This window comes from Rhineura floridana, chromosome 7 (genome assembly GCF_030035675.1).
Source record: "Rhineura floridana isolate rRhiFlo1 chromosome 7, rRhiFlo1.hap2, whole genome shotgun sequence".
Taxonomy (NCBI): domain Eukaryota; kingdom Metazoa; phylum Chordata; class Lepidosauria; order Squamata; family Rhineuridae; genus Rhineura; species Rhineura floridana.
The window spans coordinates 146,704,195-146,776,283 of record NC_084486.1 but is presented as its reverse complement, the minus strand read 5'-3'; the positions used below and the strand labels follow the sequence as shown (position 1 = coordinate 146,776,283).

The following is a 72,089-nucleotide window of genomic DNA, read 5'->3' as shown; positions in this document are numbered from 1 at the left end:
GGCCCAAGCAAAAACACCTGCTTATCAGTGGAGATTGGTACATCAAGGCCACAGGCCTGGGAAAGTTTGGGGAGTACATGACCATTAGGCACAAAACCTCCAGAAGCATTACATCATCTGAAAGCCCCCTGATTGGCTAATTAATTCCTGGCTGTTGCTGGGGATTTCCCCATAAAAATAGGATTCAGACTATATAGAAACTATATTTCTGCAGCATATGTATATTAACACATACATATGTTTATACAGTTCTGAATTGTATGTATGTATCTGTTGTGCTGGATACTTCAGGAGATCTGGAGTGCATACGCATCTAATATGCATATAACGTGATGCATATAGCAGAATTGTCGGGAAAGTTCACTTCTTGTTGAGATTAAAATGCAAGACAGATGTTAGGAAAAAAATCTGTATGGATAAGCTCAACATCAAGAGTTCCAGAAAATTCTATTCTTAGGGCTTGTTTACATGGGACCCAAGATCCACATTAAACATGATGCTTTTTCCATCGCGATTGATTTTGACAGTTCACATACTTCTGCCCTTGCTATGAATAAATTGGCTGTTTTTCTTTGTAGCATTCACACGTGTGTGCGTTTATTGCTATCAGTCTTTCCTTGTTGCTGTGCCCACACATTAGCATGTTAACTGCGGAGGCGGGGAAGGGGCGGTGTTTCCCTAAATGAAGGAATAGGTGCTTGGAAGAAAGGGAATCGCTCCCACCCGTGGGTGTTAGGCTGTCCCTGAGCGAGATTGGTGTGCCTTTGGCACCCCGGGACAAGCCTCAGCATGCGTTCTTGGAAACATTAAAAAACCCCAAACAATTATCTTTAGAGAGACACTAAAAGCAGCTACTAAAGGAAGCATTCACCGTTTAATATTATTGCTCTCCGTGAGTGGAGCAGATGCTGGGATGAAACACCAAGGTAGCTCCCCTTTCCCTGGCGCTTTCGGGTGCTTATAAATTACCCCAGCGGCGCCTTCGCCAGCCTCCTCTCGCCGTGGCTGCAAAAAGGGCACATGCATCAGCCCAAAGGGGGGAGAGATCCATCTTTGGGGGGGAGCAGAGGGATGCTATGAGGCAGAAGAGGTCCTCCAGACACACGCTTTCTCACTCTCTCTCTCTTGCACACACACACGCTAGACTTAAACAACAGCGCCAAAATCACAGCTCCGAGGAAGGAATTTTACAGGCTCCAGCCCTGCTACCCTTGGGGAGTTGTTGGTGGCGCTGCAGAAGAGAGAGAATGAAGGGGTGGGGAATGTGATTTTGTTTAAAGGAGCGGGGGAGGAAATGTATTGGGGGGAGTGGGAGAAAAGAAGGCAAGAGCGACCGGAAATTGCTTTGTCAAGGGCAGGAAAAAAATGACGCCCAGAGACACTTCAAGGGGCAGAGAAAAGGGAGGATCTAATGGCAAAGAAACTGCACAGCCAAAAAAGGCACTTAAAAGGTAACACACGGTAGAAGCAGGTGCGGATTTTAAAAGCAAATTCGAGTTTTTGTCGCATCCATTTAATCTGGAGTTAAAGGCAAAAGCAGTAGAATGCACGCGCGTTGGCTAAAACATCAAGTAAACGGTCCAAATTAAAAAGATCTGCAAAAAGCACTAGATACAGATTTTCCTGGCATGTAAACAGGCCCTTAGCATGGAGCATCATTCCTGCAAAAGATCCTGGTTTGTATTTGGTTTTGGTCCTTTTCTAACTATGTACTTCATGGTCCCATGCAGGAAATGATGACCTTTACATTATTTGCAACTAAGGAGTGACCTTGTGGCTCTCCTGTGTTATAATGAGCCTTCCCATCATGGGTTAACCCCCTCCCCAAATCTTCCCAAAGGGGAGACTTTTATTGCTTGATAGAGAGGTTGGCAGAGAGAGCAACTGACCAATGGTGTAAGCAAGTCCAAGCCCTGTCTCAAGTCAGATCCAGCTTGAAGGGGGCTGGACTTGATTCAAAGTGGGGCCACGAATTTGGAGTAAAGGTGGGGAGATACACATTTCAAAATCCACCATTCTAAGCCCTACATTTCTTTTTTTGTTCTTCGGGGCAAGTTTTGGGAATGTCTGCAGAGCTCTGTCATGTCAAGAGCACACATACAGGTATGTGACCAGGTCAGCCTACATAAATATAGGGAATGATAGTATTGCTAAGACAGAGTTCCCCAACCTTCCCATCATTGTTGGTCTCCAACTCCCATCATCCCTAACCATTGGCCATGCTGACTGGAGCCGGTGGGAGCTGCAACAACATCTAAAGAGCACCAGATTAGGAATGAGAAGGCTGAGCATAGGAAATACTAGACCTTGCTAAATCATTCAATGAGAAATCAATAAGGGTGTGCTAATTACACTGCGTAGGTTTCAGTACCTGGGAAAGTGTTTAAACCCTTTACATGTGTGTAGATTTTACTGATAATCACCCAGAAATATGTTGCTGGAATATGCAACAAGCTTTAATTTACATCCACAGTATGGAAAGGGAAACAGTGCTCTGAAGAAAAGCCACTAACATTGTCTAGAACGCCTGATTTCTAAAATGGCTCAGAGGCAAAGAACTGTGGGGAAAGACATCTTGTCTGAGATGGGGCCTCTGAGAGGCATGCCTTTGCAGTTTCCACAGCTGAAGCGAGTTAATTAGGCCCAAGCAAAAACACCTGCTTATCAGTGGAGATTGGTACATCAAGGCCACAGGCCTGGGAAAGTTTGGGGAGTACATGACCATTAGGCACAAAACCTCCAGAAGCATTTCATCATCTGAAAGCCCCCTGATTGGCTAATTAATTCCTGGCTGTTGCTGGGGATTTCCCCATAAAAATAGGATTCAGACTATATAGAAACTATATTTCTGCAGCATATGTATATTAACACATACATATGTTTATACAGTTCTGAATTGTATGAATGTATCTGTTGTGCTGGATACTTCAGGAGATCTGGAGTGCATATGCATCTAATATGCATATAACGTGATGCATATAGCAGAATTGTCGGGAAAGTTCACTTCTCGTTGAGATTAAAATGCAAGACAGATGTTAGGAAAAAAATCTGTATGGATAAGCTCAACATCAAGAGTTCCAGAAAATTCTATTCTTAGGGCTTGTTTACATGGGACCCAAGATCCACATTAAACATGATGCTTTTTCCATCGCGATTGATTTTGACAGTTCACATACTTCTGCCCTTGCTATGAATAAATTGGCTGTTTTTCTTTGTAGCATTCACACGTGTGTGCGTTTATTGCTATCAGTCTTTCCTTGTTGCTGTGCCCACACATTAGCATGTTAACTGCGGAGGCGGGGAAGGGGCGGTGTTTCCCTAAATGAAGGAATAGGTGCTTGGAAGAAAGGGAATCGCTCCCACCCGTGGGTGTTAGGCTGTCCCTGAGCGAGATTGGTGTGCCTTTGGCACCCCGGGACAAGCCTCAGCATGCGTTCTTGGAAACATTACAAAACCCCAAACAATTATCTTTAGAGAGACACTAAAAGCAGCTACTAAAGGAAGCATTCACCGTTTAATATTATTGCTCTCCGTGAGTGGAGCAGATGCTGGGATGAAACACCAAGGTAGCTCCCCTTTCCCTGGCGCTTTCGGGTGCTTATAAATTACCCCAGCGGCGCCTTCGCCAGCCTCCTCTCGCCGTGGCTGCAAAAAGGGCACATGCATCAGCCCAAAGGGGGGAGAGATCCATCTTTGGGGGGGAGCAGAGGGATGCTATGAGGCAGAAGAGGTCCTCCAGACACACGCTTTCTCACTCTCTCTCTCTTGCACACACACACGCTAGACTTAAACAACAGCGCCAAAATCACAGCTCCGAGGAAGGAATTTTACAGGCTCCAGCCCTGCTACCCTTGGGGAGTTGTTGGTGGCGCTGCAGAAGAGAGAGAATGAAGGGGTGGGGAATGTGATTTTGTTTAAAGGAGCGGGGGAGGAAATGTATTGGGGGGAGTGGGAGAAAAGAAGGCAAGAGCGACCGGAAATTGCTTTGTCAAGGGCAGGAAAAAAATGACGCCCAGAGACACTTCAAGGGGCAGAGAAAAGGGAGGATCTAATGGCAAAGAAACTGCACAGCCAAAAAAGGCACTTAAAAGGTAACACACGGTAGAAGCAGGTGCGGATTTTAAAAGCAAATTCGAGTTTTTGTCGCATCCATTTAATCTGGAGTTAAAGGCAAAAGCAGTAGAATGCACGCGCGTTGGCTAAAACATCAAGTAAACGGTCCAAATTAAAAAGATCTGCAAAAAGCACTAGATACAGATTTTCCTGGCATGTAAACAGGCCCTTAGCATGGAGCATCATTCCTGCAAAAGATCCTGGTTTGTATTTGGTTTTGGTCCTTTTCTAACTATGTACTTCATGGTCCCATGCAGGAAATGATGACCTTTACATTATTTGCAACTAAGGAGTGACCTTGTGGCTCTCCTGTGTTATAATGAGCCTTCCCATCATGGGTTAACCCCCTCCCCAAATCTTCCCAAAGGGGAGACTTTTATTGCTTGATAGAGAGGTTGGCAGAGAGAGCAACTGACCAATGGTGTAAGCAAGTCCAAGCCCTGTCTCAAGTCAGATCCAGCTTGAAGGGGGCTGGACTTGATTCAAAGTGGGGCCACGAATTTGGAGTAAAGGTGGGGAGATACACATTTCAAAATCCACCATTCTAAGCCCTACATTTCTTTTTTTGTTCTTCGGGGCAAGTTTTGGGAATGTCTGCAGAGCTCTGTCATGTCAAGAGCACACATACAGGTATGTGACCAGGTCAGCCTACATAAATATAGGGAATGATAGTATTGCTAAGACAGAGTTCCCCAACCTTCCCATCATTGTTGGTCTCCAACTCCCATCATCCCTAACCATTGGCCATGCTGACTGGAGCCGGTGGGAGCTGCAACAACATCTAAAGTGCACCAGATTAGGAATGAGAAGGCTGAGCATAGGAAATACTAGACCTTGCTAAACCATTCAATGAGAAATCAATAAGGGTGTGCTAATTACACTGTGTAGGTTTCAGTACCTGGGAAAGTGTTTAAACCCTTTACATGTCTGTAGATTTTACTGATAATCACCCAGAAATATGTTGCTGGAATATGCAACAAGCTTTAATTTACATCCACAGTATGGAAAGGGAAACAGTGCTCTGAAGAAAAGCCACTAACATTGTCTAGAACGCCTGATTTCTAAAATGGCTCAGACGCAAAGAACTGTGGGGAAAGACATCTTGTCTGAGATGGGGCCTCTGAGAGGCATGCCTTTGCAGTTTCCACAGCTGAAGCGAGTTAATTAGGCCCAAGCAAAAACACCTGCTTATCAGTGGAGATTGGTACATCAAGGCCACAGGCCTGGGAAAGTTTGGAGAGTACATGACCATTAGGCACAAAACCTCCAGAAGCATTTCATCATCTGAAAGCCCCCTGATTGGCTAATTAATTCCTGGCTGTTGCTGGGGATTTCCCCATAAAAATAGGATTCAGACTATATAGAAACTATATTTCTGCAGCATATGTATATTAACACATACATATGTTTATACAGTTCTGAATTGTATGTATGTATCTGTTGTGCTGGATACTTCAGGAGATCTGGAGTGCATATGCATCTAATATGCATATAACGTGATGCATATAGCAGAATTGTCGGGAAAGTTCACTTCTCGTTGAGATTAAAATGCAAGACAGATGTTAGGAAAAAAATCTGTATGGATAAGCTCAACATCAAGAGTTCCAGAAAATTCTATTCTTAGGGCTTGTTTACATGGGACCCAAGATCCACATTAAACATGATGCTTTTTCCATCGCGATTGATTTTGACAGTTCACATACTTCTGCCCTTGCTATGAATAAATTGGCTGTTTTTCTTTGTAGCATTCACACGTGTGTGCGTTTATTGCTATCAGTCTTTCCTTGTTGCTGTGCCCACACATTAGCATGTTAACTGCGGAGGCGGGGAAGGGGCGGTGTTTCCCTAAATGAAGGAATAGGTGCTTGGAAGAAAGGGAATCGCTCCCACCCGTGGGTGTTAGGCTGTCCCTGAGCGAGATTGGTGTGCCTTTGGCACCCCGGGACAAGCCTCAGCATGCGTTCTTGGAAACATTAAAAAACCCCAAACAATTATCTTTAGAGAGACACTAAAAGCAGCTACTAAAGGAAGCATTCACCGTTTAATATTATTGCTCTCCGTGAGTGGAGCAGATGCTGGGATGAAACACCAAGGTAGCTCCCCTTTCCCTGGCGCTTTTGGGTGCTTATAAATTACCCCAGCGGCGCCTTCGCCAGCCTCCTCTCGCCGTGGCTGCAAAAAGGGCACATGCATCAGCCCAAAGGGGGGAGAGATCCATCTTTGGGGGGGAGCAGAGGGATGCTATGAGGCAGAAGAGGTCCTCCAGACACACGCTTTCTCACTCTCTCTCTCTCGCACACACACACGCTAGACTTAAACAACAGCGCCAAAATCACAGCTCCGAGGAAGGAATTTTACAGGCTCCAGCCCTGCTACCCTTGGGGAGTTGTTGGTGGCGCTGCAGAAGAGAGAGAATGAAGGGGTGGGGAATGTGATTTTGTTTAAAGGAGCGGGGGAGGAAATGTATTGGGGGGAGTGGGAGAAAAGAAGGCAAGAGCGACCGGAAATTGCTTTGTCAAGGGCAGGAAAAAAATGACGCCCAGAGACACTTCAAGGGGCAGAGAAAAGGAAGGATCTAATGGCAAAGAAACTGCACAGCCAAAAAAGGCACTTAAAAGGTAACACACGGTAGAAGCAGGTGCGGATTTTAAAAGCAAATTCGAGTTTTTGTCGCATCCATTTAATCTGGAGTTAAAGGCAAAAGCAGTAGAATGCACGCGCGTTGGCTAAAACATCAAGTAAACGGTCCAAATTAAAAAGATCTGCAAAAAGCACTAGATACAGATTTTCCTGGCATGTAAACAGGCCCTTAGCATGGAGCATCATTCCTGCAAAAGATCCTGGTTTGTATTTGGTTTTGGTCCTTTTCTAACTATGTACTTCATGGTCCCATGCAGGAAATGATGACCTTTACATTATTTGCAACTAAGGAGTGACCTTGTGGCTCTCCTATGTTATAGTGAGCCTTCCCATCATGGGTTAACCCCCTCCCCAAATCTTCCCAAAGGGGAGACTTTTATTGCTTGATAGAGAGGTTGGCAGAGAGAGCAACTGACCAATGGTGTAAGCAAGTCCAAGCCCTGTCTCAAGTCAGATCCAGCTTGAAGGGGGCTGGACTTGATTCAAAGTGGGGCCACGAATTTGGAGTAAAGGTGGGGAGATACACATTTCAAAATCCACCATTCTAAGCCCTACATTTCTTTTTTTGTTCTTCGGGGCAAGTTTTGGGAATGTCTGCAGAGTTCTGTCATGTCAAGAGCACACATACAGGTATGTGACCAGGTCAGCCTACAAAAATATAGGGAATGATAGTATTGCTAAGACAGAGTTCCCCAACCTTCCCATCATTGTTGGTCTCCAACTCCCATCATCCCTAACCATTGGCCATGCTGACTGGAGCCGGTGGGAGCTGCAACAACATCTAAAGAGCACCAGATTAGGAATGAGAAGACTGAGGATAGGAAATACTAGACCTTGCTAAATCATTCAATGAGAAATCAATAAGGGTGTGCTAATTACACTGTGTAGGTTTCAGTACCTGGGAAAGTGTTTAAACCCTTTACATGTGTGTAGATTTTACTGATAATCACCCAGAAATATGTTGCTGGAATATGCAACAAGCTTTAATTTACATCCACAGTATGGAAAGGGAAACAGTGCTCTGAAGAAAAGCCACTAACATTGTCTAGAACGCCTGATTTCTAAAATGGCTCAGACGCAAAGAACTGTGGGGAAAGACATCTTGTCTGAGATGGGGCCTCTGAGAGGCATGCCTTTGCAGTTTCCACAGCTGAAGCGAGTTAATTAGGCCCAAGCAAAAACACCTGCTTATCAGTGGAGATTGGTACATCAAGGCCACAGGCCTGGGAAAGTTTGGGGAGTACATGACCATTAGGCACAAAACCTCCAGAAGCATTTCATCATCTGAAAGCCCCCTGATTGGCTAATTAATTCCTGGCTGTTGCTGGGGATTTCCCCATAAAAATAGGATTCAGACTATATAGAAACTATATTTCTGCAGCATATGTATATTAACACATACATATGTTTATACAGTTCTGAATTGTATGTATGTATCTGTTGTGCTGGATACTTCAGGAGATCTGGAGTGCATATGCATCTAATATGCATATAACGTGATGCATATAGCAGAATTGTCGGGAAAGTTCACTTCTTGTTGAGATTAAAATGCAAGACAGATGTTAGGAAAAAAATCTGTATGGATAAGCTCAACATCAAGAGTTCCAGAAAATTCTATTCTTAGGGCTTGTTTACATGGGACCCAAGATCCACATTAAACATGATGCTTTTTCCATCGCGATTGATTTTGACAGTTCACATACTTCTGCCCTTGCTATGAATAAATTGGCTGTTTTTCTTTGTAGCATTCACACGTGTGTGCGTTTATTGCTATCAGTCTTTCCTTGTTGCTGTGCCCACACATTAGCATGTTAACTGCGGAGGCGGGGAAGGGGCGGTGTTTCCCTAAATGAAGGAATAGGTGCTTGGAAGAAAGGGAATCGCTCCCACCCGTGGGTGTTAGGCTGTCCCTGAGCGAGATTGGTGTGCCTTTGGCACCCCGGGACAAGCCTCAGCATGCGTTCTTGGAAACATTAAAAAACCCCAAACAATTATCTTTAGAGAGACACTAAAAGCAGCTACTAAAGGAAGCATTCACCGTTTAATATTATTGCTCTCCGTGAGTGGAGCAGATGCTGGGATGAAACACCAAGGTAGCTCCCCTTTCCCTGGCGCTTTTGGGTGCTTATAAATTACCCCAGCGGCGCCTTCGCCAGCCTCCTCTCGCCGTGGCTGCAAAAAGGGCACATGCATCAGCCCAAAGGGGGGAGAGATCCATCTTTGGGGGGGAGCAGAGGGATGCTATGAGGCAGAAGAGGTCCTCCAGACACACGCTTTCTCACTCTCTCTCTCTCGCACACACACACGCTAGACTTAAACAACAGCGCCAAAATCACAGCTCCGAGGAAGGAATTTTACAGGCTCCAGCCCTGCTACCCTTGGGGAGTTGTTGGTGGCGCTGCAGAAGAGAGAGAATGAAGGGGTGGGGAATGTGATTTTGTTTAAAGGAGCGGGGGAGGAAATGTATTGGGGGGAGTGGGAGAAAAGAAGGCAAGAGCGACCGGAAATTGCTTTGTCAAGGGCAGGAAAAAAATGACGCCCAGAGACACTTCAAGGGGCAGAGAAAAGGAAGGATCTAATGGCAAAGAAACTGCACAGCCAAAAAAGGCACTTAAAAGGTAACACACGGTAGAAGCAGGTGCGGATTTTAAAAGCAAATTCGAGTTTTTGTCGCATCCATTTAATCTGGAGTTAAAGGCAAAAGCAGTAGAATGCACGCGCGTTGGCTAAAACATCAAGTAAACGGTCCAAATTAAAAAGATCTGCAAAAAGCACTAGATACAGATTTTCCTGGCATGTAAACAGGCCCTTAGCATGGAGCATCATTCCTGCAAAAGATCCTGGTTTGTATTTGGTTTTGGTCCTTTTCTAACTATGTACTTCATGGTCCCATGCAGGAAATGATGACCTTTACATTATTTGCAACTAAGGAGTGACCTTGTGGCTCTCCTATGTTATAGTGAGCCTTCCCATCATGGGTTAACCCCCTCCCCAAATCTTCCCAAAGGGGAGACTTTTATTGCTTGATAGAGAGGTTGGCAGAGAGAGCAACTGACCAATGGTGTAAGCAAGTCCAAGCCCTGTCTCAAGTCAGATCCAGCTTGAAGGGGGCTGGACTTGATTCAAAGTGGGGCCACGAATTTGGAGTAAAGGTGGGGAGATACACATTTCAAAATCCACCATTCTAAGCCCTACATTTCTTTTTTTGTTCTTCGGGGCAAGTTTTGGGAATGTCTGCAGAGTTCTGTCATGTCAAGAGCACACATACAGGTATGTGACCAGGTCAGCCTACAAAAATATAGGGAATGATAGTATTGCTAAGACAGAGTTCCCCAACCTTCCCATCATTGTTGGTCTCCAACTCCCATCATCCCTAACCATTGGCCATGCTGACTGGAGCCGGTGGGAGCTGCAACAACATCTAAAGAGCACCAGATTAGGAATGAGAAGACTGAGGATAGGAAATACTAGACCTTGCTAAATCATTCAATGAGAAATCAATAAGGGTGTGCTAATTACACTGTGTAGGTTTCAGTACCTGGGAAAGTGTTTAAACCCTTTACATGTGTGTAGATTTTACTGATAATCACCCAGAAATATGTTGCTGGAATATGCAACAAGCTTTAATTTACATCCACAGTATGGAAAGGGAAACAGTGCTCTGAAGAAAAGCCACTAACATTGTCTAGAACGCCTGATTTCTAAAATGGCTCAGACGCAAAGAACTGTGGGGAAAGACATCTTGTCTGAGATGGGGCCTCTGAGAGGCATGCCTTTGCAGTTTCCACAGCTGAAGCGAGTTAATTAGGCCCAAGCAAAAACACCTGCTTATCAGTGGAGATTGGTACATCAAGGCCACAGGCCTGGGAAAGTTTGGGGAGTACATGACCATTAGGCACAAAACCTCCAGAAGCATTTCATCATCTGAAAGCCCCCTGATTGGCTAATTAATTCCTGGCTGTTGCTGGGGATTTCCCCATAAAAATAGGATTCAGACTATATAGAAACTATATTTCTGCAGCATATGTATATTAACACATACATATGTTTATACAGTTCTGAATTGTATGTATGTATCTGTTGTGCTGGATACTTCAGGAGATCTGGAGTGCATATGCATCTAATATGCATATAACGTGATGCATATAGCAGAATTGTCGGGAAAGTTCACTTCTCGTTGAGATTAAAATGCAAGACAGATGTTAGGAAAAAAATCTGTATGGATAAGCTCAACATCAAGAGTTCCAGAAAATTCTATTCTTAGGGCTTGTTTACATGGGACCCAAGATCCACATTAAACATGATGCTTTTTCCATCGCGATTGATTTTGACAGTTCACATACTTCTGCCCTTGCTATGAATAAATTGGCTGTTTTTCTTTGTAGCATTCACACGTGTGTGCGTTTATTGCTATCAGTCTTTCCTTGTTGCTGTGCCCACACATTAGCATGTTAACTGCGGAGGCGGGGAAGGGGCGGTGTTTCCCTAAATGAAGGAATAGGTGCTTGGAAGAAAGGGAATCGCTCCCACCCGTGGGTGTTAGGCTGTCCCTGAGCGAGATTGGTGTGCCTTTGGCACCCCGGGACAAGCCTCAGCATGCGTTCTTGGAAACATTAAAAAACCCCAAACAATTATCTTTAGAGAGACACTAAAAGCAGCTACTAAAGGAAGCATTCACCGTTTAATATTATTGCTCTCCGTGAGTGGAGCAGATGCTGGGATGAAACACCAAGGTAGCTCCCCTTTTCCTGGCGCTTTTGGGTGCTTATAAATTACCCCAGCGGCGCCTTCGCCAGCCTCCTCTCGCCGTGGCTGCAAAAAGGGCACATGCATCAGCCCAAAGGGGGGAGAGATCCATCTTTGGGGGGGAGCAGAGGGATGCTATGAGGCAGAAGAGGTCCTCCAGACACACGCTTTCTCACTCTCTCTCTCTCGCACACACACACGCTAGACTTAAACAACAGCGCCAAAATCACAGCTCCGAGGAAGGAATTTTACAGGCTCCAGCCCTGCTACCCTTGGGGAGTTGTTGGTGGCGCTGCAGAAGAGAGAGAATGAAGGGGTGGGGAATGTGATTTTGTTTAAAGGAGCGGGGGAGGAAATGTATTGGGGGGAGTGGGAGAAAAGAAGGCAAGAGCGACCGGAAATTGCTTTGTCAAGGGCAGGAAAAAAATGACGCCCAGAGACACTTCAAGGGGCAGAGAAAAGGAAGGATCTAATGGCAAAGAAACTGCACAGCCAAAAAAGGCACTTAAAAGGTAACACACGGTAGAAGCAGGTGCGGATTTTAAAAGCAAATTCGAGTTTTTGTCGCATCCATTTAATCTGGAGTTAAAGGCAAAAGCAGTAGAATGCACGCGCGTTGGCTAAAACATCAAGTAAACGGTCCAAATTAAAAAGATCTGCAAAAAGCACTAGATACAGATTTTCCTGGCATGTAAACAGGCCCTTAGCATGGAGCATCATTCCTGCAAAAGATCCTGGTTTGTATTTGGTTTTGGTCCTTTTCTAACTATGTACTTCATGGTCCCATGCAGGAAATGATGACCTTTACATTATTTGCAACTAAGGAGTGACCTTGTGGCTCTCCTGTGTTATAGTGAGCCTTCCCATCATGGGTTAACCCCCTCCCCAAATCTTCCCAAAGGGGAGACTTTTATTGCTTGATAGAGAGGTTGGCAGAGAGAGCAACTGACCAATGGTGTAAGCAAGTCCAAGCCCTGTCTCAAGTCAGATCCAGCTTGAAGGGGGCTGGACTTGATTCAAAGTGGGGCCACGAATTTGGAGTAAAGGTGGGGAGATACACATTTCAAAATCCACCATTCTAAGCCCTACATTTCTTTTTTTGTTCTTCGGGGCAAGTTTTGGGAATGTCTGCAGAGTTCTGTCATGTCAAGAGCACACATACAGGTATGTGACCAGGTCAGCCTACAAAAATATAGGGAATGATAGTATTGCTAAGACAGAGTTCCCCAACCTTCCCATCATTGTTGGTCTCCAACTCCCATCATCCCTAACCATTGGCCATGCTGACTGGAGCCGGTGGGAGCTGCAACAACATCTAAAGAGCACCAGATTAGGAATGAGAAGGCTGAGGATAGGAAATACTAGACCTTGCTAAATCATTCAATGAGAAATCAATAAGGGTGTGCTAATTACACTGTGTAGGTTTCAGTACCTGGGAAAGTGTTTAAACCCTTTACATGTGTGTAGATTTTACTGATAATCACCCAGAAATATGTTGCTGGAATATGCAACAAGCTTTAATTTACATCCACAGTATGGAAAGGGAAACAGTGCTCTGAAGAAAAGCTACTAACATTGTCTAGAACGCCTGATTTCTAAAATGGCTCAGAGGCAAAGAACTGTGGGGAAAGACATCTTGTCTGAGATGGGGCCTCTGAGAGGCATGCCTTTGCAGTTTCCACAGCTGAAGCGAGTTAATTAGGCCCAAGCAAAAACACCTGCTTATCAGTGGAGATTGGTACATCAAGGCCACAGGCCTGGGAAAGTTTGGGGAGTACATGACCATTAGGCACAAAACCTCCAGAAGCATTTCATCATCTGAAAGCCCCCTGATTGGCTAATTAATTCCTGGCTGTTGCTGGGGATTTCCCCATAAAAATAGGATTCAGACTATATAGAAACTATATTTCTGCAGCATATGTATATTAACACATACATATGTTTGTACAGTTCTGAATTGTATGAATGTATCTGTTGTGCTGGATACTTCAGGAAATCTGGAGTGCATATGCATCTAATATGCATATAACGTGATGCATATAGCAGAATTGTCGGGAAAGTTCACTTCTCGTTGAGATTAAAATGCAAGACAGATGTTAGGAAAAAAATCTGTATGGATAAGCTCAACATCAAGAGTTCCAGAAAATTCTATTCTTAGGGCTTGTTTACATGGGACCCAAGATCCACATTAAACATGATGCTTTTTCCATCGCGATTGATTTTGACAGTTCACATACTTCTGCCCTTGCTATGAATAAATTGGCTGTTTTTCTTTGTAGCATTCACACGTGTGTGCGTTTATTGCTATCAGTCTTTCCTTGTTGCTGTGCCCACACATTAGCATGTTAACTGCGGAGGCGGGGAAGGGGCGGTGTTTCCCTAAATGAAGGAATAGGTGCTTGGAAGAAAGGGAATCGCTCCCACCCGTGGGTGTTAGGCTGTCCCTGAGCGAGATTGGTGTGCCTTTGGCACCCCGGGACAAGCCTCAGCATGCGTTCTTGGAAACATTAAAAAACCCCAAACAATTATCTTTAGAGAGACACTAAAAGCAGCTACTAAAGGAAGCATTCACCGTTTAATATTATTGCTCTCCGTGAGTGGAGCAGATGCTGGGATGAAACACCAAGGTAGCTCCCCTTTTCCTGGCGCTTTTGGGTGCTTATAAATTACCCCAGCGGCGCCTTCGCCAGCCTCCTCTCGCCGTGGCTGCAAAAAGGGCACATGCATCAGCCCAAAGGGGGGAGAGATCCATCTTTGGGGGGGAGCAGAGGGATGCTATGAGGCAGAAGAGGTCCTCCAGACACACGCTTTCTCACTCTCTCTCTCTCGCACACACACACGCTAGACTTAAACAACAGCGCCAAAATCACAGCTCCGAGGAAGGAATTTTACAGGCTCCAGCCCTGCTACCCTTGGGGAGTTGTTGGTGGCGCTGCAGAAGCGAGAGAATGAAGGGGTGGGGAATGTGATTTTGTTTAAAGGAGCGGGGGAGGAAATGTATTGGGGGGAGTGGGAGAAAAGAAGGCAAGAGCGACCGGAAATTGCTTTGTCAAGGGCAGGAAACAAAATGACGCCCAGAGACACTTCAAGGGGCAGAGAAAAGGGAGGATCTAATGGCAAAGAAACTGCACAGCCAAAAAAGGCACTTAAAAGGTAACACACGGTAGAAGCAGGTGCGGATTTTAAAAGCAAATTCGAGTTTTTGTCGCATCCATTTAATCTGGAGTTAAAGGCAAAAGCAGTAGAATGCACGCGCGTTGGCTAAAACATCAAGTAAACGGTCCAAATTAAAAAGATCTGCAAAAAGCACTAGATACAGATTTTCCTGGCATGTAAACAGGCCCTTAGCATGGAGCATCATTCCTGCAAAAGATCCTGGTTTGTATTTGGTTTTGGTCCTTTTCTAACTATGTACTTCATGGTCCCATGCAGGAAATGATGACCTTTACATTATTTGCAACTAAGGAGTGACCTTGTGGCTCTCCTGTGTTATAGTGAGCCTTCCCATCATGGGTTAACCCCCTCCCCAAATCTTCCCAAAGGGGAGACTTTTATTGCTTGATAGAGAGGTTGGCAGAGAGAGCAACTGACCAATGGTGTAAGCAAGTCCAAGCCCTGTCTCAAGTCAGATCCAGCTTGAAGGGGGCTGGACTTGATTCAAAGTGGGGCCACGAATTTGGAGTAAAGGTGGGGAGATACACATTTCAAAATCCACCATTCTAAGCCCTACATTTCTTTTTTTGTTCTTCGGGGCAAGTTTTGGGAATGTCTGCAGAGTTCTGTCATGTCAAGAGCACACATACAGGTATGTGACCAGGTCAGCCTACAAAAATATAGGGAATGATAGTATTGCTAAGACAGAGTTCCCCAACCTTCCCATCATTGTTGGTCTCCAACTCCCATCATCCCTAACCATTGGCCATGCTGACTGGAGCCGGTGGGAGCTGCAACAACATCTAAAGAGCACCAGATTAGGAATGAGAAGACTGAGGATAGGAAATACTAGACCTTGCTAAATCATTCAATGAGAAATCAATAAGGGTGTGCTAATTACACTGTGTAGGTTTCAGTACCTGGGAAAGTGTTTAAACCCTTTACATGTGTGTAGATTTTACTGATAATCACCCAGAAATATGTTGCTGGAATATGCAACAAGCTTTAATTTACATCCACAGTATGGAAAGGGAAACAGTGCTCTGAAGAAAAGCTACTAACATTGTCTAGAACGCCTGATTTCTAAAATGGCTCAGATGCAAAGAACTGTGGGGAAAGACATCTTGTCTGAGATGGGGCCTCTGAGAGGCATGCCTTTGCAGTTTCCACAGCTGAAGCGAGTTAATTAGGCCCAAGCAAAAACACCTGCTTATCAGTGGAGATTGGTACATCAAGGCCACAGGCCTGGGAAAGTTTGGGGAGTACATGACCATTAGGCACAAAACCTCCAGAAGCATTTCATCATCTGAAAGCCCCCTGATTGGCTAATTAATTCCTGGCTGTTGCTGGGGATTTCCCCATAAAAATAGGATTCAGACTATATAGAAACTATATTTCTGCAGCATATGTATATTAACACATACATATGTTTGTACAGTTCTGAATTGTATGAATGTATCTGTTGTGCTGGATACTTCAGGAGATCTGGAGTGCATATGCATCTAATATGCATATAACGTGATGCATATAGCAGAATTGTCGGGAAAGTTCACTTCTCGTTGAGATTAAAATGCAAGACAGATGTTAGGAAAAAAATCTGTATGGATAAGCTCAACATCAAGAGTTCCAGAAAATTCTATTCTTAGGGCTTGTTTACATGGGACCCAAGATCCACATTAAACATGATGCTTTTTCCATCGCGATTCATTTTGACAGTTCACATACTTCTGCCCTTGCTATGAATAAATTGGCTGTTTTTCTTTGTAGCATTCACACGTGTGTGCGTTTATTGCTATCAGTCTTTCCTTGTTGCTGTGCCCACACATTAGCATGTTAACTGCGGAGGCGGGGAAGGGGCGGTGTTTCCCTAAATGAAGGAATAGGTGCTTGGAAGAAAGGGAATCGCTCCCACCCGTGGGTGTTAGGCTGTCCCTGAGCGAGATTGGTGTGCCTTTGGCACCCCGGGAAAAGCCTCAGCATGCGTTCTTGGAAACATTAAAAAACCCCAAACAATTATCTTTAGAGAGACACTAAAAGCAGCTACTAAAGGAAGCATTCACCGTTTAATATTATTGCTCTCCGTGAGTGGACCAGATGCTGGGATGAAACACCAAGGTAGCTCCCCTTTCCCTGGCGCTTTTGGGTGCTTATAAATTACCCCAGCGGCGCCTTCGCCAGCCTCCTCTCGCCGTGGCTGCAAAAAGGGCACATGCATCAGCCCAAAGGGGGGAGAGATCCATCTTTGGGAGGGAGCAGAGGGATGCTATGAGGCAGAAGAGGTCCTCCGGACACACGCTTTCTCACTCTCTCTCTCTCGCACACACACACGCTAGACTTAAACAACAGCGCCAAAATCACAGCTCCGAGGAAGGAATTTTACAGACTCCAGCCCTGCTACCCTTGGGGAGTTGTTGGTGGCGCTGCAGAAGAGAGAGAATGAAGGGGTGGGGAATGTGATTTTGTTTAAAGGAGCGGGGGAGGAAATGTATTGGGGGGAGTGGGAGAAAAGAAGGCAAGAGCGACCGGAAATTGCTTTGTCAAGGGCAGGAAAAAAATGACGCCCAGAGACACTTCAAGGGGCAGAGAAAAGGGAGGATCTAATGGCAAAGAAACTGCACAGCCAAAAAAGGCACTTAAAAGGTAACACACGGTAGAAGCAGGTGCGGATTTTAAAAGCAAATTCGAGTTTTTGTCGCATCCATTTAATCTGGAGTTAAAGGCAAAAGCAGTAGAATGCACGCGCGTTGGCTAAAACATCAAGTAAACGGTCCAAATTAAAAAGATCTGCAAAAAGCACTAGATACAGATTTTCCTGGCATGTAAACAGGCCCTTAGCATGGAGCATCATTCCTGCAAAAGATCCTGGTTTGTATTTGGTTTTGGTCCTTTTCTAACTATGTACTTCATGGTCCCATGCAGGAAATGATGACCTTTACATTATTTGCAACTAAGGAGTGACCTTGTGGCTCTCCTGTGTTATAGTGAGCCTTCCCATCATGGGTTAACCCCCTCCCCAAATCTTCCCAAAGGGGAGACTTTTATTGCTTGATAGAGAGGTTGGCAGAGAGAGCAACTGACCAATGGTGTAAGCAAGTCCAAGCCCTGTCTCAAGTCAGATCCAGCTTGAAGGGGGCTGGACTTGATTCAAAGTGGGGCCACGAATTTGGAGTAAAGGTGGGGAGATACACATTTCAAAATCCACCATTCTAAGCCCTACATTTCTTTTTTTGTTCTTCGGGGCAAGTTTTGGGAATGTCTGCAGAGTTCTGTCATGTCAAGAGCACACATACAGGTATGTGACCAGGTCAGCCTACAAAAATATAGGGAATGATAGTATTGCTAAGACAGAGTTCCCCAACCTTCCCATCATTGTTGGTCTCCAACTCCCATCATCCCTAACCATTGGCCATGCTGACTGGAGCCGGTGGGAGCTGCAACAACATCTAAAGAGCACCAGATTAGGAATGAGAAGGCTGAGGATAGGAAATACTAGACCTTGCTAAACCATTCAATGAGAAATCAATAAGGGTGTGCTAATTACACTGTGTAGGTTTCAGTACCTGGGAAAGTGTTTAAACCCTTTACATGTGTGTAGATTTTACTGATAATCACCCAGAAATATGTTGCTGGAATATGCAACAAGCTTTAATTTACATCCACAGTATGGAAAGGGAAACAGTGCTCTGAAGAAAAGCCACTAACATTGTCTAGAACGCCTGATTTCTAAAATGGCTCAGACGCAAAGAACTGTGGGGAAAGACATCTTGTCTGAGATGGGGCCTCTGAGAGGCATGCCTTTGCAGTTTCCACAGCTGAAGCGAGTTAATTAGGCCCAAGCAAAAACACCTGCTTATCAGTGGAGATTGGTACATCAAGGCCACAGGCCTGGGAAAGTTTGGGGAGTACATGACCATTAGGCACAAAACCTCCAGAAGCATTTCATCATCTGAAAGCCCCCTGATTGGCTAATTAATTCCTGGCTGTTGCTGGGGATTTCCCCATAAAAATAGGATTCAGACTATATAGAAACTATATTTCTGCAGCATATGTATATTAACACATACATATGTTTATACAGTTCTGAATTGTATGTATGTATCTGTTGTGCTGGATACTTCAGGAGATCTGGAGTGCATATGCATCTAATATGCATATAACGTGATGCATATAGCAGAATTGTCGGGAAAGTTCACTTCTCGTTGAGATTAAAATGCAAGACAGATGTTAGGAAAAAAATCTGTATGGATAAGCTCAACATCAAGAGTTCCAGAAAATTCTATTCTTAGGGCTTGTTTACATGGGACCCAAGATCCACATTAAACATGATGCTTTTTCCATCGCGATTGATTTTGACAGTTCACATACTTCTGCCCTTGCTATGAATAAATTGGCTGTTTTTCTTTGTAGCATTCACACGTGTGTGCGTTTATTGCTATCAGTCTTTCCTTGTTGCTGTGCCCACACATTAGCATGTTAACTGCGGAGGCGGGGAAGGGGCGGTGTTTCCCTAAATGAAGGAATAGGTGCTTGGAAGAAAGGGAATCGCTCCCACCCGTGGGTGTTAGGCTGTCCCTGAGCGAGATTGGTGTGCCTTTGGCACCCCGGGACAAGCCTCAGCATGCATTCTTGGAAACATTAAAAAACCCCAAACAATTATCTTTAGAGAGACACCAAAAGCAGCTACTAAAGGAAGCATTCACCGTTTAATATTATTGCTCTCCGTGAGTGGAGCAGATGCTGGGATGAAACACCAAGGTAGCTCCCCTTTCCCTGGCGCTTTTGGGTGCTTATAAATTACCCCAGCGGCGCCTTCGCCAGCCTCCTCTCGCCGTGGCTGCAGAAAGGGCACATGCATCAGCCCAAAGGGGGGAGAGATCCATCTTTGGGGGGGAGCAGAGGGATGCTATGAGGCAGAAGAGGTCCTCCAGACACACGCTTTCTCACTCTCTCTCTCTCGCACACACACACGCTAGACTTAAACAACAGCGCCAAAATCACAGCTCCGAGGAAGGAATTTTACAGGCTCCAGCCCTGCTACCCTTGGGGAGTTGTTGGTGGCGCTGCAGAAGAGAGAGAATGAAGGGGTGGGGAATGTGATTTTGTTTAAAGGAGCGGGGGAGGAAATGTATTGGGGGGAGTGGGAGAAAAGAAGGCAAGAGCGACCGGAAATTGCTTTGTCAAGGGCAGGAAAAAAATGACGCCCAGAGACACTTCAAGGGGCAGAGAAAAGGGAGGATCTAATGGCAAAGAACCTGCACAGCCAAAAAAGGCACTTAAAAGGTAACACACGGTAGAAGCAGGTGCGGATTTTAAAAGCAAATTCGAGTTTTTGTCGCATCCATTTAATCTGGAGTTAAAGGCAAAAGCAGTAGAATGCACGCGCGTTGGCTAAAACATCAAGTAAACGGTCCAAATTAAAAAGATCTGCAAAAAGCACTAGATACAGATTTTCCTGGCATGTAAACAGGCCCTTAGCATGGAGCATCATTCCTGCAAAAGATCCTGGTTTGTATTTGGTTTTGGTCCTTTTCTAACTATGTACTTCATGGTCCCATGCAGGAAATGATGACCTTTACATTATTTGCAACTGAGGAGTGACCTTGTGGTTCTCCTGTGTTATAGTGAGCCTTCCCATCATGGGTTAACCCCCTCCCCAAATCTTCCCAAAGGGGAGACTTTTATTGCTTGATAGAGAGGTTGGCAGAGAGAGCAACTGACCAATGGTGTAAGCAAGTCCAAGCCCTGTCTCAAGTCAGATCCAGCTTGAAGGGGGCTGGACTTGATTCAAAGTGGGGCCACGAATTTGGAGTAAAGGTGGGGAGATACACATTTCAAAATCCACCATTCTAAGCCCTACATTTCTTTTTTTGTTCTTCGGGGCAAGTTTTGGGAATGTCTGCAGAGTTCTGTCATGTCAAGAGCACACATACAGGTATGTGACCAGGTCAGCCTACAAAAATATAGGGAATGATAGTATTGCTAAGACAGAGTTCCCCAACCTTCCCATCATTGTTGGTCTCCAACTCCCATCATCCCTAACCATTGGCCATGCTGACTGGAGCCGGTGGGAGCTGCAACAACATCTAAAGAGCACCAGATTAGGAATGAGAAGGCTGAGGATAGGAAATACTAGACCTTGCTAAACCATTCAATGAGAAATCAATAAGGGTGTGCTAATTACACTGTGTAGGTTTCAGTACCTGGGAAAGTGTTTAAACCCTTTACATGTGTGTAGATTTTACTGATAATCACCCAGAAATATGTTGCTGGAATATGCAACAAGCTTTAATTTACATCCACAGTATGGAAAGGGAAACAGTGCTCTGAAGAAAAGCTACTAACATTGTCTAGAACGCCTGATTTCTAAAATGGCTCAGACGCAAAGAACTGTGGGGAAAGACATCTTGTCTGAGATGGGGCCTCTGAGAGGCATGCCTTTGCAGTTTCCACAGCAGAAGCGAGTTAATTAGGCCCAAGCAAAAACACCTGCTTATCAGTGGAGATTGGTACATCAAGGCCACAGGCCTGGGAAAGTTTGGGGAGTACATGACCATTAGGCACAAAACCTCCAGAAGCATTTCATCATCTGAAAGCCCCCTGATTGGCTAATTAATTCCTGGCTGTTGCTGGGGATTTCCCCATAAAAATAGGATTCAGACTATATAGAAACTATATTTCTGCAGCATATGTATATTAACACATACATATGTTTATACAGTTCTGAATTGTATGTATGTATCTGTTGTGCTGGATACTTCAGGAGATCTGGAGTGCATACGCATCTAATATGCATATAACGTGATGCATATAGCAGAATTGTCGGGAAAGTTCACTTCTCGTTGAGATTAAAATGCAAGACAGATGTTAGGAAAAAAATCTGTATGGATAAGCTCAACATCAAGAGTTCCAGAAAATTCTATTCTTAGGGCTTGTTTACATGGGACCCAAGATCCACATTAAACATGATGCTTTTTCCATCGCGATTGATTTTGACAGTTCACATACTTCTGCCCTTGCTATGAATAAATTGGCTGTTTTTCTTTGTAGCATTCACACGTGTGTGCGTTTATTGCTATCAGTCTTTCCTTGTTGCTGTGCCCACACATTAGCATGTTAACTGCGGAGGCGGGGAAGGGGCGGTGTTTCCCTAAATGAAGGAATAGGTGCTTGGAAGAAAGGGAATCGCTCCCACCCGTGGGTGTTAGGCTGTCCCTGAGCGAGATTGGTGTGCCTTTGGCACCCCGGGACAAGCCTCAGCATGCGTTCTTGGAAACATTAAAAAACCCCAAACAATTATCTTTAGAGAGACACTAAAAGCAGCTACTAAAGGAAGCATTCACCGTTTAATATTATTGCTCTCCGTGAGTGGAGCAGATGCTGGGATGAAACACCAAGGTAGCTCCCCTTTCCCTGGCGCTTTTGGGTGCTTATAAATTACCCCAGCGGCGCCTTCGCCAGCCTCCTCTCGCCGTGGCTGCAAAAAGGGCACATGCATCAGCCCAAAGGGGGGAGAGATCCATCTTTGGGGGGGAGCAGAGGGATGCTATGAGGCAGAAGAGGTCCTCCAGACACACGCTTTCTCACTCTCTCTCTCTCGCACACACACACGCTAGACTTAAACAACAGCGCCAAAATCACAGCTCCGAGGAAGGAATTTTACAGGCTCCAGCCCTGCTACCCTTGGGGAGTTGTTGGTGGCGCTGCAGAAGAGAGAGAATGAAGGGGTGGGGAATGTGATTTTGTTTAAAGGAGCGGGGGAGGAAATGTATTGGGGGGAGTGGGAGAAAAGAAGGCAAGAGCGACCGGAAATTGCTTTGTCAAGGGCAGGAAACAAAATGACGCCCAGAGACACTTCAAGGGGCAGAGAAAAGGGAGGATCTAATGGCAAAGAAACTGCACAGCCAAAAAAGGCACTTAAAAGGTAACACACGGTAGAAGCAGGTGCGGATTTTAAAAGCAAATTCGAGTTTTTGTCGCATCCATTTAATCTGGAGTTAAAGGCAAAAGCAGTAGAATGCACGCGCGTTGGCTAAAACATCAAGTAAACGGTCCAAATTAAAAAGATCTGCAAAAAGCACTAGATACAGATTTTCCTGGCATGTAAACAGGCCCTTAGCATGGAGCATCATTCCTGCAAAAGATCCTGGTTTGTATTTGGTTTTGGTCCTTTTCTAACTATGTACTTCATGGTCCCATGCAGGAAATGATGACCTTTACATTATTTGCAACTAAGGAGTGACCTTGTGGCTCTCCTGTGTTATAGTGAGCCTTCCCATCATGGGTTAACCCCCTCCCCAAATCTTCCCAAAGGGGAGACTTTTATTGCTTGATAGAGAGGTTGGCAGAGAGAGCAACTGACCAATGGTGTAAGCAAGTCCAAGCCCTGTCTCAAGTCAGATCCAGCTTGAAGGGGGCTGGACTTGATTCAAAGTGGGGCCACGAATTTGGAGTAAAGGTGGGGAGATACACATTTCAAAATCCACCATTCTAAGCCCTACATTTCTTTTTTTGTTCTTCGGGGCAAGCTTTGGGAATGTCTGCAGAGTTCTGTCATGTCAAGAGCACACATACAGGTATGTGACCAGGTCAGCCTACAAAAATATAGGGAATGATAATATTGCTAAGACAGAGTTCCCCAACCTTCCCATCATTGTTGGTCTCCAACTCCCATCATCCCTAACCATTGGCCATGCTGACTGGAGCCGGTGGGAGCTGCAACAACATCTAAAGAGCACCAGATTAGGAATGAGAAGGCTGAGGATAGGAAATACTAGACCTTGCTAAATCATTCAATGAGAAATCAATAAGGGTGTGCTAATTACACTGTGTAGGTTTCAGTACCTGGGAAAGTGTTTAAACCCTTTACATGTGTGTAGATTTTACTGATAATCACCCAGAAATATGTTGCTGGAATATGCAACAAGCTTTAATTTACATCCACAGTATGGAAAGGGAAACAGTGCTCTGAAGAAAAGCTACTAACATTGTCTAGAACGCCTGATTTCTAAAATGGCTCAGACGCAAAGAACTGTGGGGAAAGACATCTTGTCTGAGATGGGGCCTCTGAGAGGCATGCCTTTGCAGTTTCCACAGCTGAAGCGAGTTAATTAGGCCCAAGCAAAAACACCTGCTTATCAGTGGAGATTGGTACATCAAGGCCACAGGCCTGGGAAAGTTTGGGGAGTACATGACCATTAGGCACAAAACCTCCAGAAGCATTACATCATCTGAAAGCCCCCTGATTGGCTAATTAATTCCTGGCTGTTGCTGGGGATTTCCCCATAAAAATAGGATTCAGACTATATAGAAACTATATTTCTGCAGCATATGTATATTAACACATACATATGTTTATACAGTTCTGAATTGTATGTATGTATCTGTTGTGCTGGATACTTCAGGAGATCTGGAGTGCATACGCATCTAATATGCATATAACGTGATGCATATAGCAGAATTGTCGGGAAAGTTCACTTCTTGTTGAGATTAAAATGCAAGACAGATGTTAGGAAAAAAATCTGTATGGATAAGCTCAACATCAAGAGTTCCAGAAAATTCTATTCTTAGGGCTTGTTTACATGGGACCCAAGATCCACATTAAACATGATGCTTTTTCCATCGCGATTGATTTTGACAGTTCACATACTTCTGCCCTTGCTATGAATAAATTGGCTGTTTTTCTTTGTAGCATTCACACGTGTGTGCGTTTATTGCTATCAGTCTTTCCTTGTTGCTGTGCCCACACATTAGCATGTTAACTGCGGAGGCGGGGAAGGGGCGGTGTTTCCCTAAATGAAGGAATAGGTGCTTGGAAGAAAGGGAATCGCTCCCACCCGTGGGTGTTAGGCTGTCCCTGAGCGAGATTGGTGTGCCTTTGGCACCCCGGGACAAGCCTCAGCATGCGTTCTTGGAAACATTAAAAAACCCCAAACAATTATCTTTAGAGAGACACTAAAAGCAGCTACTAAAGGAAGCATTCACCGTTTAATATTATTGCTCTCCGTGAGTGGAGCAGATGCTGGGATGAAACACCAAGGTAGCTCCCCTTTCCCTGGCGCTTTTGGGTGCTTATAAATTACCCCAGCGGCGCCTTCGCCAGCCTCCTCTCGCCGTGGCTGCAAAAAGGGCACATGCATCAGCCCAAAGGGGGGAGAGATCCATCTTTGGGGGGGAGCAGAGGGATGCTATGAGGCAGAAGAGGTCCTCCAGACACACGCTTTCTCACTCTCTCTCTCTCGCACACACACACGCTAGACTTAAACAACAGCGCCAAAATCACAGCTCCGAGGAAGGAATTTTACAGGCTCCAGCCCTGCTACCCTTGGGGAGTTGTTGGTGGCGCTGCAGAAGAGAGAGAATGAAGGGGTGGGGAATGTGATTTTGTTTAAAGGAGCGGGGGAGGAAATGTATTGGGGGGAGTGGGAGAAAAGAAGGCAAGAGCGACCGGAAATTGCTTTGTCAAGGGCAGGAAACAAAATGACGCCCAGAGACACTTCAAGGGGCAGAGAAAAGGGAGGATCTAATGGCAAAGAAACTGCACAGCCAAAAAAGGCACTTAAAAGGTAACACACGGTAGAAGCAGGTGCGGATTTTAAAAGCAAATTCGAGTTTTTGTCGCATCCATTTAATCTGGAGTTAAAGGCAAAAGCAGTAGAATGCACGCGCGTTGGCTAAAACATCAAGTAAACGGTCCAAATTAAAAAGATCTGCAAAAAGCACTAGATACAGATTTTCCTGGCATGTAAACAGGCCCTTAGCATGGAGCATCATTCCTGCAAAAGATCCTGGTTTGTATTTGGTTTTGGTCCTTTTCTAACTATGTACTTCATGGTCCCATGCAGGAAATGATGACCTTTACATTATTTGCAACTAAGGAGTGACCTTGTGGCTCTCCTGTGTTATAGTGAGCCTTCCCATCATGGGTTAACCCCCTCCCCAAATCTTCCCAAAGGGGAGACTTTTATTGCTTGATAGAGAGGTTGGCAGAGAGAGCAACTGACCAATGGTGTAAGCAAGTCCAAGCCCTGTCTCAAGTCAGATCCAGCTTGAAGGGGGCTGGACTTGATTCAAAGTGGGGCCACGAATTTGGAGTAAAGGTGGGGAGATACACATTTCAAAATCCACCATTCTAAGCCCTACATTTCTTTTTTTGTTCTTCGGGGCAAGCTTTGGGAATGTCTGCAGAGTTCTGTCATGTCAAGAGCACACATACAGGTATGTGACCAGGTCAGCCTACAAAAATATAGGGAATGATAGTATTGCTAAGACAGAGTTCCCCAACCTTCCCATCATTGTTGGTCTCCAACTCCCATCATCCCTAACCATTGGCCATGCTGACTGGAGCCGGTGGGAGCTGCAACCACATCTAAAGAGCACCAGATTAGGAATGAGAAGGCTGAGGATAGGAAATACTAGACCTTGCTAAATCATTCAATGAGAAATCAATAAGGGTGTGCTAATTACACTGTGTAGGTTTCAGTACCTGGGAAAGTGTTTAAACCCTTTACATGTGTGTAGATTTTACTGATAATCACCCAGAAATATGTTGCTGGAATATGCAACAAGCTTTAATTTACATCCACAGTATGGAAAGGGAAACAGTGCTCTGAAGAAAAGCCACTAACATTGTCTAGAACGCCTGATTTCTAAAATGGCTCAGACGCAAAGAACTGTGGGGAAAGACATCTTGTCTGAGATGGGGCCTCTGAGAGGCATGCCTTTGCAGTTTCCACAGCTGAAGCGAGTTAATTAGGCCCAAGCAAAAACACCTGCTTATCAGTGGAGATTGGTACATCAAGGCCACAGGCCTGGGAAAGTTTGGGGAGTACATGACCATTAGGCACAAAACCTCCAGAAGCATTTCATCATCTGAAAGCCCCCTGATTGGCTAATTAATTCCTGGCTGTTGCTGGGGATTTCCCCATAAAAATAGGATTCAGACTATATAGAAACTATATTTCTGCAGCATATGTATATTAACACATACATATGTTTATACAGTTCTGAATTGTATGTATGTATCTGTTGTGCTGGATACTTCAGGAGATCTGGAGTGCATATGCATCTAATATGCATATAACGTGATGCATATAGCAGAATTGTCGGGAAAGTTCACTTCTCATTGAGATTAAAATGCAAGACAGATGTTAGGAAAAAAATCTGTATGGATAAGCTCAACATCAAGAGTTCCAGAAAATTCTATTCTTAGGGCTTGTTTACATGGGACCCAAGATCCACATTAAACATGATGCTTTTTCCATCGCGATTGATTTTGACAGTTCACATACTTCTGCCCTTGCTATGAATAAATTGGCTGTTTTTCTTTGTAGCATTCACACGTGTGTGCGTTTATTGCTATCAGTCTTTCCTTGTTGCTGTGCCCACACATTAGCATGTTAACTGCGGAGGCGGGGAAGGGGCGGTGTTTCCCTAAATGAAGGAATAGGTGCTTGGAAGAAAGGGAATCGCTCCCACCCGTGGGTGTTAGGCTGTCCCTGAGCGAGATTGGTGTGCCTTTGGCACCCCGGGACAAGCCTCAGCATGCGTTCTTGGAAACATTAAAAAACCCCAAACAATTATCTTTAGAGAGACACTAAAAGCAGCTACTAAAGGAAGCATTCACCGTTTAATATTATTGCTCTCCGTGAGTGGAGCAGATGCTGGGATGAAACACCAAGGTAGCTCCCCTTTCCCTGGCGCTTTCGGGTGCTTATAAATTACCCCAGCGGCGCCTTCGCCAGCCTCCTCTCGCCGTGGCTGCAGAAAGGGCACATGCATCAGCCCAAAGGGGGGAGAGATCCATCTTTGGGGGGGAGCAGAGGGATGCTATGAGGCAGAAGAGGTCCTCCAGACACACGCTTTCTCACTCTCTCTCTCTCGCACACACACATGCTAGACTTAAACAACAGCGCCAAAATCACAGCTCCGAGGAAGGAATTTTACAGGCTCCAGCCCTGCTACCCTTGGGGAGTTGTTGGTGGCGCTGCAGAAGAGAGAGAATGAAGGGGTGGGGAATGTGATTTTGTTTAAAGGAGCGGGGGAGGAAATGTATTGGGGGGAGTGGGAGAAAAGAAGGCAAGAGCGACCGGAAATTGCTTTGTCAAGGGCAGGAAAAAAATGACGCCCAGAGACACTTCAAGGGGCAGAGAAAAGGGAGGATCTAATGGCAAAGAAACTGCACAGCCAAAAAAGGCACTTAAAAGGTAACACACGGTAGAAGCAGGTGCGGATTTTAAAAGCAAATTCGAGTTTTTGTCGCATCCATTTAATCTGGAGTTAAAGGCAAAAGCAGTAGAATGCACGCGCGTTGGCTAAAACATCAAGTAAACGGTCCAAATTAAAAAGATCTGCAAAAAGCACTAGATACAGATTTTCCTGGCATGTAAACAGGCCCTTAGCATGGAGCATCATTCCTGCAAAAGATCCAGGTTTGTATTTGGTTTTGGTCCTTTTCTAACTATGTACTTCATGGTCCCATGCAGGAAATGATGACCTTTACATTATTTGCAACTAAGGAGTGACCTTGTGGCTCTCCTGTGTTATAGTGAGCCTTCCCATCATGGGTTAACCCCCTCCCCAAATCTTCCCAAAGGGGAGACTTTTATTGCTTGATAGAGAGGTTGGCAGAGAGAGCAACTGACCAATGGTGTAAGCAAGTCCAAGCCCTGTCTCAAGTCAGATCCAGCTTGAAGGGGGCTGGACTTGATTCAAAGTGGGGCCACGAATTTGGAGTAAAGGTGGGGAGATACACATTTCAAAATCCACCATTCTAAGCCCTACATTTCTTTTTTTGTTCTTCGGGGCAAGTTTTGGGAATGTCTGCAGAGTTCTGTCATGTCAAGAGCACACATACAGGTATGTGACCAGGTCAGCCTACAAAAATATAGGGAATGATAGTATTGCTAAGACAGAGTTCCCCAACCTTCCCATCATTGTTGGTCTCCAACTCCCATCATCCCTAACCATTGGCCATGCTGACTGGAGCCGGTGGGAGCTGCAACAACATCTAAAGAGCACCAGATTAGGAATGAGAAGGCTGAGCACAGGAAATACTAGACCTTGCTAAATCATTCAATGAGAAATCAATAAGGGTGTGCTAATTACACTGTGTAGGTTTCAGTACCTGGGAAAGTGTTTAAACCCTTTACATGTGTGTAGATTTTACTGATAATCACCCAGAAATATGTTGCTGGAATATGCAACAAGCTTTAATTTACATCCACAGTATGGAAAGGGAAACAGTGCTCTGAAGAAAAGCTACTAACATTGTCTAGAACGCCTGATTTCTAAAATGGCTCAGACGCAAAGAACTGTGGGGAAAGACATCTTGTCTGAGATGGGGCCTCTGAGAGGCATGCCTTTGCAGTTTCCACAGCTGAAGCGAGTTAATTAGGCCCAAGCAAAAACACCTGCTTATCAGTGGAGATTGGTACATCAAGGCCACAGGCCTGGGAAAGTTTGGGGAGTACATGACCATTAGGCACAAAACCTCCAGAAGCATTTCATCATCTGAAAGCCCCCTGATTGGCTAATTAATTCCTGGCTGTTGCTGGGGATTTCCCCATAAAGATAGGATTCAGACTTTAGGTCTTTGTTGCCTAGTGTCCCTCAGGGGTTGTTGATGTTACCTGACTGGGGTTCCACCTTGCTATCCAGGCTATACATCTCTGAGGAGATGTGGGACCATGAAACTATTTTGTTCTTTACCTCTTTGTAAGTATATACTAGGCTAGACAGCTTTGTTATTTTTGTCTGTGACTGTAACTCTCCCCCCTTTAGAATGCACACCTTAATATGGTGAGGGAGTTTGAGAGTGTCAAAGAAGGTGAGAGCAATGCTGTCAGGAGTCTAGAGCAGAAGTCTAGACTCCTAACAGGGGTACCCAAGGCAGAATGGTCAAAGCTGAGACACCAGACTAAGATGCATTCAGCACTATCTCGTGTTGCATTTTGGATACTCTGTGCATAGGGTTTTCATGGTAAGAGGTATTTAGAGGTGGTTTACCATTGCCTTCCTCTGAGTTTTTTCCTATTACAGTGTTGCAAGAACACCTGCACTTGGCTGACTTTCTCTTCTCCTTAAGATGCAGGATCAGGCTCTGAACCTGGCAGCCCTATTATAGACCACTAATATGCATAATATTAGTGCTTTTTGCAGTAATGCTTTGTACCTTTTAATGATGCATTTGTTGTGCATACAATGCAAACACTTAAAAAAAAAGAATATTCCACTAAATACAGAATAACCTTGCTGTTACGCGGGGGTCAGGGAACAAAGGATGCACCTGCAGTATAGGGCTTCTGCCTAATAATGCCACTGAGTTGTAGAGGAGGGGCTGCAGGAGCTGGGGGTGAGATGAAGTCAATAGGGGCCCACATAATGCAATTTGCCCTGGGCAGTCCTGGTGTCCACACTCAGACCTCAGCAACTGGAGTTCATCCAAATGACCAGACTGACCTGAATCAAACATCATGTCCAAGTCACAAGGTTTTGCAGACATGTTACAGCAGACCTGCAACCATTTGGAAAATCTCTGCCGGATGGCAGTGTGAGGACATGATGGTGTTGGAAAAGAGCTGCTCCTTCACCAACACCACTGCCTCTGAGCTGGCTCAACAACGAGTTCCTATGAGTGTTTGATCAGATCTGTCAAAGTCTTCCACCACTTGTGCTCTATCCATCTTCATTACCTTCAACTCCCCAAAAATGCCAAGGCAGTGATTCTGTTTTGCTCAGTGGAAAGGGGCGTTTAGAAGTGACCATGCTAACTGCTTCAGAGACCTCCATACTCCACATGGTGACCAAAGCAACAACAGAAATGCCAGCTGGGAACTCCTCAAGGGCTCTCAGGTATCCTATGGATTCCGTCAGCCTTCTGGGATGTATCATTCTAACCAAGCCCCCACCTGTGCAGAGGAAGATGGCTGTTGTGAGTCTGAACCTCAGTAGCAAGTATCCTGCCCAAAGTTGAGGGATTCAGACTCAGACTCAGCTGTGGTTTTTCTCTTTTTATTAAAGTAATAGATATCCAAAGCAGTTCGCCTCATTAACCAATAGGGTTGCCAGGTTCTTTGCCTGAGACTGATCCTGTATCTTTAGGAGAAGAGAAAGTCAGCCAAGTGCAGGTGTTCTTGCAACTCTGTAATGGGAAAAACCACAAGGTAGAATTCTCCCTCCCCCCTTCACAACTTTTAAAGATACAGAAGACCTCTTGGAGGCTAGGCCTGGCAACGAGGTCTTCTGTATCTTTAAAAGTTGTGCAGGGCAAAGAGAATTCCACCTTGTGGTTTGTCTCATTACAGGGTTGCAAGAACACCTGCACTTGGCTGACTTTCTCTTCTCCTATAGAAGAGATCAGTCTCACGCCGTGAAGCTGGCAACCCTATTAACCAACTACTCTTTCTAGGACTCTAAGACATTGACTCAACAACTGAGTCCGCCACCCCGAGTCAGCTTAAGTAGGCTTGGATTATACATGCACAAATGAAGACTGCCTCAGCACTGACTGTTGAACTTCCCACCTCAAGCGCCTCCAAGTGCAGGGCGAAGGTGGTTTGATCTCAACTTCCCATCCAACTGAGGGGAGCTGCTAACAGTCAGTTCAGGTGTGGGAAGCTGGGCAGCACTCAGCTGGGAAATGTCTGACGTGGAAGGCTGAGTCTCTGGCATGGGTGGCGGGGGCGTGTTCAATTGGAGAGTGTCTGACAGGCCAGGTGGTGCTTCCACAGGGGGCTCAGGAGCTGAGGGAGCTGAGCTGTCAAAGATAGGGGCTGGGGCACCCTGTGAGTCTGCCCCGCTGTCTGCTCCCTCCCCGGGTTCCCAGTCCAAGTCCTCATCCTCTGTTTCACCCTTGTCTATCTGCCCCCTCCCTGCATGGCTCATGACAGCAAGTGATCTGACCATGATGAGGGAGCAAGAAGAAAAGCCTCATGCTCTTAGACCACCATACTTTTGGCCAGAAGAGAACGTCACATCTAGAGTGTTTTGCTACACTAGGGGATGGCGAACCTCTGGCCCGTGTGCAGCTCTGGAGCCAGACTGCAGGGAACCCCCCTGCCGCCTCTCTGCATGTGCTTAAATACATTGGGCCTCACCACCTCTTGCATCAACTGTGTGTGCTGAGACTTTCATTCTGTTTCCTGACTCCTAACTGAGCAGAGCAGAGGGAGCTGTCTCAGCTGGTCCACAGGAGAGGAGATACAAGCAAGCCAGCTTTTCAGAGAGAGAGTGAACAGAGCGAGCGAACAGGGAGAGCAAACAGGAGTTTGACAAAGGAGTTCAACAGGGGAGGTCAAAGGGAGGTCCCTAAAATAAATAAATAAATAATTCTTCTTGTACGGAGCATCGCATACCAGTGGGACTCTCAAGTTTACCCTAAAGTAGGACAGGACAAAGCACAGGGCACTCCAAAACAAGTAGTTAGAAAGAAACAAAAGGTAGAAGAGAGTATGAGCAGGAAGGATACTCCAGTGGTTGTGACCTGCAAGGTGTGTGCCATGTTTGTTTTCTTGCCTGAGAACAACATGGCGTACATGTGCAACAAGTGCAAGCTCATGGCACTGTTGGAAGAAAAAGTGAGAGGCCTGGAACGGCGGGTGGCTATAAGAGAAGATGAAGAGTTCTTAGACAGAATGCTGAAACAACAGCAGCAAAGAGAAGTGGAGGTGGAAGAACAACAGCATGTGCTAACAGGAGAGGAGACTGCTTTGGAGAGGAACAATGAAGCGGAGGAAACTCTGTGGGAAGGGTAACAGGAGCAGAAGAGCTAGAAGACATCCTTCACCAGTGGAACTATGGAACCACTTTCAACCACTAGAGGATGAGACTGAAGGACAGCCTATGGTGGAAGAATTACATGAGACCCCATGCAACAACAAACAAAAGGCTGAAGCTCAATCAAGCAGGGGCAATAAAACCATGCCCCACAACAAGAAGAGAAGAGTAATAGTAGTGGGAGACTCCCTACTGCATGGGATCGAAACCCAAGTATGCCAAGAAGACCCATGGACTCGCCAGGTATGCTGTCTACCAGGAGGACGGATTAGAGATGTGACAGAAGGGTTGCCATCACTCATCAAGCCCACCGACAGGTATCCCTTTCTCCTCATCCATGTGGGAACTAATGATACTGCCAAACGGAGCTATGAAGAAATCACATCAGACTTTGAAGCCCTGGGAATGAAACTCAAGGACTTTGGGGCCTAGATAGTTTTTTCATCCATCCTTCCGGTACTTAGAAGAGGAGTAGAAAGGGAAAGAAAAATACTCCATGTGAATGAATGGCTACGAAGGTGGTGCCGACGCGAGAGATTTGGATTCTGGGACCATGGGCTATGGTTCCTGGAAGATGGACTGCTTGCAAGTGATGGGTTGCATCTCACAAGGACTGGGAAGAATGTGTTTGGCCACAGCATGGAGAAGTTCATCAGGAGGGCTTTAAACTGAACCCTAAGGGGAGGGAGATGTAAACTTGGTGGTAACGACTGATGAAGGCTTGTGCACAGTAATGGGAACAGAGAGATCGGCTCTAATAGGGCCCAGTAACAGTCCTCAAGAGCCAGTGTGGTGTAGTGGTTAAGGTGTTGGACAAGGACCTGGGAGACCAGGGTTCGAATCCCCACATAGCCATGAAGCTCACTGGGTGACCTTGGGCCAGTCACTGCCTCTCAGCCTCATGAAAACCCTGTTCATAGGGTCGCCATAAGTTGGAATCGACTTGAAGGCAGTACATTTACATTTTTAACAGTCCTCAGAAAAATGTAGCAAGGAAGCCAAGCCATAAATCACATGGTCTTTGATGTCTGTATACTAATGCCTAGAGCATGGGACGAACTTGAACTTTTAATACAGGAGGGTAATTACGACTTGATAGGTATAATTGAAACTTGGAGGGATGACTCTCATGACTGGAATATAGCAATTGAAGGATATAACTTGTTCAAAAAGAACAGAAGGAATAAAAAGGGAGGTGGAGTCACACTATATGTTAAAAATATATAGCCCTGCACAGAAATACAGGAAGATGAGCTTGGTGGCCAGGGCTGGTTCTAAAGGGCGGCCAGGTTGGGCACTGGCCCGAGGGCCCCGGAGCTACAGGAGCCCCTGAGGGGCCCCTGAGGGGCCCTCCGCCACCGCCCCCCGTGATCCACGCCCCCCTGCCCTGCACTTACCTGTCAGATGGCTTTTTAGTATTTTCCTTAATGAAGATGGCGGCCGCAGCTTCCCTAAGGTACTGAAGCAGCTGCCGCCATCTTAGTTGATGGCAGAGATGTGTGCAAGTAGCACGCACATGTGCCATCAACAAAGATGGCGGTGGAGGCTTCATTCCCCTTAGGGAAGCCACGGCCGCCATCTTCATTAAGGGCAATGCTAAAACAGACCTTCATTAAGGGTCACCTTTCTTCAAGATAGGCACCGTTATACTGGTGCGCCAGCCAGTGGGGATGTCTCCCATGGAATTTATATGAGAGAAGAGTATAGCTAACAGTGGGCCCCACCAGGAGATTTCAGAGAGAAATAACTCTGGGGGCAACATGTTCTCCCCCGGTGCTTTACCAGCAGGGAGGGTCATCATTAACTCCCCAATATCCGCGCTGCTGACAGGGGGCCATGGTGGAAGAAATGCCAAGTCATTGGGGGGAGGCAGCGGTGTCAATGGCTCGGTCCCAAAGATGGTACGGAAATGCGAAACCCAGACATCTGGGAGGATGGGGGGGATGGGCACAAAATAATTCTGAGCAAACCCCCCTGGATTAACCTCCAGAATTCGGGGTCGTTTCCTTGGAGTAGGGCCCATCCCAGGGCCTGCCAGCTGTTAGAAAAGAAGGCTTGCTTTTTCTGTTTAAGTAGCCTTTTGTATGCCCTTTTTAAAGCAAGCAGATGTAAGTGGCCTCCTCAGAGTTATCTCGCCTGGAGGTTCTTATTTGGGCACATAATTCTCTTTTCTTGTTTCTACAGTCCCTGTCATACCATGATTTAGGTCCCTTTGGCGTCTCGTCTGGGGCTGTAGAGATTACCAGGGGTTTGAGCACATTGGTGATATCCTTGTAAATCCTGAGAATGTCCTCTGGGGTGTCAAGAGCCGATTGGCAAAGATCTAACAAAGGGGTCAACTCTAAAAGTCGTCTCACTACAGACCCGATTTCTGTGGACCATTTGAGGCGCTTTGACCTGTGGAGACTATCCAACTTTGGGGTGGATGTATATAAATGGGCGTGTTGGGAGAGGCCACGAAGGACAAGTATCAGGGGGAGGTGGTCGCTGTCCGGTCTAGCTTCAATGAAAAAATCTTTAACAAAAGGGACTAGGGAAGGCGACCCAAGGATATAATCCACTACGCTAGCTCCCTTTCCAGAAATAAAGGTGTTCATAAGAATAGTCCAAATGCGTACCATTAAAGCAGATTAACTGGGATCTAACAATTAATTGGAACAAAACGTGCCCCTTTTTGTTAATGATCTTATCCCGGGACTGCCATGGTAAGGTGATCAAGTCATTCAGGGAAGCCCAAAAGCTGTTATTTATGCGGGGGTAACTGGCGCCCATTCTTGCATTTAGATCTCCGCCAATGAGCAGGAGATGGGAAGGATAGAAGCATGATCGCTTATCCAGGTAGTTCTCCAAGTCTAACCAAATGGGTAGTGCAAAACAAGGATGCAAGGGGGGGAAGTAAACATTTACACATATAAGGGGGGGAAGTCAGGGGCGCGTATTATTAGTGCCAGGCAAATGTTTGGGGCTGTGCCCTGGGGCTTGGTGACGTGTACGTCAAGTGTTGTAGCAATCAAGGTTGCAAGGCCTCCACTTCCGCGGCCCATGGAGGATGTCTTCTTTGCCGGCTTCTCCCAGGCCTTGTAGCCCTGGAGGGAGAAAGAATTAATATCTAAAAGCCATGTCTCTTGGAGACAAACAATATCAAAACATTGTAGGAAGCTAATAAGCTCCAAATCGGCCAACTTGTTTTTCCATCCGGCGATGTTCCACGAGAGGAAATTTGTGTAAGGGCCCGGGGTTTCAGGGCGAGTCGTAGGGGCTTTTTGTCCTTCCGGCGGTGGGGGCAGCCCCGAGGGAATCGGTGGGGGTGTAAGTTCATTAAGTATTTGATTCCGTCAATTCGTCAAGTTTCCCAAGTCTGTGATTTGCTCAATGTCCCGGTTCAAAATACTGACATTGGAGGAAATTGGGCCATACAGGGGTGCCAACGTGCCTGGTCGAGGCACGGGCTTCTCAGGGGATCCCAGTTCCTCAGTCTCCAGGTAGCACATTTCTAGCCAGGTAGGGCCTCCCGCAGGCTTGGCCCCCTGGCATGCGTGTCTGACAAAGGCCTAGCGCCCTGAGGTTTGGGCTGCGTTGTTGGAAGAGGTCAGGTTTATTTCGACCGTTACCTGGATGGTGCGACTTTGGGGTGTTGGGCTTCATGGTTTGTCCAAGTTTCTGGTTTGGGCCTCACAGGCTGTCCTGAATTTGGTGTACGGTGGCCCTCCGGTGCTAAAAGGAGTGTCATTTCCAGCTTGCAACTTTCCCAGGAGCGTTTTGAGCTGGGACAGTCTAAGAACAATTGCACTTTGGTCGTTCTTTGGTAGACCACGGAATGACTCGATCAGCTGGGTTTCTTCCGGTTGGAATGGTTCTTCCAGGAAGACTGCTACGGGTTCGGGCTCGGGGTCTTCCAACGAAGGGTTAATGTGTGGCCCCGGCACTGTGTAGGGCGCATGGCTGGATACGTTTCTACAAGCTGGGGGGTCAGTGATTCGCCTGCAGGTAGTTGAGGCTAATCTGTCGTCACCTAAGGCTTGTGGAGGAGCCACATTCTCAAAAAATCGTGTGATTGGAATCCCAATTCCCGCAAAGGCAGTCCTGCTGTCATAAACCAATCTGGCAGCACTTAAATTCATAAACAAAACAATAGCGTGTGCGGTCCTATAATTGTTAAAAGGATAGTCAATGCATTTAATGTGAAATGTACAGATCTGCCCAGGAAGGATGGTCTCCAACATGTCTAAAAAATGGAGTTTCCGATGGTATTGTGACTGAGAGCCGGGGGGCTTTGGATAATTAGTTAGAACCAGCTTATCCTTGCTTAAAATCAAATTCCAGTGTGTTTTAATTAGATATATTTGGTCCTCCATTTTGTTTGAACCAGGGATGGAGGGGGTCCGGCAGCCTTGGGAGTGTCCCAGGACCTGGGCCATTGGTAAAAGGGGGAGGCCAGGAGCTTGTGGGGGTGGTGAGGAGTTAGTCTCCTCCATGGGCTCGATTACCTCCTTTCCCTTGGGCTGCTTTTTGGAAGCCTCTACTGTATGTGCCCCCATTGAGTGCGTAGGGGGGTCTAGTAGCTTAAAAAGCGGTTTATAGTTCAGTTTCTTGTAGCGGGGGAACCTTGGGTTTTTTATGTTCTTTGGCTTTTTTGGTACTGCCTTCCGACGCCCACGATTAATTTTATGCTTAAGAACTCTTGTCCTTATCTGCGGGTGTTGGCTACTAGTAGGAACCGCCTCTCTCGCTCCTTTCCCCCGAGTCACCCTCCCGATGGCGTTTACCAGGGTGCTCAGTAGGCTGTTACATTCAGTAATGAAGGCTTTAATGAGATCTAATTCCTCCAGGATCAGAAAGGACCACCCCGCTAGCGAGATGTTATTTATACGGGGCGGAGGAGAGCCCAATATTTTTGGGGGGGTTTTATGAGTTTCCACAATTGAGGCTCTCCTTGTAGGTGCAGGATTTATTAGGTCCTGGGCTTCTGTGTGAACGTTCTCCTTGAGTTGCATATAGGCCAGGTGGTCTGCCTCCGCTAGTTCTTTTGCTAAGTTCATGGCGCCGGGTTCATCTCTTAGCCCATAATTGTCGTTTTTAAAATGTAGGGACCAATCAGCTATGGTGCTCGAGGATGACAATGGAGAATCCTGTGGGTCCTCCTGGGGCTGGGCCTCGTCGTGCTTAGGCAAAAAAAATGGCATGATCTTTGCCTGCCGTTCATTTAAAGGGGCCTCTCCTGTTTGGGGCATTATGCCTAGTTTTTTATACCTCTCTTGTAAGTACCATAATGATGTTAGTCCCAGAGCCCTCTAAAACTTGAGATGTAATACAGACAGAGGCAGGGCAAGCCAGACAATTTGGGATATGGGTATGATTTGTCTTTGTCTTTAATTGACTTATGGTAATGGCCAAGCGGTTCTCCTCCCGTGTCGTTCTGCTGGCTGATAGCTATTCCTTCTGAAGTCTTTCTTTCCCCGCCCTGTGGGATATTACCAATTTGCTTCTGGTTTCTCGCCCTCAGGGTTTTCCCCCTGCATGCAATCTTGCAAGTTGGAGGGGAGCGGTAGGTGGCTTCAAAGGCTCTTGTTTCTAAGGCTTCAAAGGCTCTTGCAGGAGGCCGTGGGGTTAGAGGCCTTGGAGGCTGATGAAGCGAGTAAACAAACAAACAAACAAACCAGCTAGCGGCAGGTCCGTCGCATTCAAGCTAGGCAAGCTTGTGTCGGCAGGTTTAACAGTACTACTGGCTCTGGCTGTTGGCATTATTGGCACTAGTAAAACTGCCAATCGCTTCCAGAAGTTGGAGGAAGGTTAAAACAGCTTGTGTTACCTGCCGCCATCTTTCCCTCATATATATATCTCGACTTCAGCAAAGCTTTTGACAAAGTGTCCCATGGTATTCTGATTAGCAAGCTAGTGAAATGTGGGCTGGATGGAACAACTATCAGGTGGATCCACAGTTGGCTCCAGAATTGTACTCAAAGAGTGCTTATCAATGGTTCCTTCTCAAACTGGGCAGAAGTAACAAGTGGGGTACCACAGGGCTCGGTCCTGGGCCCAGTGCTCTTCAACATTTTTATTAAATGTTATAGTCTGACCGCTATTGTCCACTCACTGGTAACCTCCAAGCTGGATTACTGTAATGCGCTCTATGTGGGGCTGCCTTTGAGGTTGGTCCAGAAGCTGCAGCTGGTGCAAAATGCGGTGGCAAGACTGCTCACTGGGGCAGGGTATCACCAGCATGTCGCACTGCTGCTGAAATAATTGCACTGGCTGCCCATTTGCTACTGGGCCAAGTTCAAGGTTCTAGCTTTGGTGTACAAAGCCCTAGACAGCGTGGGACCAAGATACCTGAAAGACCATATAGGAAATGGACCTTTAATGTGGCAGCACCTACCCTGTGGAATTCCCTCCCCTTAAATATCAGGCAGGCGCCATCTCTGTTATCTTTTCGGCGCCTTTTGAAAACTTTCCTCTTTCAACAAGCCTTTTAAGTTGAGACTTATCCCAGTCTGCATCTGTGTTAGAATTGCTTTTCATATGTTTTTTTAATAATATGTTTTTAACCTTTTTTTTAAGATGTTTTTAAAGCTTTTTAGAATATTTTTAACGTTTTGTTTTAATGTATTTTAAGGTCTTTTTATGATGTTTTAAAGTGTTTTTAGCATTTCTGTTTGCTGCCCTGGGCTCCTGCTGGGAGGAAGGGCAGGATATAACTCAAACAACAACAACAACAACAATAATAGTTTGTAAAGGGTGCTGAGGGTTGTTTAGGAGACTCCTGTTCTCCTCGCAGAGCTACAATTCCCCGAGTTCCCTGGGTGGAGGCGTTGATTGCTAAAACACTCTGGACTCTCCTAGCAACTCCTGCTGAAAACCTGTTTTGTTCCGGCAAGCCTAAACCAGATCTATAATTTAGATATCTATATTTGTTTTAAAGGTTTTTCTTTGTTTTTAATTATGATGGCCCTGCCCCGCCAACCTCCATCTGCTCCCAACCAGCCCTCACTTGCCTGCCTCCTTACTTAAAACCAGTCCAGGGGATGAGGTTGCCTGTCAACTACCTTTTCCTCCTCCTCTTCCCCCTTAGTCTCAGATTTGCCCTTGTAGAAACTCATCAGGGTGGAGGATGGGGGACAGAACCGGAAGTAGTTGCCTCTGCCTTCGATCCCATCAGTCCGCCATCCTTCCAGAGTCTCGAAGCCCTGTTTCACAGGCAGAAACAAGCTGGAAGGGGTAGTGAGGGCAGTCTGGATCATTCTGTTTTTGAGCTTGGCTCTGAGGAATCCCACCACGGCAGGATAGCACTGGATGTCTGCCAGGTTCTAGAACATAAGGACATAAGAAGAGCCTGCAGGACCAGGCCACCAGCCCATCTGGTCCAGCATCCTGTTCTCACTGGGGCCAACCAGATGCCCATTATGGGAAGCCCGCAGGCAGGACCTGAGTGCAAGAGCACTCTCGCCTCCTGCAGTTTCCAGCCACTGGTATTCGGAAGCATATTGTCCCCTGACCAGCAGAGTATAGCCTCTGCAGGATAGGGTTAAGGAAGACTGCTGTTGCCTCGGCAAGGAAGCAGCTCAGACTAGGAGCTTCTGTGGGAGCCAGAGGCTCCACCCCCTCCTCGCTCTCAGCCAGCCCCTGACATGAGCAGGTCCATTTCCATGTGCTTCCCCCTCCTCCCAAGATGCTTCAAGTGCACGACACTTTCATGGTGGCCCTGAAGCACCTGTCTGGCTTGCCATCCCCTCTATTCCTCTGGCTCTGGGGGCCATGGAGGAGAGCATAAGAGCTTCCCAGGATCCTGGGCTGCTGATGTGGGGACTTGCAGTGCTTGTCCAGATCAGATGGCTCTTCAGGGTCACTGGCCAGGTAGAGATCTGCCCCATTCCCCATACTCCTCCTTTGAGAAGACCCTGACACCAAATTAGTGATTACAGCAATGGGAGGCCAGGACAAAGTGAGCTGAGTAGCCAGTAGAAGCTTTATTGCAGCAAAAGTTACAAAACATACACAAAACTGGGGTCAGGCACAGCTTTTCTTTCACTAGCTCAATCAGGACTGGTCACTGGGTGGAAAGTCATCCAAGGATGCTTGCTATGCTTGCTGTACTTCAGTAGAACCATATCTGCTTTGCCTAGAGAGGCATTCCCTGGACCTTCAATCTACCAGCACCCTTCCCTGAAATCTCCCTAAGATGTGATTGGCATGTAATCTGTCACCTGATAGGGTTGCCAGGTCAGGAGCATCCCAGGTCCTGAGATTTCAGGGCCAAAACAGCCCCTAGTGATGTCACAGGAGCGGGCCCTACTGATGTCATTAAGCACGATACATTAAGCATCAGCCACAGTTGCTTGGAGCATGTAATTCCAATACAAAACACAAAGTCTAACAAATGAGAAAATATTTCTCTGGCTGGAAATTAAGATAGAAATCTTAGCTAAAAGACCCAGCTGAAGTGAGGGAATCGTTCACAATTCCACCATTAAGGTAAAGATAGAAAAACAAGGAGTTAAAAGAACCAACAGGAGCAGGTTAGAAACAAACTTTTTTATATGTATATAACAAACACTATGTCTGTTGGAGAACAAAAGCTACATCGCCAGTCCAATTGCTAGTCCCAACTAGTGTAGACCCATTGAAGCAGTGGAACTTATGTACGTGTCAACTTACTTACCAAGTTCCCATTGATTCAAAGGGTCTGGTCTAGGGCTGTGCACCAGATTAGGCTGAGGCCTGAACCAAATCATGCCCATTTGACAGAATAGGATTCTAACAGCCCCATATGGCTACAGGTCAGATTTGATGACCCCAAGCAACCTGGGCAGGGCATCAGGGAGGGAGAAGAGGCAGCTGCAACTCTCCTATCTACCTAAGCACTGCCACTCCCTCTCTCTCCTCCTACACTCCTGCATTCATTTAGGACTTTAATCATTAATTTTAATCAACTTAAACTGCTGTTTTTAATGCCGGGGATACTTAGAAAACAGTTTTTCCTTTTTTAAAATTGCCCATTCACTGCTGCTGCTCTGGATTTTTGTGGTCTCACCGCTGATGCTGCTTCTGTTACTGCAAACTCAAAATAGCCTTGGGCTGCTAGAATAATCGTTGTAGGGTTGCCAGGCTCAGGGCCTGAGACTGATACTGTATCTTTAGGAGAAGAGAAAGTCAGCCAAGTCCAGGTGTTCTTGCAGCAGTGTAATGGAAAAGCCACAAGGTGGAATTCTCCCTTCCCCCTGCACAACTTTTAAAGATACAGAAGACCTCTTGGAGGCAGGGCCTGGCAACCAAGAGGTCTTCTGTATCTTTAAAAGTTGTGCAGGGGGAAGGGAGAATTCCACCTTGTGGCTTTTCCCATTATTACAGGGTTGCCAGAACACCTGCACTTGGCTGACTTTCTCTTCTCCTAAAGATACAGGATCAGTCTCGGGCCCTGAACCTGGCAACCCTAATGAGATCTCATCAGTGTTAGTTGAAGGCAGAGGCACAGATGGTCAGAGACAGCAGCAGCAGGAGAGATTAGCTGCTGCTGTGGGAGTGCTCTTAATGAGCAAATAAAAAGGTAAAGGTGTCCCCGCACTTATAGTGCGAGTTGTTTCCGACTCTTAGGGTGACGTCTTGCGACATTTACTAGGCAGACCGTATATATGGGGTGGGATTGCCAATTTCTTCCCCGGCCTTTCTTTGCCCCCCAGCGTGTGCCGGGTACTCATTTTACCGACCACGGATGGATGGAAGGTTGAATGGACCTCGACCCCTTTTACCGGAGATTCGACTTCCTCCTTCCGTTGGAATCGAACTCTGGCCATGAGCAGAGCTTCGGCTGCGTTATTGCCGCTTACCACTCTGCACCACGGAGCACTACAAATTTAAACCAAACAGATTTTGGGGGACTACTACCCAGAAATTATTTGAAATACAGTGAAATTAAGTAAGAGATCCCCAGGAAATGCCAGGAAAAACTATGGTGGATTTTTAAAAAACATTTAAAATCACTCTGCTGCCACCTTGCCTGGAAGTCAATCTCTGACCCACCTGGAGTTTCTGCCACTCATCTGTCAGCCTGGAGGGGGAACACCACACCCTGGGCATCTCACAACTCTACGCTTGCATCCTGAAATGCCTTGAAGGTTTGGCAATCTGCCCCGCTGGCAAATATAAAAGCCAGAGAGGCGAAGCAGTAAATCCTTCAGAAGAATGAGAAGGAAAGGCAACCCAGCCTGCCTCAGATATTTCAGAACAGAAGCAAGGCGTAAAACCACAAGGTGGTGATGGAGCTAAGCAGCTGGTTTGCCCTTGTAGTGGTGTCTCTTCTGATTCTGCAGTTCTGGAAGCTGCAGCGGGCCAGTGGGTACCTTTCACCAGGACCACTTCCGTTACCTATCCTGGGGACTCTGTGGTGCTTTGGCTTTGGATGGCATCAAGGCACACTTTTTGCACATTAAGGGATGTTTTCCCATATGGCTGTGTCACCTAGGGATGGAGGAGAAATTTGATTCAAACGTATACTTCCTGAAACAATATAAGAAGCAAAAAGCAGCTGAAATGCAAAAATCACATTTCTTTAAATTTTACATTGCAGTTCTCTAGCCAAGAAATGTCTACAAAAGTGCATACGTTCATGAAAATAGCATGCAAACATGCATTATTTGGGGGGAAATTGCTTTGCAAAAACGCGATTATTGGCAAAACTGCATGCAGACATGTTTGTTGTTATGCCTTCAAGTCGATTATGACTTATGGTGACTCTATGAACCAATGACCTCCAATAGCATCTGTTATAAGCCACCCTTTTCAGATTTTGTCAGTTTAGGTCTGTGGCTTCCTTTATGGAATCAATCCATCTCTTGTTTGGCCTTCCTCTTTTTCTACTCCCTTCTGTTTTTTCCCAGCATTATTGTTGTTTCTAGTGAAGCAGACATGCGTACACTGGAAGAAGTTATCACTAAAATGCTGATGAATTTTATGAGAATTTTTTTAAAAAAAAAAAACCACAGACTGATGAGGAAATGTAGAGCACTGAAGTTGTAACTGGAAAAATGAGAGACTGATCAAAACTGAGATTCAGAGAATGACCCATTTCTGGTGAAAGCAGGGCTCACAAGATACATGTGTCTAATCTAGTGGGGAATTTAGGATGTCCCAGGTCACACAGGAAAAACCTCTCACTGTGGCTTCTGAAGCTGACCCAGCTTCTTGAAGGCCAATGCTGGCATGTGGGCCAGGGCTTCAGCAAAGGGTCCATCACCACAACCAGAGGGCAGCAGGCTAGTTTAGGGGGCACATGACAATCAGCCGGATGCCCACAGCTCTGTCTTCCATCACCATGCTGTTCCTCTCTCATCACCACTCTGCTTAACATGGGTATGTTGCTTACTCAAACTAATGCTGCAATGCAGGATATATAATCTCTCCCCCACCCAAAAAAACCCCCACGGTAGAATGGGTGAATCTGTTCATTTTTATTTCTCCCGGTTTCTCATTTTTTGAGTCTTTAATTTAGCTCTATGCATTTCCACATCAGTTTGGATTTTTTTTTAAAGTCATGCAAATTCATCAGAATTTCTCCTAATGTACATGTTTCTGGAAAGTATTTTTGCATGCTATTATTATTGTTGTTGTTGTTGTTGTTGTTGTTATTATTGATTTATATCCCACCTTTCCTCCCGGCAGGAGCCCAGGGTGGCAAACAAAAGCACCAAAAACATTAAAACATAATAAAAACAAACTTTAAAACTCATTAAAACAAAACATCTTCAAAAACAATACTTAAAGAAAAGTTTCAAAACATCTAAGATTAAAAACATTTTTAAAAGAAGGCTTAAGAACATATTAAAAAGCAATTCCAACACAGATGCAGACTGGGATAGGTCTCAACTTAAAAGGCTTGTTGAAAGAGGAAAGTCTTCATTAGGCTTAAATACTGTTTTCATTAATATAATATACTTTTATATGCAAACTTCACACTAGTACAGTATATGCATCCCCCCCCAATAAATAAGTAGAGAAGATTTTTACCCAACAATAAGGTGGTCATGTAGTTCAGAGTAATCAACCAGAGTTCAACTGAGGACAAGATGTAACCATCACCATATCCCAGTCCAGCCCCCCCCAACTCTGGTAAGCCTAATTGGCATATTATGCACATGTCTGGTTTATCATTTATAACCTACTCTTAATTGAATTCACTAATACACAAAAAACCTTGCGGTTCAAGAATGTACCTATAGCCCACAGATATTTCTACCAAACTTTAAAAAGCAGGGAAATTGGGCAGCTATAGTGAATGCACCAGGGGAGCAGGAGACCTGACCTCCTCTCTGAGATACTGTACTGCCCTACAAAGTTGTCAAAATGCAAACACCATTTGGGTTGGTCTTTCACAGTCCAATCCACTTGCTGTGTAGTTTGGAAGAATTTGGTAACATGCGCCTCTGGGCATGTGGTGAGTGGTGGCAACACCTGCCATCCCCAAAGATGGATAATTATATTTTTGTATGTTTGTTGGTGTTCTTCTTACTTTGCTTCTTTCCTGTGTTACTAATGTTTCTACAGAGAATCTAAACCAGAAAATTTCCCCCCTCCTTATTCATCCTAGAAATCTGTGTCAAATGTATTTTTATTAATTTCAGAGCCTTTTTATTGGTCATTGTCATGTGATGGTGAAGACAGCCTTTTGTGTTTTATATTGGAGGTTATGTTCTATTTCCATTTTGGGTGCATTAACAGTTGAATCTGAAACTGCAGTTTAATGTAAAATCAGACTGATTACAATATGCTGCTACTTTAGCAATGACTCTAGTTGTTGGAAAAAAGAAGATGCATGTTTTCAGCCTGCTATGTTTAAACCACTTTATTTAAGGCAAGGTGTTCACGATCAATTAAAAACATAGAGCACATCTAGAATTTTGCTAGAATATATTTCACCTTCCACTGTCTTATCTTGTGCAAATTGAGATACTTCTGAGGTCCACTGGAGACTATTTTGCAGAAGTCAGTGCCATTATTCCACAATTATTTTTGGAATTTTTTTAGTATAAATTTTGCAAAGTGTTGCTGTACTTCACATATTCATAGAAACAAAAGCAAACGGCAATGATTTCCTATAGGAAACTTCACTAAAATTGCAAAGTAAATCAGACATATTTAAAGTGACCATCTCAACTATATCAACTGTCTTAATAATGTTGCTTCCTCCCGGCTAAAACAAAATCAGCACAGGACATATCTTCTTTCTATTATTTGGGCTGATTACAGGTGTTGCTACCACTCACCATATGCTCAGAGGCACATGTTACCAAATTCTTCAAAGCTACACAGCAAGTGGATTGGACTGTGAAAGACAACCCAAATTGTGTTTGCATTTTGACAACTTTGTAGGGCAGTACAATATCTCAGAGAGGAGTTCAGGTCTCCTGCTCCCCTGGTGCATTCACTATAGCTGCCCAATTTCTCTGCTTTTTAAAGTTTGGTAGAAATATCTGTGGGCTATAGGTACATTCTTAAACAGCAAGGTTTTTTGCGTATTAGTGAATTTCCTTGCTTTTTAATCCGGGAGGTAAGAAATGGGATCCCGCGCAAGTTTGCTGAGAATGGATTGATCATTTGCATGCTTATGGAGTTAAGTGGGATTTACACACACACACGGCAATCATGCTTAGGATAGATGAAACTGACCACAGGGGATGGGGAAGGGAGGAGGGGGAGGAGGGAGGGGTGGAAAGGCAGAGGGGAGGACTGGGATGGGAGCAGGCAGGAGGGGGAGGGGAGAAGGACAGATGTGGTCATTTGCATGTTTATTGAGTTCAGTGCGATTTACTCCCATGCAATCATGCTTAGGATAGGTAAAACTGACCGGGGGGGGAGGGATGGAGGGATGGAGTGGGCAGGGGAGGCAGAAGAAGGAAGAGGGCAGGGGAGGAGAAAGGGAAAGGAAAGGGGAAGGAGGGAAAAGGTAGGTCTGATCATTTGTATGATTATTCAGTTGAATCGGATATACTCCTATGCAATCATGATTAGGATAGGTAAAACTGACCAGGCTGGGCCTGCCAACCAAGATGTCTTCTGTATCTTTCAAAGTTGGGCAGGGGGAAGGGAGAATTCTACCTTGTGGTTTTTCCCATTACATTGTTGCAAGAACACCTGCACTTGACTGACTTTCTCTTCTACTAAAGATACAGGATCAGTCTCAGGCCCTGAACCTGGCAACCCTACCTCCCACCCAAATTTAAAACAAAGCTGTCCCTGGCCACATCCACACCAGGCCTCTATTACACTTTGGACAATCATTATTTATTTATCTATTTATTTAGTGTATTTATATACCGCCCCATAGCCGAAGCTCTCTGGGCGGTTTACAATAACTAAAAACAATAAAAAGAAATATACAAATTTAAAAACACATCTTTTAAAAACAATTTAAAAGAATTTATCATGGCTTCTCTCAAAGCCATGGCTCAAAGCCAATCATGGCTTCTCTCAAAGAATCCTGGGAAGTGTAGTTAGTGAAGGGTGCTGAGAGTTGCTAGGAGACGCCCTGTTCCTCTCACAGACCTTCAATCAGAGTGGCTGACTGTTAACCATTCTCTCAGGGGAATAGGAGTCTCCTCTCAGCACCCTTCACAAACTACACTTCCCAGGATTCTTTGAGGGAAGCCATGACTGTCTCACATGAAATCAATTCTGATGTGGGTGTGGCCCTCTGATTAGCCAAGCCCAGCAGCTGTGAGGCTTTTAGAACACTGACAGTTGGTCCTTACTGAGCATGCCCCGCATTATAATAGGCTTCCAGCCAAAAATTCTTAAATTAATTAAAAATCAACCAGGCATTTTTTTAACTTTTAAACTGCAGTAGATGAAGGTCAGAGTATGGGGCAAGGTTAGTATTAGGATTACAGCTACTCTGCGAACATGGCTGATTTTTAATGAATTTCAACAGATTATGAGAACTCTGGCAGAAAAAAGTCCAAAAGGGCTCTGAGGTTTTTCTCTCTCTTTTTAGACTTTGAACTCTTGATTCTCTCTGACTGTTTTGTGTATTGCCATGAAAATTGACAGGGTTGTTAAGCAAGTGTTTCTGAGTTCAGAACTATAAGTTTTGTAAGGTTTTGTTTTGAAATGAGCTTATGGGAAGCATCAGAATGGCGTGCGGGGGTATTTTCCATTTAACATTGCGGAATGTGAAAAATCCATGCTGGCTATAGTATACAGCCACTCTTGTGGCTGTATAATATTTCAGTCCCAGAGTGGGGGGAAATGGAATAAAATAATGATAACAATATGCAGGGGAAAGTTAATATACAGAAATCACAAAATCCATAAAAACAAGTCCCATAAAGAACCTATATTAACCTGTATTAACTCCCTCATAAAGTATGCTGCAGTGAGGACAACAATTAGAATTTCCAGTTTATTTGTCCAGTTTATTTATGCATTCAAGATGTGGGTTGGATTATCATTAACCATTCTAAATCTTCCCTCCCAAAGTTGCATAATTGCACGGAAACAGGTTGCTAAGCCTTTCTTACTCGGGGAACGTATGTATTTGAATGGGACCTTAATCAAAATCTTTTTTATATTGTAAGAAGCCTAGGGATGGAATCTCCCACACTTTCCCAAGCCCCACTAATCACGGTGGAATATAGAAATGCAGAAAAAAGAGTATGTGACAATTTATGTTAAAGGTTCGGCCTATGCAAAATAAACAGTGACTGCCCAGCCCAGCAGTCATTGTGGTGTAGCGGCTAGAGTTCTGGAGTAGGAGCTTGGAGACCAGGGTTCAAATCCCCACTCAGCCATGAAGCTCACTGGGTGACCTTGGGCCAGTCACAGTCTCTCAGCATCACCTACCTCGCAGGCACTGGAGGCTGGTCCATTAGGGCAAGCCGGGCACTGCCCCACTGAGCTCAGTCTGCCCTCAGCCTGCCTCCACCTGCTGTCTTTTGCCTGGCCCGCCTATCTTCTTTCTTACAACCAGTCTAGGGGTGGCACCGCTTGACACCTTCCTCCTCCTCCTCCTCCTCAGCCTCAGGTTTGCCTTTGTAGAACTCAACAGGAAGGAAGATGGGGACAAAACCAGAATTAGTTGTCTCTAACTGTCATTGGCTCTGACTCTGCCTGCTGTTGGGCACCCTGACTTCCGCCCCACCAGTCCCAATGGGCACCAGGCACCACTGTTTACAGGGTTGTTGTGAGGGGAAAATGGGGACAGGGAGAACTATGTACACCACCTTGAGCTCCTCAGAGGAAAAGGTTGGATAGAAATGTGTGAAATAAATAAATACAAATAGTGGGACTTATTCTACATAAACACCAAGAGGATTCTGTAGCCCTCAGTTACAAATAACCCTCAGGCTGCGGTATCCTCCATAACCAGCCCAAAGGATGGGAATTCCTTTCTGTGTTGCTCACAGAAGCCGGAGCAGATTCCACTGCCCCACTGACATGGAGCCACCAGCCACCACTGGTTGCTCAGTGTATATTTGCTTCCCTTGCCTTTTCTTTTTTTGGTAAAGCTTAACACTTTTAAATGGCCTTTCGATCTCTGCCTTGGACATTGGCATGGAATAGAGAGCATCAGGAAGAAGCATGCAGTGAGGTGTAGCTCGTACCACCCATTGTGCCATCTCCATTATGTGTGTTTCTTAAACCACACCTGGTGTGGAAATGTATAAAGTGGGGGTTGGTAGGATCACAGGGTAGAGAAGGGTTCAAGCAATGGAGACTTCTAGTGGAATGGTTGCTAACATTTGTTTGTATCAAATGATCTACACTTGTTGTGCCCACAATTATGCTTTTCTTTTTAATAAAAAAAATGCAGTCGGCAAAAGCTTATGGGAAAATCTTCACCGTCTGGGTTGGACACATGCCAATGATTGTAGTGAATGGATTCCATCCGGTGAAACATGTGCTCATCAACCACTATGAAGAGACTTCATGGCGCATAACCACCCCTTTTCTCAGAGACACAATGAATGGGAAGGGTAAGCCCAGTCATTTTTCGTCTTCTGCATGAACATAACCTTTGCAAAAGGATTCTGCCCTGAACTACAACTCCCATCTTTCCTGATTGTTGGTTGCGCAGATTGGGACTGATGAGACTTGAAATCAACACTATCCAGAGAGCCACCTCTGCACTAAACCCTAAATGAATGGCAAAGTACTTCTGTATAAAGATATCACCCCAGTGTTTATTATTCCTTGGCCCAGAATATTGTTGCGCGCCTCCCCCAATCTCCGAGCTGTGAGATTTCTGGGGTCCCGGCGCTTCTCCAGGGTTTGGTTTCCCTTGGGAAGAAGGTCAGCAGAGACTGCGGTGTCTTTATGAAATATGGTTTATTTATTTACACACATTCCAACCTGAGCTCAAGGATGGAGGGGGTTCAATACAGCAGCAGTCCAATATCCAGCTTTTCCATCTGGGTTTCAGGAGGGACCCCAAAGGCCATGGTACAGAGAGCCAGTCTCTCTGCCTGCCTTCCAGTACCCAGAAATTCTCTAGCCACACTAAAACTACAAGCACAACTTCTGCTAGCTGCCAGGAGAGGGGGGGGGAGGCTCTCCTGCAGAGTTTCAATGACAAAAGGGTCTCCCTGGCCCATTTACCGTTGCTAGGCAACTGATCGGCCCATTATCTTACCTGGGCAATCTGTTTGGTTAACAACAGACTGATTTGACCAGCAGAGAGTTCCTCGTTCCAAGGCACAGGATTCCAAATCAGAGGCTGGAAAAGGAACCCACAGGAATCATCCATCCCAACCCCTGTGCTCATAACAATATGAACCTCCATAGCTCATAATGCGTGCATTCAAAATGAAGGCAACCATTGCAACCTCTGCTCATTTCAGATTCACAGGTCGCCTTCATGATGTTGTGGGCGCTGTGTGTGTGTGGGAGAGGGGCTTGTCCCTCTTGAACATGCCAGTTATTTTGATTTGTCATGCAGTTCACAAGAAAATAAACAGCAATATAGCAAGAGGCTCTTGTCATGCTTATAATTAGACAGCAGTGCGCTGGTTGCTTTTGGGCCAGTTTTGTAGCAATAGAAATGCATGTTTAACAATAATGTCTCATTGCCTTCAGGCATTCTGTTTTCAAGTGGCCGCTGCTGGAAGGAACAGAGACTTTTTGTGATGTCGACCCTCCGGTTGCTGGGCCTAGGGCGGAAAAGCATAGAGCACTGTGTGAAAGAGGAGGCCAGCCACATGGTGGCGTTCTTTGCAAGCAAGAGAGGTCAGGAAGACCATTGCTCACTGTTTCTAAGACACTTTTCCTACACACACACACACACACGGAATAAACCAGGCCAGCCTTTGCCAACCAGATGTTTAGGACTACAGCTCCCATCAGCCCCAGCCAGCAAACCTGTGCTGGCATGGGCTGATGGGAGTTGCAGGGCCAGGTTAAGCTGAGGAGGGCTCCTAGGCTGATTGGTATTTGGGGGGCCTTATCCCCACGCTTCACCTACCTTTCCATTGTTTTTTGTGGCACGCGCAGGTTTGCCATCAATCAAGATGGCGGCCAAGGTTTCCCTAAGGAGCTGAATCCTCTGCCGCCATCTTTGTTGATGGCAGCAACACGCGCATGTAGCATGCATGTGTGCCATCAGCCAAGATGGCGGCAGAGGCTTCAGCCCCTTAAGGAAACCTCGGCCACCATCTTTATTGATGGCAAATCTGCGTGCTGCTAAAAACAGTGGAAAGGTAAGTAAAGCGGGGGGATAGTGGTCCGTGGATGCTTCCACAGATCATGGAGGGCCCCCTGTAGCTCCAGGGGCCCTCGGGCCAGTGTCCCACAGGCCCCCAAGAGCTCCGGGCCCCTAGGTTTCAGCCTACTAAGCCTAATGGATAATCCGGCCCTGGGGAGTTGTAGTCCAAAACATCTGGAGGGCACCTGGTTGAGGAAGGCTATACCTGACCATGGAACTGGTGTTAATAAGAACATATGGACAGCTTTGCTGGATCAGAATAATGGCCTAGTAGTGGCCAGATGGAGAAGGGAACAAACAGGTCACAGTCATCATGCAGCCAATCCAAACATGTCTCTACCTGATGTCATAACGATGCAGGTGATTGATAGGTAGGTTGTCCTACCCACCTGTCACATTCGGACCACTTGAGTGGATTACCCACCCCTGGCCTAAATGAACCCTCTGGCAAAAAGAAAAGAAAAGCAGGGGGTCCATAAAATACAGCAGAAATGTGCTACCCACTGTGGGTTTTCTGACCCTCCCATCAGAATTTGACGGTGGTCACTGTTGTAATTGTAATACCTAAAATCTGTGTTTTCAAGGAAAACCTATGGACCCTTTCTTCTCCACCTTCCACGCTGTTGCCAATGTGATCTCCAGCATGGTTTTTGGGCACAATTTCTGCACTGAAGATGAAACATTTTGCAAACTGGTAGAATGCATTGAATATGAAGCAAATTTTTTTCTCTCCACATTTCATTTGGTAAGTTTCTCTCTCTCTCTCTCTCTCTCTCTCTCTCACACACACACACACACACACACACCTGTTGCAAAGTGACAGGGAATTTTGTAGTTAGTTGGACTGGGGGTCCTTGTGGAAATTGAAGACACAGGCTTGCAGCAAAAAGGTAGGCCTTTATTGGATGACAAGTGTATGTTCGGTCAGTGTTTCTTCAGGACACTTTAGGACAAATAAATTAGCATTAACAAATCAGAAGCTTACACATCAGTATTACCTAGGCATTACAATATTACATAGGCATTGCATAGACATTACATGAGCATTACAGTGTTTACGTTATGTTCTAGTCAATTTGGTAATGTTCAGCACTTCACATCTCAGTACATTTTCGTTACGAGCTGAGTACGCCTGCTATTGAGCTAAGCATTTTAGCTAAGCATTTTAGCTATTGCAATTCTTCCTGCGTCTTGGAGATACCGAGATGTTCAGCACAGTGTTCTGTGTTATCTTATCTTTTCAGAGTTCAAGCTGTGCCAAGCATTTTATGCATTTCAGCTTTAACAGGCAGGAGAGACAGTACACCAAGAAAAGGATTTTTAGATGACCTCTACACTATTAGAAATATTATAATTCCCAAAGAAATATTTTTATTTATTGTTTGAATATAAGAATTCTCCATCAAAAGCACTTTTGTACCACATCTTGCATGGCCTGGTCCTTCTTCCAATCCAAGGGAGATTCACACAAAACTCCTCACAGACACATGGTGAAACACTGGGTGAGGTGAGGTGGAGGGCCATAGGGCCATTCAGCCTACCCTCATAGCCTCTGCCACTGTGCCCATAACTCTCACCACAGATGCACATGGTAGAAATGCTTCTTCACCATCTGCATGTATGGATGGGTTAAGAAAGGGCTCACCCCAGATATTACTATATGCAGGTAGAGTTCCTCCACACAGGGAGGGATTCTGGCCCAGTCATAGTCTCTCACAGTGTGGAGGATTTCTGCCCACATACATCAGTGCCCCTTTTCCATGCCTTCTGCATGCACAATTTTAGATGGATAGGCACAGCGATTTTTGTGCCAGGTGCCCCTAATAGGTACAGGGCCCAGGGAATCATGACAAATGAAGAACAGCTTAAGGCTTTTTTTGCTTTCTGTGTAGTTGGTGCTAAAGTCACAGAAATACAGAAACACAGATATATAGTACAGGGATGATTGCAAAAGCATGTGACATCAATGAACAGCAAAGGAATCATACAATTGGTGGTGGGGAAGTGAGCATGCAATAGGAACTGCACATTAAAAGTAATGTATATTTTGGTCCTCACTTATTCATCATCAGATACCGGCCTCTTAAAAAGGGGCTGTAGCAGATCTTTCTAAATGTAGGCTGATGGCTAGCTAAATCTCAGTTTCTCCTACCTTTTGCTCAGAGCTAACCAAGTTAATTTGGCCTTCTAAGGGTGACACAAGGCATCAGGACAGGCATGGTGCTATAACCAAAACCAGCACCCTCCAGTCTCATAGCTTCTAGTGATGCAATAGCTGTGATGTGATGTCATCACACTGCAACTTTCACCATCCGCTTCTCAGCTGCAGCCTGTGAGAAAGCAGCAGGTTGCTGACTGGCTAGCAGGTCGCTGACTGGCTTGTGTCCTCTTTTCACCAGTTGTATGAAACATTTCCATGGCTTATGTGCCACCTCCCAGGACCCCACCAGAAGGCTTTTTCATGCTTGGAATTTATACATTCATTTGTAAGGAATGAGATTAGATGGCACAAGGAGAAAAAGAAAACAGAGGATCCACGAGATTTCATTGACTTCTATCTGGATGAGATAAGTATAGTAAGTGGTTGCTGCAATGGGGATATTTTGCGGTTCAAGGGGAACAGCAGCTCCTGGGCTATGAAGATCAAAGAATGTTCCCTGTATGTTGATTGGCTCTGTCCAAAGTACAAATGGATAAGTCTGTCAGTATTGGTTTCTATTTTTCCCCAGTCTTCAGTTCAGTTCACTACATTTCTGCATCAATCTGTGATTCTTATATTTTTAAAAATCTCAGAAATTCATCAGGAGAGGTGTGCTGGCTTGGGGTGATGGGAGTTGTGGTCCAAAACATCTGGGGTGCACCAACCAAGTTGGGGGTGCTAGTCTACACATGTTTACTCACAAGTAGAACTGATTTCCCAACAAGTATGTTTTAGTAAAGTTACCTCTTGGCAGCCTTTTCTAAGCCATGTAGCTTTTATGGGTTTATAGTATTGCCAGTAGATCGGTCTGCCTTTCTATGCTGACTTCATCATAAGCCTGAGAAAAGCAAGCAAGATTTGATCAGTGATGTTTAGGGATGGGGAAGAGATTCGGTTCAGTCCACATTTTAATTCACACTTCCTGAAACAATCTGGAGACTGAAATGCAGCAATCCTTCAAAATTTCTACTTCTCTGAAATTTGTGGTTCTATTCTCCAACCAAAACAATTGTACACAGATACGTATATTAAGGGAAAGCATCTGTAAAAATGCATATATTTATGAAAATAACATACAAAAAGGAATTATATTAGAGATAATGGCTTACAAAATGTGTATATTAGGAGAAACAAACACTAAAATGCTAACAAATGTTCATGATGACTTTTTTAAAAATTGCAGACTGGATTTAAGACTGGAAAAATAAGACAGTGGCAGATTCATCCATTGTTTGGTGATGTTCGGGGTGCTACTTTTATTATTATTATTATTATTATTATTATCATCATTATCATTATCATTATCATAATTTATACCCCACCCTTTTTCCAAAACTGGAACTCAGGGCGGCTTACAACTAAAAATGGGTACATATAATTTGGACATATAAAAATCTACATTTAAAATAGAATCAAACTCATTACAGCATTAAAACAATTCCTCTCACTGTCAGCAACAGAACAAGGGTGATCCTGAATCGACCTTTGATGAAGTCAACTTGGTTCACGTTGTCTACGACCTCTTCATGGCAGGCACAGATACTGTTGCATCCACTTTGCGATGGGCACTGCTCTTTATGGTGGTTCATCCAGATGTCCAAGGTGAGAGATGGGATGTCAATACTCTTGAAATATTTCAACCTGGAGAGAGTTCCTGAAAGTGCTGTTGCACCAGTCACAACATGGCTGTCAAGGGGGTGTGGCATAACACAAATTAGAGAGTATAGTTATTGCTGTTCCCTGTGACCCAGACAATCTCAGGTTTGCCATGGGAAGACAGCTGCTATGACCTGCTGGTCCTGACTGTGAAGATCACACAGTATTGATTTCCTGAAGCTGTCATTGTCTAATAACAACAGGGAGCAACCCCTGATATATAGGATAATGAAAATCAATGGTTGTGCGGAAGGGTCATAGGCTAGCTCAGTGGGTAGAGCATCCATTTTGCATTCAGAAGGTCCCAGGGTCAATCCCCGGCATTTCCAGGTCAGGCTGGGAATGTCTCTCTTCTGAAACCCTGGAGAGCGTCTGCCAATACTGAGCCAGATGGACCTAAGGTTTGATTCAGTATAAGGCAGTAGTATGAGCAGGAGGACCCCAAAATGCAGCAGGGCTAGCTTAACATGTTCAGCAGTCAGTGAAGTAATACACATTACCATCTAAAGGTGGAGATGGTGGTCCAAGACCATTAAGTCCTCACTGATGACAATGGGGCATAAGGTAAGACGTGCTAGAATTATAGACTAGAATAGTAGAGTTGGAAGGGGCTTGTAAGGCCATTGAGTCCAACTCCTGCTCACTGCAGGAATCCAAGTCAAAGCATACCAAATATTACAATGTTATGCTAAATATTATGGAGGGAGAAACTCATCCTCATGCCAAGTTTCTCCCTGGATTTGGTAGGGAATTTACCAAAGTGAAATGCAGTGCCAAAATCCAGAGATTACCCCAGAGCTGTATTGCAAGAACACAACGCTGAAAAAAGGGCTTTGGGTTCAGGCAATAATGCTCCCACAGACCGTGGGGAGGGGTTTGCCCTCACCTCTCCCTCTTGCAAAGGAGACTCAGGGAGGTGACTCCAGAAGGGAGGGGTAATAGGGGAACATGTGATGTTGCCCAGCCAATGGGGAGTGGGTTGGAGCAGGGTATAAAAGTCTACACCCTGCACTCTTTATGTGCCCTCCCTCCGTCCCTCCCTCAGCTGCAGTATGGGTAATGCTGATCGTCCGTAGGTGGCCAAATAGAATTTTTAGGTTGGACCCCTTTGTTGGGTCCTTCTTGTTTTGCCTACAGTAGGGCCCCGCTTTACGGCGTTCTGCTTTACGGTGCTTCGTTCATGTGGCGGTTTTCAATTACGGAAAGGCCCCGCTCTTACAGCACTTGTTCCACTAATACAGTGGGTTTTCTCCATCGTGTGCCATTTTGACGTCATTTTTGCGCGACGCAGCCCATTATAGTCTATGGGGCCCCGCTTTACGGCGATTTCCCCTTTACGATGGGGGCCTGGTCCCTAACCTGCCGTATTAGCGGGGCCCTACTGTACTTCATATTGCTTGGTGTAATTTGTTTGGCTTTAGGGAGAGGCATGGTTGCTGCCTGTTATGGCATTGAGAACGGGCAGGTGTGGAACTTGGGGGGGAAACTGAGGTATACCGAGGCATTATTGGGTGAGAGCACCCTTGTGTTTTGCCAGACCTTTAGGTCTGGTGGGAACTAGGGGGAACCTCTTGTGGCCTGTCATTGTCAGGCCCAGGATGTGACTCAGGAACCAGACCAACGGCTGTAGTTAATTCGTGTTTTATTAGGGTAATGTCCAAACAAAGACTGCGTTTTCTCATGAAGCAATACAGGGATACAGGTCCTGCGGCATTGGGAGAAAGTTGACAGAGCAAGGGACTTCTTCCCGCCTGTTCTTTAAGAAGGCCAAACGGGCGCGCAATCTTTCGCTCCTCCTTAACTGCCCCTCAGGTACTGCCCGCCTTCCCCCCTTCTCTCCTGTCTTTTCAGCTGTCTGCGTGTGCGCGGTGAGGGGGGAAGCATCACCCCCTCCTCTTCTGAAGTTTCCGATTCCAGGATGGGGGATAGGGGAGGGGCTGATGGTAAACTGCCTCCCCGCTTTTTGGCTGTGAGCAGCCCTCCCTCTTTCCCCTCTTGCTCTGAGCCTGAAAGAGGGGGAGGCGTGAGAATGTCCAGGGAGGGCTCAGGCTCCCCGTCGCTAAGCGACCTTATCACTGACAGTTCCTCTGTTTCGTCTTCGCTCCAAAGGGGGGAAGTTCCTCCCCCTTCCCTCTGCCATCCATCCGAATACTCTTCTCCCAACTCTCCGGGATCCAGCTCCCCGGGATTGGGACCCCAGCTCTGCCTTCCGACACCATCCCCCCTCCCAGGCTGTGCCCCCCTCCCCTTGTCTGGCTTGGGACGGTGGGGAAAACGTTGATGGAAAAGTTTTACCAATTCTGGAGCATGCACATCAGCTGCATCTTCCCATGATCTGTCAGCCACCCCATAGCCTTTCCAGTGAATCAAGTACTGCAGCTTGTGGTGTCTGATCCTGGAATCTAAGATCTCCTCAACTTCAAACTCAAGCTGCTCATTTACCAGGAGTGGAGCTCCGGGAGGTTCCTCCGGCCGTAACTCACTGGGAGGGGCGGCTTTCGTTAAGAGGGATCGATGGAACACAGGATGTATTTTAAACGTGTCAGGCAGCTTCAGTCGGTACGCCACGGGATTGATTTGAGTTTCTATTTCGAAAGGACCCACCCTCTTGTCTTGTAATTTTCTACATTTGCCTGGCATCTGGAGGAAGCGGGTGGACAGCCATACCTGGTCTCCCGGTTGAAGGGGGGGGCCCTCCTTCCTGTGCAGGTCAGCAACTCGCTTGTACTCCATTTTGGCTTCGTTTAACTGCTGTTTCAGTGTCTGTTGCGCCGCTTGCAATTCCTTAAGGAAGTTCTCAGCTGCCGGTACCAGCATTCCTTCTGAGCTGCTTGGAAAGACTTTAGGATGGAATCCATAATTAGCGAAGAACGGGTTTTGTTGAGTGCTGGAGTGCAGAGGATTGTTGTAGGCGAACTCTGCAAAATGCAAATATGATACCCAGTCAGTCTGTTGATAGGACACATAACTTCGTAAATATCTTTCCAAAATGGCGTTCAAGCGTTCCGTCTGCCCATCTGTCTGGGGGTGATGGGCGGAGGAGAGTTTTAATTCTGTCTGCAACTGTTTCCACATTGCTCTCCAAAATTTGGCCGTGAACTGAGTTCCTCGGTCTGAGACTACGCTGTTTGGCAATCCATGCAGCCGGTAGACTTCTTTGATGAATAACTTGGCCGTTTCTTTAGTCTCTAAGGCCCCTGCACAAGGAAGAAAGTGTGCCATTTTGGTAAGTAGATCCACCACTACTAAGATGGCTGTCATTCCTTGGGACTTGGGTAGATCAGTTATAAAATCCATGGAGAGGTCCTTCCAGGGTTCGTGTGGGACAGGCAACGGTTGTAACAGTCCTGCTGGTGTCCCTGTTTGTGTTTTTGTCCGCAGGCAGACAGAGCAGGACTTTACATAACTCTCAATATCCCGACACATTTTAGGCCACCAGAAGTCCTTGGCCACGTTCTGAATGGTCTTGTAAATCCCAAAGTGTCCCGCTGTGATGGAATCATGACACTGGCGTAAGATTCTGAGCCTTAATTCCCCTTCTGGCACATATCTGGCGGTTTTGAACCATAACAGTCCATTTCTCCAGTGAAAGGTTACTTCTGAGTCTTGACCTTGTCCCGTCTCCTGCTGATATTTTAGCATGTCTGCATCTTCTTGTTGTGCCTTTTTGAGTTCCTCTTCCCATGAAGGCTGGCATACTCCCAACGTTAATTTCTCTGGCGGGATTACGTACTGAGGCTGGTCCTCAGATTCACTTTCTTTGTATTGTGGCTGTCTAGATAAGGCATCCGCTCTCTGGTTTTTGGCTTGGGCATGGTAAGTAATCTGGAAGTTAAACCTAGTGAAGAACTGGGACCATCTTATCTGTCTCTGGTTCAGCTTTCTGGCTGTTTGGAGGCTTTCAAGATTCTTGTGGTCGGAGCGCACTTCAATTCGATGAGAGGTCCCCTCTAGGTATTGTCTCCAGTTTTCAAAAGAGTCCTTGATGGCCAGCAGCTCCTTCTCCCAAACTGTGTAGTTCTTCTCTGCAGGCTTTAACTTCCGAGAGAAGTACGCACAGGGGTGCAGCTCCTTCCCTTCTTGGTCTAATTGTAGCAGGACCCCCCCGATGGCAAAATCTGAAGCATCTGCTTCCACTACGAAAGGGCGGTTCGGATCAGCAAAGCGCAGAATGGGCTCAGTAGCAAACCTTCTCTTCAGCTCCTCAAAGGCCTCGGTGGCGTTCTCTGTCCATTGAAACTTCTTCTTCCCCCTTAAACAGTCAGTCAGAGGAGCTGTTAATTTGGAAAACCCTGGAATGAACTTTCTGTAATAATTGGCAAACCCCAAAAACCGTTGTACATCCTTTTTGGTGACAGGTTGGCCCCAGTCCAATATGCAGCTTACTTTCCCTGGGTCCATCTCCACACCTTCCGCTGAGATTCGATATCCAAGGAAGTCTAGAGACTTGAGGTCAAATCCACATTTCTCTAATTTAGCATACAGGTGATTTTCTCTCAGTCTCTTCAACACCGTCTTCACATGCTGGTCGTGGTCTTCCTGGTTCTTTGAGAACACCAGGATATCATCTAAGTAACAGATTACATACGTGTCCAACAAGTCTCTAAACACGTCGTTCATGAATTTTTGAAAAATTCCTGGCCTTCCACAGAGCCCGAACGGCATGACCAGGTATTCATACTGTCCGTAAGCGGTCAAGAATCCTGTCTTCCATTCATCTCCCTCCTTCATTCTGATCAGATTGTACGCTCCTCTCAAATCCAACTTCGTGAAGATTTTTGCAGAGCGCAGTCGGTCCAGCAACTCTGAGATCAGGGGCAGCGGGTAGCTGTTGGGGATGGTGATCTGGTTCAATGCGCGATAGTCGTTACAGGGTCTGAGTCCCCCCCCTTCTTTTTCACAAACAATAGTGGCGCTCCAGCAGGGGATTGTGAGGGGCGTATGAATCCTCGCCTCAGGTTTTTATCCAGGAATTCCTTCAGGGCCTCCCTCTCATTCTCTGTGAGAGAGTAGATTCTCCCTGATGGGATGCTGGCTCCTGGCACTAGGTCAATCGCACAGTCGTAAGGGCGGTGGGGGGGTAAAGTCTCTGCCTCTTTTTCATCAAACACATCTTTGAATTCTTCATACTTTGGCGGCAGGGTCACTTGCTCGATCTCTTGCACTGCCCCCGCTAAGGTGTTCTTGATTCCTTCAGGTTGACAGTTCTCCTGGCAATACTGTGAGGTGAACCACACCACCGCCTCCTTCCAACTTATTTTGGGTTCATGCTTTGCTAGCCAGGGCATTCCCAGAATCACCTCAAAGTTCGAGAGATCTGACACGTATAGCGAAATGAACTCTTCGTGCCCAGGGATTTGAAGTTTCACTTCCTCCGCGGCTTGTGTCACCCCTCCTGACTTCAGGGGTCTCCCATCGATAGTCTCCATAGCTAGGGGAGCATCCAGTTTCCACCGGGAAATTCCATGACGCTTGACTAACTTTGCATCAATAAAATTTGTGGAGGCTCCACTGTCAATTAAGGCAGTGGAATTAAACACCACTCCTCTGGAAGTTGTAATCCGAATAGGCAAGACCAACACCCCCTTTGAGGGAGGTTGGATCATTGGGGGGCCTTTATACAACGCTGCCCCCAGTCCACCGGCCTACACGTGGACTGGGTGTTCTAGTTTCCCGACGGCTCAGCTTTCCCCCCTTTCAGTCCACAGTCTCTGGCCACATGGCCCGGCTTTGAACAATAAAAGCATAAACGTTCCCGGCGTCGTCTTTCCTTTTCTTCCGACTGTCTTGGCCTAGCCCCTCCCTGTCCCTCAGTTGCATTACCTGCCATCCCTGCAGTGGGAAGGGTCTTGTTACGGGATGCCGAGGCTGAGTATCTCGGGACCTCCTGCTTCCTTTCCAGGCGCCTTCCTTCCATCCGGTGATCTATCTGTAGGCATAGCCGGATGAGCCCTGGTAGGTCAGCGGGGGGGGAGGTCCTGGCCAACTCATCCAGGATTTCAGCATTTAATCCACTCCGGTACATAAACATCAGGGCAGCGTCATTGTAACCAGTTTCCTGGGACAGAATTTTAAAAGCGTTAGTGTACTCGGAAACAGTCCCTTTAGCTTGCTTCAGAGCGCCTAGTTGCCGCGCTACTGTTTCAGCCCTTTGCGGGTCTTGAAACATCTCGGTCATCTCCTGTATAAATCCTCTGTACCTTCCTAAGACAGTATCCTTTCTCATGAGATACAGAGTCACCCATTTTGCAGCTTCTCCCTCCAGGAGGCTAATCACGAAAGCTACTTTAGCCCCATCGTCTGGAAATTCCGTGTGCCTGACATCCAGATATAACTCACATTGAGCCACGAAGGTTGCCAACTGATCACTTTGTCCCGCGTATTTTGGGGGCAATCCAATGGGAACCTTTACTACAGCAGCTGGAGGGGCTGTTCGCATCTGGTCTATCGTGGCCTTCAAGGTTTGATTATCCGTCTTCAGCGCCTTGACTGCTGCTAGCAGGGCTTGAACATCCGTCTGCAAATCAGCTACCTTAGTCCTCAAGAGTTCCACTTCTTCCGTCTCAGAAGTGGGGTTCGTCCCCCCCGCTGCTCCCTTTGACATCTTGTCCCAGTCAAGTGAAGAGAGCGTTGAGGGTGATTTAGGTGGCTGTGTCAAGCTGTCAGGCCCAGGATGTGACTCAGGAACCAGACCAACGGCTGTAGTTAATTCGTGTTTTATTAGGGTAATGTCCAAACAAAGACTGCGTTTTCTCATGAAGCATATGAAGGGATACAGGTCCTGCGGCATTGGGAGAAAGTTGACAGAGCAAGGGACTTCTTCCTGCCTGTTCTTTAAGAAGGGGCCAAACAGGCACGCAATCTTTCGCTCCTCCTTAACTGCCCCTCAGGTACTGCCCGCCTTCCCCCCCTTCTCTCCTGTCTTTTCAGCTGTCTGCATGTGCGCGGTGAGGGGGGAAGCATCACCCCCTCCTCTTCTGAAGTTTCCGATTCCAGGATGGGGGATAGGGGAGGGGCTGATGGTAAACTGCCTCCCCGCTTTTTGGCTGTGAGCAGCCCTCCCTCTTTCCCCTCTTGCTCTGAGCCTGAAAGAGGGGGAGGCGTGAGAATGTCCAGGGAGGGCTCAGGCTCCCCGTTGCTAAGCGACCTTATCACTGGCAGTTCCTCTGTTTCGTCTTCGCTCCAAAGGGGGGAAGTTCCTCCCCCTTCCCTCTGCCATCCATCCGAATACTCTTCTTCCAACTCTCCGGGATCCAGCTCCCCGGGATTGGGACCCCAGCTCTGCCTTCCGACAGTCATGCACACCGAGGTGAACACGAGTACAGTGGCAGGAGTGAATTATTCCATATCCTTGGCTGGGGAGCCACAGCTACAGGCTGGTGTACATGTCCAGTGTACAGGGAGGAATGCTTCCCTACGAGAACTGGTGGAATGCCTCACCTGCCTGTACAGATTTAATATGGTTAAATGGTGATGTTTTATTTCAGATTGGTAAATTGTTATATTTTAATAAAGGTAACATTCAATCCAATGTTATGTCTCATGAGTGTTCTGCGGGGGTGTGGGGTCACAGTGTCTTTGATGTTGTTGCTTTTGAGGAGGATGTTTTTCTGATGCACAGGTGGGCACCTACGGAAATAATTTTATTTTTCTTCTTATAGGACTGCACCAGCATGCCTGTGCAACGAGATGACAGGGTCAGAAATAACTCCTTGTAAAATCCTCTCTTGTTTTGATGTTGCACAAATACTGGTGCACTCTTGCAGGAAGAGGGGGGAGGAATTAAGGATTGAGGTTTTAGGGGCAGAAATGCAGTTTCTCTTATTTATTTATTTTAAAAAATGGGATTGTTGGTGTGTATTTAATTCTTTAATATGGTGCTGGAGCCCTGGTGCACTTTGTACTAAGGCAACAACAATAAATAAATATGCATAAATCTCAAACAAATGACACATTTTTCTTGTGCAAAATCCATTATCAACATTCCTAAATCCTCCTTTCTTGTTGGAAGACAACTAGGGCAGAACTTGTAGCACAACAGAATCTGTTATCATTAATAACAGAATCAAACTGAAGGAATCCACTCATCCCAATAAATTAAGTTTGTGGGGATTTTGTCAATATTTTAGTGTATGTTTCTCCTAATGTACACATTTTTGTATGCACTTTTGCCTAACATAGAATTTTTCCAAGCAATTTATTTATTTATTTATTTATTTATTTATTATTAATTACATTTTTAAACTGCCCTATAGCCACAAGCTCTCAGGGCGGTGTACACAAGATAAAACCTCAATTAAAATATGAACAAGTGTGGATTATAAAACATATATAAAAACAGAATTAGAATACAAATTAAAATAAAAATTACAATACAATTAAATTTAAAAATTAAATTAAGCTTAAAATGCCTGGGCAAAGAGGTAGGTTTTTCCCTGGCGCCGAAAAGATAACAAAGAAGGTGCCAGGCGTATCTCATCTGGGAGGGCATTCCATAGTTCAGGGGCCACCACTGAAAAGGCCCTAGATCTAGTTGTTCTCCGGGCCTCCCTATAAGTTGGGACCCGGAGAAGGGCCTTAGACGTCGAGCGCAGTGAACGGGTAGGTACATAGCGAGAGAGGCGTTCCATCAGATATTGCGGTCCGATGCCGTTAAGGGCTTTATAGGTAAGAACCAACACTTTGAATCTGGCCCGGAAACATATTGGTAGCCAGTGCAGTTGGGCCAGAATAGGTGTTATATGGTCAAATTTCTTCGTCCCAGTAAGAACTCTGGCCTCAGCATTCTGCACTAGCTGAAGTTTCTGAATCGTCTTCAATGGTAACCCTATGTAGAGTGCATTACAGTAATCCAATCTAGAGGTTCCCAGAGCGTGAATAACTGAGGTGAGGTTTTCCCTGTCCAGATAGGGTCATAGTTGGGCTACCAGCCGAAGCTGGTAGAACACATTCCGTGCCACCAAGGCTACCTGAGCCTCAAGTGACAGGAGCGGATCTAATAAGACCCCCAAACTACGGACCTGCTCCTTTAGGGGGAGTGTAACCCCATCCAGGGCAGGTCTGACATCAACCATCTGGGCAGAGTGCCCCCCCACGAACAGCATCTCAGTCTTGTCAGGATTGAGTTTCAGTTTATTAGCTCTCATCCAGTCCATTATCGCGGCCAGGCAGCAGTTCAGTACATTGACAGCCTCACCTGAGGAAGATGAAAAGGAGAAGTAGAGTTGCATATCATCAGCATATTGCTGAAAACGCACTCCAAAACTCCTGATGACCTCACCCAGCGGCTTCATATAGATATTAAAGAGCATGGGGGACAGAACTGAACCCTGCGGGACCCCATATTGGAGTACCCAGGGACTCGAGTAGTGCTCCCCAAGCATCACCTTCTGAAGACGACTCCCAAGATAGGAGCGCAGCCACTGCCAAGCAGTGCCTCCAATTCCTAAATCCGTGAGTCGCCCCGGAAGGATACCATGGTCGATGGTATCAAAAGCCGCCGAGAGATCAAGGAGAACCAACAGAGTTACACTCCCTCTGTCTTTCTCCCGACAGAGGTCATCATACAGGGCGACCAAGGCCGTTTCTGTACCAAACCCCGGCCGAAAGCCCGATTGAAATGGATCCAGATAATCAGTTTCATCCAAGAGAGCCTGGAGTTGGTGAGCGACCACGCACTCTAGAACCTTGCCCAGAAATGGAACATTTGCTACCGGTCTATAGTTGTTGAAATTATCGGGGTCCAAGGAGGGCTTTTTTAGAAGCGGTCTCACCACCGCCTGTTTCAGGCAGAGTGGGACCACTCCCTCTCGTAAAGAGGCATTAATCACCTCCTTGGCCCAACCGGCTGTTCCATTCCTGCTAGCTTTTATTAGCCATGAGGGGCAAGGATCCAGAGCAGAAGTGGTCATCCGCACCTGTCCAAGCACCTTGTCCACATCCTCGAGCTGTACCAACTGAAACTCATCCAATAAAACCGGACAGGACTTTGTTCTGGACACCTCATTAGGTTCAACTGCTACAATATTGGAGTCAAGGTCCCAGCGGATGTTCGTGATCTTATCTTGGAAGTGCCTCGCAAACTCATTACAGCGGGCTATTGATGGTTGTATTGCATCCGGAGGACCAGAGTGTAAAAGTCCCCGGACAACTTTATAAAGTTCCGCTGGGCGGTTACAAGATGACTGAATGGAGGCAGCAAAGTATTGCTTCTTTGCTGCCCTCACCGCCCTCACATAACGTTTGGAAGAGGCCTTCACAAGTGCATAATTACAGCCGTCGGGAGTTCGCCTCCATTTGTACTCAAGCCGTCTCCTTTCTTGCTTCATCAATCTTAGCTCCGAGGTAAACCAAGGAGCCAATTGAGCTCTGCAGCTCAATTATTTCCCTTAATAAAATGCATGTATGTTATTTTTACTAATATATGCACACTTTTCCCTAATATACACATTTTTGTACACATTTTCTGTCGGAGAACTGCATTGCATAACTTGGAGTTCAAGTTCAAGGGTTGCTGCATTTAGATTTATGTACTGAATGTGAATTAAGTAGCGAATTAGGGATTTTAATGCAAGCGAATCTGAATTTCTCCTCTATCTCTATTCTTGGATAGGGATAGGGAGAAATTTTGTTCGGTTCACATTTAATGGCAAACTTATGCATAATTTTCATTTTCTGAAGCCATACAATAACCAAAGCTCCAGCATTCTTCAAAATTCACACTTCAACTTTTGCAATGCAGTCATCCAGCCAAGTAGTGTGTCAAAAATGCATATATTAGGATAATGTGTACAAAAATGCATATATTACATAAATTGCATTATATTAGAGAAAATTGCAGAAATGTGGGGAACTGAAGACTAGAAAAAATGAGAAATTGAAATAACCTGAAAGTGAAAGATTTGCCCATCCATGTTTTTGGGATTCATTTCCACCACAAATACAAATGCCTTCATGGTCTGGGGATGCCATCTGATTACCAGAGTTGCATGGTCATTTGTTTTATATGCATAGTAAGATTGTCTTGGTCCTAAATTTGAAAGTGTTTCCTCAGAGAAAGTTCAGATGGAGATTGATGCTGTTCTGACACCTTTCCAATGTATCTGCTACGAGGATCGGAAACAGATGTCCTACACCAATGCTGTCATTCATGAAATCCAGCGCTTCAAATATGTTCTTGTAGCCGGAAATTACAGGCTCTGTTCAAAGGATACAACTATGTTGGGGTTTCCCATTAAAAAGGTGCAGAGCATTTTTTTTAATTATCAACAACAACAGCAACAATTAAAATTAATTGCACCTCCTGCCAATAGCCTAGGCTGGGAACAGTGTTCTAGACTATTGGCAGGAGGTGCCCACCACAGCAAGTATCCCAGATTTATTTATTTACTTTTTCAAATTGATTTATGTCCCACACTTCCTCCCTAAGGGGTCCCAGGGCTGCTAACAAATATTTAATTATAACAATATAAAATGCAATCATAACAACAAAACCACTTAAAACACCAATTAAAAACATGCAGAACAACCATAATAAAAGAGACTAAGGGTGCCATCTAAACTTTGACCACTACCTGGCAGGGTTTAATGGAGCAGCAAAGCCCCCCCACACACACACACTGCTGTGCACACTGGCAATGAAGGTGAAGGGACAAAACACCCTCCCCTCCACACATTCTAGTGCTGGGCTGCTACTTTTCTTACTACTTGCCAAGTAAGGGAAGGCAAGATGGTTGAGTGTGAGAGGCTGGCAGGAAGGGCCGAGAAGATGGGGCGTCATTTTTACCCAAGCCTCAGAAAAGTGGGGCAAGTGTTTCCTGATTTTTCTGGGGGAGGGAAAAACTTAGATCATTTCCATATTAAATCTGAGACAAGTGGGAGAGACTTCACCCACCTCTAATTGGCCACCCTGGGCTCCTACTGGGAGGAAGGGTGGGATATAAATCTAATAAATAAAAATGAATAAAATAATAAATAATGTAAATAATAATTCTTTCCTATCTAACTCTTCCTTCATTTTCTCCAATTCCTTTTGTTCTCCCCCTTACATTGAATTATAAATTGTAAACCCCTTTCAACAAGGGTCTGCACTTTTTTTGTGTAAAGCACCATGTATAGTGATTGCATTACATGAAACAAAATATATCTGTATTCATAATATAACAGACTAAATGGCAATAATATAACGCTAATGGTCACTGTCACACATTGAATATCTTAATCAGGGGTAGCCAACACTGTGCCCGTGGGCACAGTGTTGCTCCTGATGTCTTCCTGTGGTGCCCACAGAACTTCTGAGGACTCCCTCACAACTTACTGCCCTGTTGGCCATAAGGTGCATACCTTTTTCTCCCTTGAAAAGTACATAGAGCTGAAGGAGGACGTTGGAAAGAGTGGTGCTCTTTCCCATTTCCTCTTCAGCTCTATATGCTTTTCAAGGCTCAGATTACTGGATCTGACCTTGAGAAAGTAAAGTTTGTGTGTGCATGCAAGCTTTCTCTCTTGCTATTTCTCTGTGGGGGAAGGGGCTGATCCAGGGAAAGGGAGAGAGAAGTGACCAGAGGGGGTGGCACCCATTGCACTCAGTCGAAAATCCAAATTTGTCCACGCACCTAACACGTTTGGTGACCTCTGATCTAAATCAAATACCGAGATGTTGCTGGATGTCAACAGATGACAAAAGATCTTCTGTGTCTAAACTGACTAGCTGATGTCCAGATTCATAGAGATGATTTGCTTGTTTGTTTATTAGATTTATATCCTACCCTTCCTCCCAGTAAGAGCCTGACTGCACTCTTGCTCTGTCATTTTCCCACAAATGTGGCCAGACAGATTGGGGTCAGGTCCAGCAGTATCATCCAGTGATCTAATGGAGAGGCTGAAACTTAGCCAATTCCCTTCTCTCTTTTCAGAATACTGTCATTATCCCTGACATAGCCTCTGCTCTGTATGACCCTGAACAATGGGAGACACCACATCAGTTCAATCCAAATCACTTCCTGGATAAGGATGGACATTTCTTCAGCAGAGATGCTTTCATCCCATTCTCAATGGGTAAACGCAGTAGTGGATGGTGCCCATTGGGGCTGGTAGAGCAGAGCTAGAGCAAAAAATCACTGTGAACAAATTGTTAAGAGAAGCAGCTCTGGAAGTGTTATATAGACTGACTGTGCCGGGATAGCCTTGGATCAGAGCAGGGCCTGTTCCACCTTTATAATTCTACTTCTGAACTGGCAACCACACAAGCTTTTTGAAGACTTGCATCTGAGTCCAGTTATGTGCCACTGGGCTTTTGAAAAGAGACTTTTCTTGCAGTTTGGCCCTACACAGGTGCCTCCTTTTAAATAATAAAATTAAATGTTTCAAGGCTATGCATTTAACTCCAGAGGATAATCCTGCCATTAACCGATTGCTTTTATATAAAAAAAAATCCAGAAGGTGTCAAATCTAACATTGAAAGGGGGAACACTCTTCTTGGTGAAAAAAAATAAAATAAATTTAAAGCAAGAAGGCTTCCTACACAGACACAGCCAAGCTGTCCCTTCCCAGCCCAAGCAAGGACCACTACTTCATTACCTTTTTCTTACGCAGTTTTCTTTTTCTTTTTCAATTAATTTTTATTCAAATTTTCAAAACCAAAACAATACAAAAAGAAAAAAAAATTAAAATATTGACTTCCGGTTTGTCGTAGTTCAGCTATAAGTCTATAATATATAACAAGCCTGTCTCTTAATAGATTATAAAATCACCTTCCTCCAGCAGTTATCTTCATTGGTATCAAATCTCATTAACATCATATCATTTTATTCTTCCACAAAAAGTCAAATAGAAGTTTCCAATCCTTGAGATATATGTCCATCAATTTTTTTTCTAGATAAACATGTCAATTAATCCAACTCATCAAGTCTACTAAGTCCAGTAATTTCAAATCGCTCTTCTTCCATTATCCGTGTTGGTTCCATCTTCCATCTTCCATCTTTACGCACCCAATAATCTTGCTGTCATAGTCATATAGTAAGAGTCTGATAGGAATATCCTTTATCACAGATATTTCCTTGCCATCAATTCCGAACATATCACTGAAGTATTGTTGCAAAGCTGCATCTCTGTTCCTCCTTTTTACAGAATACACTAGCACATCTCTTGAAGATTTTTCCATTGACACAAAACAGGGATTAATTCTGTTAACTTTCTTCATTTCAAGTTCCATCAAATCCTTCCAGTCCAGGAATTTTTTCGAACCGATAATATCTTTATCTCCAATCTCTTCATCAATTCCTTCAGGGACAGTGCTGAGTTCCAAACCGTAATATTTGTCTCCAGGATCCATCACAGCCAGGAAATCCAAATCTTTTTCCATGTCCATATTTAATCCAATCTCCATAGTTTGAACCTTGCCTTTAATTTTTCTTTCATCCTTTTTTTGTTTTCCAGGTCTATCTTTATTCTCCTTTCTCATAGAATCCTGAATTTCTTTCAGCTCCTGTCTCATTTCATCAAATTCAATTCTCAACGCTTGACTATTATTTCTCAGTTCTTGTTTTATTGAATTAATCCCATTCATTATTTTCTGAAACATGTCTAAAGATAAAGTCCCTTCTTGTACATCCATAATCTTCTTAATTGTCATTCTTAAAACCAAAGGAACAAAACTCCTTCAATTTTCAATGTCCCAAGCAAAGAGCAGTTTATTTCTTTATCCAGTTACAAAGGAGTTAATCTTTCAAACCAACTGACGTCACACTCTAGACAGCCCTTATCTCTTATATGCCCAGAAGTGCGAAAACAGCTTTAGTTCACAGCGTCCAAATAACTAGTAGCAGAAAGAATGAGCAGATTCGTCAAAAAAAAAAGTAGACCAGAAAAAATAGTCCCAGACATATATTACATATATATATATTTATATATTATAAATCAAAAAGATTTTTCTTTTCTCTTCCAATCAGAAACCCCTCATCCGTTGTAATCTTTATAATGCTAATTTCCATGTCAGCTTTTTGCAATAAAAAAAAGATAGGCTATTTTTATTTTCTTCCCCCTTAGTTCTGTGAGTAAAAGAGAAAGTTTTGGCTCATCCAGGTTTTCTTAATTGCTGGTTCTTTGACAAATCTCTTTAGCTGTATAGATATCAAAATAATGAGCATAGACAGGAGAATGCTTGCCTGTTAGTCCGCTTTTCTTTGAAGAAAAAAAAATGGGTCACTTATTCAGCTGAGCTAGCTAGAAATCCTCGCTCCGTCCGAGCTGCTGGAAGACCTTCTTTCACAGACAATTCTGACGAATTCCAGTCTCCAACAAACACAACAAAGCTGTGTGGGAAATCTCACGTTTCTTCCTTATCCGGAAGAAATTATCCCCAGTCAAAAAAACCCCTTCTGACTGGATTTAAAACTGAAAAAGTTTCATCCAAGACGGGAGCCCATCTCAGAGGCTGCACAGGCGGAGGTATCCTCCTGGGAAGTCCTTCTTATGCAGTTTTCCAGGCCTGACTGGGATTAGAGCAGGGGTGAGGAACAATTTTCAGTTGGAGGGCCCCATTGCCTTCTGGTGAAAGATGCACCTCACTGCAAGGGGCATTCCACAAATGGGGAGCAACCACTGAAAAGCCCCTGTCATGAGTCAGTTCCAGCTGCGCAACCCCTGTTCACAGCACAATCAACAAGGCTTGATTGAAGGCTTTGACTGCCAACTGTATTGTCTGAGATGGTTGATACTGGGGAGGGTGCTCTTTTAGATTATCAGAGTTCAAGGAAACATTCCATCCTGGGGAAAACACTCAAGAAGGGTGTGAAACAAGCAAGGCTGGTGAGGGATGTGACCCAGAAGGTAATGTGCCCTGGTGGAGAGCCCCAAGGGCTAGACAGAGAGGCTGGAGATTCCCCTTCCCTGGCTAGAAAAGTCACTTGGTGAAAAATCACTTGGAAAATATTATGTTGTTACTCATCCTAAGCTCCTTCTGCAGGGCAGCGTCTGTGTCTTGGGGCGAGTCTGGCAAAGATGGAGCTCTTCCTCTTCCTCACTAACCTGCTGCAAGCATTCACGTTACAGCTGCCAGAAGGAGTGAAGGAACTCAACACCACACCTGCAAAAGGAAGATTTGTTGTGCAGCCGTATCCTTACACCATCTGCGCTGTTCCTCGCAAGGTGACAGCATGGAGGGAGGGAGGATTGTTGCCAAAATAGGGGCAGGGGAGGGCTACTCAGTGATCTTTAAAGTGAGCTGCACCAAGCCAAGCTACCTCCCTGTGGAATCTGCGGTAAAATGGTATGTGTTGGCTACCCAACCAGTTTGATCCAAACACTTTTTGTTTGGATAAAGATGGGGATGTTGTTATCAATGGTACATTTCTTTCTGCCATTTGGAATAGATAAACGCACTCATTGAAGAACCAATGTTTAACCTGAAGTTCCAGGATCCACAACCCATTTTCAGATGGTCTAACGAGCCGAAATCAGAGATGGAGAACTGGTGGCCATCTAGATGGTGATGGACCCAACTCCCTTGTGAATTTGGGGGTCCAATCAATGTTACTGTTGAGGGGGGCAGATCCACCCAGGCCCTTAACTTAGTTCAGCAAAATGTGTACGTGGCAGAAAGACAGGCGAGAGGAGTGACTGAGCAAAGAAGTTCCAAGAAACCGGATCCTGTTCAAACTGGTGAACATATTTCTGTGCTTTATGCTGTGAAATTCCACTGTCTAGCTGAAGGGGAAGTAGGTAAGCTTTGCATTGCTTTGGCTGAAAGACTATATAACCTTACTGACCTTGCAGTTTGGCACACCCATTTGAACAGTGGAACCCTGCTGTCAGATGTTCTCTCCCTGCGCCCTTATATCCTTGTTGCAACAATAAAGGTGCCTTTGGCTGACTTGTTCTAAAATCATTTTGTGTGCCTCTTCTCCATGACCCTGTTTACCTGGCCAGTTCCTGCACAATGCACCGAACTATGGAATACTCTTCCTGATGAGGTACGCCTGGCGCCAACATTATTATCTTTTTGGTGCCAGGTAAAAACCTTCCTCTTCTCCCAGGCATTTCCAGCATTTTAGTAGTTTTTTATATGCATTTTAGTATGTGTTTAATTATGTTTTAAATTTTGATATCCTTAACTATTTTTAAACTGCT

The 72,089-nt window shown here is 45.4% G+C and overlaps 1 protein-coding gene across 1 annotated transcript; it reads left to right on the top strand.

The window, feature by feature from the left end:
- Positions 1-40,345: 40,345 nt before the first annotated feature.
- Positions 40,346-71,147, top strand: LOC133389719 (cytochrome P450 2J2-like). Its single transcript, XM_061637745.1, has 10 exons — positions 40,346-40,363; positions 42,729-42,839; positions 49,223-49,385; positions 50,485-50,634; positions 51,694-51,854; positions 53,509-53,685; positions 54,770-54,911; positions 66,019-66,206; positions 67,877-68,018; positions 70,927-71,147. The coding sequence occupies exons 1-10, from the start codon at positions 40,346-40,348 to the stop codon at positions 71,145-71,147; spliced, it is 1,473 nt and encodes a 490-aa protein (XP_061493729.1).
- The last annotated feature ends 942 nt before the right edge of the window (positions 71,148-72,089 follow it).

What these genes read in the sequence shown, in the direction of transcription:
- LOC133389719 (XM_061637745.1), top strand. An exon ending in GGCATCAAGGCACACTTTTT is followed by an intron (nt 42,840 to 49,222) that starts GCACATTAAGGG and finishes AAAAAAATGCAG; the next exon opens with TCGGCAAAAGCTTATGGGAA. An exon ending in GTTCTTTGCAAGCAAGAGAG is followed by an intron (nt 50,635 to 51,693) that starts GTCAGGAAGACC and finishes TGTGTTTTCAAG; the next exon opens with GAAAACCTATGGACCCTTTC.